At 40.0% G+C, this 60,948-nt stretch overlaps 3 protein-coding genes across 8 annotated transcripts; 2 read left to right on the top strand and 1 right to left on the bottom strand.

Annotated features, from left to right (window-relative positions):
- The first annotated feature begins 364 nt into the window (after window positions 1-364).
- On the top strand, window positions 365-14,734 carry MOSPD1 (motile sperm domain containing 1). Of its 3 annotated transcripts, none has more exons than XM_084294298.1 (6): window positions 365-515; window positions 5,527-5,784; window positions 5,970-6,045; window positions 9,260-9,486; window positions 11,408-11,569; window positions 13,966-14,734. In XM_084294298.1, the coding sequence occupies exons 2-6, from the start codon at window positions 5,631-5,633 to the stop codon at window positions 13,995-13,997; spliced, it is 651 nt and encodes a 216-aa protein (XP_084150424.1). In that variant the 5' UTR covers window positions 365-515; window positions 5,527-5,630; the 3' UTR covers window positions 13,998-14,734. The 3 variants fall into 3 exon arrangements, with proteins under 3 accessions (XP_084150424.1, XP_084150426.1, XP_084150425.1); XM_084294300.1 differs by having other exon boundaries at window positions 9,260-9,489; XM_084294299.1 differs by lacking the exons at window positions 365-515; window positions 13,966-14,734 and adding an exon at window positions 12,134-13,951 and having other exon boundaries at window positions 5,586-5,784.
- A 5,672-nt stretch (window positions 14,735-20,406) lies between these two features.
- On the bottom strand, window positions 20,407-37,643 carry LOC311213660 (P2R1A-PPP2R2A-interacting phosphatase regulator 1). Of its 2 annotated transcripts, none has more exons than XM_084293805.1 (10): window positions 37,156-37,643; window positions 33,970-34,048; window positions 28,925-28,981; window positions 27,021-27,064; window positions 26,887-26,941; window positions 26,377-26,469; window positions 25,763-25,851; window positions 25,002-25,066; window positions 23,959-24,055; window positions 20,407-22,802 (listed from the first exon to the last, which is right to left on the bottom strand). In XM_084293805.1, exons 1-10 carry the CDS (start codon window positions 37,269-37,271, stop codon window positions 22,643-22,645), a joined length of 855 nt encoding a protein of 284 aa, XP_084149931.1. In that variant the 5' UTR covers window positions 37,272-37,643; the 3' UTR covers window positions 20,407-22,642. The 2 variants fall into 2 exon arrangements, with proteins under 2 accessions (XP_084149931.1, XP_084149932.1); XM_084293806.1 differs by having other exon boundaries at window positions 25,002-25,063.
- A 2,398-nt stretch (window positions 37,644-40,041) lies between these two features.
- PABIR2 (PABIR family member 2) lies at window positions 40,042-49,967 on the top strand (the record flags this gene model as incomplete). Of its 3 annotated transcripts, none has more annotated exons than XM_084293936.1 (10): window positions 40,042-40,575; window positions 40,798-40,876; window positions 42,208-42,264; window positions 42,638-42,681; window positions 42,760-42,814; window positions 43,040-43,141; window positions 44,394-44,482; window positions 45,029-45,090; window positions 47,717-47,813; window positions 48,905-49,967. In XM_084293936.1, the coding sequence occupies exons 1-10, from the start codon at window positions 40,460-40,462 to the stop codon at window positions 49,053-49,055; spliced, it is 852 nt and encodes a 283-aa protein (XP_084150062.1). In that variant the 5' UTR covers window positions 40,042-40,459. The 3 variants fall into 3 exon arrangements, with proteins under 3 accessions (XP_084150062.1, XP_084150061.1, XP_084150063.1); XM_084293935.1 differs by having other exon boundaries at window positions 45,026-45,090; XM_084293937.1 differs by lacking the exon at window positions 48,905-49,967 and having other exon boundaries at window positions 45,026-45,090; window positions 47,717-47,817.
- Window positions 49,968-60,948: the final 10,981 nt, after the last annotated feature.

Here is a 60,948-nt window from a genome sequence, read left to right as displayed (position 1 = left end):
GAAAAATAATAATAATAATAAAATATTGCAGCGTTAATCTCCACGACCTCACGTGGTGATTGCAGGGCTGCATTTTTTTGCGTTGCACCACGCGGAGAAGCCCATGACAGGGTAAGGCAGCAGCGAGGGCACCGGGGGGCTGAGGGACGCTGTGGGGAGGGCGTGAGGCCGCAAAGCCGTGAGGATGATTATGAAAATGGATTATTTTTTAGACAACAGCCAACAGAGGGAAGAAGGGAGCCGGCTGCTCCCCATCCCTCAGGCGTGCTGCTGAGCGGAGCCCCCTGAGGGCCCTGCCCGCGGCCGTGAGGTGCCGCTGCCCCGGCCATGGCGGCGGGGCGGGGCGGAGCGCGGCGCCTTCTCGCGATGGCTGCGGCGGGAGGCAGGCGGCCGCCATCCCGGCCCCGTCCCGGCAGCCATAGCGACGACGCTACCGGCGGGGACGGGAGCAGCCCCGGGGGGGCGGCCGGACAAAGGGGGCGCCGCCAGGAGCCCGCACCCAGCGGCCCCGAGGGGTGAGTGCGGGCCGGGGGGCGACGCGGGGGAGCGGGCACCCCCCCCACAGCCACCCGCTTCCTCCCCCGGCCCCGTCAGGCGCCGCTCGCCTCAGCGGGGCCGTGAGGGGCGGCCGGGCCGGGCCGGGGGCTGAGGCGGGGCCGGGGCTGCGCTGAGGGTGCCCCGGGGGGCCGAGCAGGGCCGGTGGGGGGCCGGCTGCTTATCGCCGCCGCCAGGGCAGGGCAGGGCAGCGAGGGAGGCCGTTAGAGCGCCTTGAGCTCAGCCCGGCGGATAACAAAGGGCGTGAGGCGAGCTGGGGGCAGCCGGCCGCGTCTCTCTGCCTCAGTGGGTGCTGTCTCGCTGCCCGCGCTGCCCTTAAGGGGTGTTTTCCTCAGATAATCTCTCGTCCTGGCGTGTGGGCTGAGTGTTGGAGCCTGGCCGGAGACAGGGAGAGCGGCCGCGTAGCGCTGATGGGCGCAGGAGGTGTTTAAGGAGCGGTTCGGTCACGTTAAACGCAGCCTGAAAGGGAGAAGATGCAGAGTGGGGCAGATGTGCCCTTGAAAGCCTTCCGCAGGACTCTTCTGAGCCATGGGGTAGGATGGATCAGGAACAATGCCCGGCTGTTAGGCCAGATTTCCCTGGTCTCACGTGCCCCTAGTTGTATTGCAGTAACGCTTACGTTATTGTCACCTTTTCAGCACTTGAAAAAAATAAAGAGGAAAATATAATGCAGACCTAATGAGCCTTGCTGTTAGCATCAGCATGATTTATGCGTGTTGTAGTCATCCGCTCTAATAGGTAACGCTCTGGGACTACTTCATTTTACAGCATCCTGAAGACAGTTACCAATTACATTCCTCATCGCCCTGTCAGGAGGTGGACAGTAGCGTGCTTCATCCGAGGCTCTGCAGGGTCTCAGAGTGGTTCTGCCAGTTCGAATGTGACTGTCCGCCCACTTAAATACTTTGCAGAATGTGTGCCTTCGTAGATGAGCAAATTGAGGTGAGGTTAACCAACTGCTCAAGGTCATAGAGGCAGTGACGGAGCTAGCAGTAATGGAACCCAGCCGACCTGACTGCTGGGGCCGTGCTCTAATCATTGGATGACTCTCCCAAGTAATTGCAGGTAGTTTAAACATTGGGTTGCGTAAGTGCATTTTGAGGCCTTCAAAAACTTTTGGAGAGACAAAATGTTAATAGATCTGCTTCAGATCATGTGGTCTATTTGCGTGTAGTTTAAAGGTAAGATAATTGCTCTGCTTGGTATGGGGAGGAATTTTGAAGAAGACTTCATGGCTTATTTTGTAAATATGTGCTCAAAAGGCACATGTACTTCAGTCATGAATTTATTGAGGTTATGCAGTGTAGAAAAGCTTTTTGTGTGGATTTAGGGGGTAGATTATGAGAGAACAAACAAAGATTACACTGTAATTACACATTTTTAATAGGAGAATGTGGAGGCTGACTGTAAAGAGGTTATCTTCTGATTAAAGTGTTTACCAGATGATGTTCTGTCAAGTTATTTGACAGAAATAACTATAGATGTATACATCCATACATGCGTACATGGTGATGATGCTGTTGGAAGTTAAAGTGGAACAAAAAATTTCTCCACTTGATTTATTTTTTCAGTGAATACTTGTTAAATAAAAACAAATCAGAACTGGTGTTATTTCTGAGCCTGGAGAGAAGTTACGTTTCACTTCATGGTGTTGTGTTTTTTTTTTTCTGTCAGGTTAAATTTATGAAGAAAGGGATTTCACAGGAAATGCTGGCAGATCTGTGCTATTGTGACACAAGCGTTATATATTTAGTAACTTCAGGGAGGAGAAGGGAGAAAAGATCCTTACTGAGCTGAAGAAAATATCAGTGGAAATGGTTTGTCTGGGCTTCAGAGAGTGTTGGAAAGCAAGCTGGCATTATTCAGGTGTTACACTTCAGCCCCTGTCCTGTAATGAGCATTGCATTTGACAGATGACTGCAGCTGCGTGGAATTTCATTGGTGGTACTAGAAGTCCATCTGCACAGATGGTCACAGATTAAGACCACAGGTCTCAGTTTTGTAAAGAACTCTTTGTGCTTCCCTTTATGTTCTGAAGTAATTGTGGTTACCACTGACTGTCCAAAAAAATCTGCTGCTTGCAGTGCACCGCCACGTAGAAGAGTGATGGACAAGTTTCTTTTAAGTGAACTGGCTGGGGTGCCAGCTTTGTAGCTTTATTCTGAACATTTTGAGGAGAGCTTCTTTAGGCTTGAACTACGTAAAGAAGTTCTGATTACAGACATTCTCTGTAAAAATCTTTACAGCTTCTTATTGATGAGTGCTGTGTGAAAGATGTGCTGTTGCTCATACTAAATCATCAAATCTCCCCAGTGTCTGTACAAGTTATAGTGCAGTCTTTGGGAAGAATGTTTTACTGACATTACTTGGTGGGGTATCCCAGCAAGGCGACTTCTAAGCCAAAATAATTCTCTCAAAAAGGATGTTTGTTGCTTGCTTAGAAACCTAGAAATTTATATCCTGAATGACACCGCTGTGTCAGCAGATGTATCTACCATAGACCTGGGTTTGCCAGGTGTTACTTCTGCCAATTTGGAGTGGCAACTTCTTATTTATCTTGGCTGGGCAAGACAAGGAAGCAATAATGGGATATACTCTTTTAAGATTGGTGGCTTTCAGCCTACAAGTTTGTGGATTCCTGGGAGGTTTGTGCGCTGTCTTATCAATGGATGTGTAAGAAAAACAAGACTGCTGGTAGGCTTGCTGATCCACTGTTCCACTGACATTGTCATTTGTGGGGTTTTGGACACCCGAACTCCTGCTGTTGGCTGGACTGAAGAAACGAGAGTTGTGGTGTGATAACAGGAATCAGAATGAAACCTGTGCAATGTTTAAATAAAAAAGCATCAAAATTGCATTAATTATTACAAATAACCATTTGTGTTTTTGATTAAATCTAGTCACATTAAAATATCTAGCAGTAGTTTGATACTGGTTCTACGGTAGTTTAAAACACTAGTTAGGGGGAAAAAAGTTAATTTCGGAAGATGGCCAATATTGCTGTTATACAGCATTTATGCAGTATAGATACGTATGAGAACCACTGGTTCTTGCATGTGCTTTCTGTATATTGCATTGAGCTAACTTTAGTAAAATAAATAAATAAATAAATAAAATTCTTCTGCCTATGAGAAAGAAAAAATGTTTTTGTGTGCCTGTGATTTGGCAGCTTTTTTCACATTACATCTTCGTATAGTCTTCATATATTTGAATGGAACAATGAATCTCACTTTGCAATAGTACATAAAATTGTTCAATAAATAATACTTACAATTGCTGCACAAAGTGATTTTAGATTATGTTAATTCTTGTGAAACAAAACAGATTTACCAAAATTCCAAAAGCACTGTAGAACTCAAATGGCCACTTACAGATCTATTTCTTTTTCTAGACCCTTCTTAATAAGGTAGCAGGACATCAACTTGGAACACTATCATTGGGGATTTGTTTTCAGAATATTATTAGTAGCATTTCAGTGAGGTGGAAATAAACCTCTGCTCTGAAAAGAAGCTGGATCTGGGGGGAAGACTTTCCAGTAAGAACCATAAATTTAAGTTCTCCAAGGATGAGTTGTTTTTTAAAAAATAAAGAAATTGAGAAGCTTAGTTTGTGAATAAGAATCATAACCTGTAAGTCTGAAGATATGACAGGGACTACTAAAATAGTCTAGGTAATGTTCTAGTAAACAACTAAATTTGTGTCATGTTTCAAGTATGAAGCATGTATCTGGTGTTTGGCAGTGTGAACAGCATGATATCTAGAATGTGAAAAATAAGCATTTCTTTTTTGTTTGTTCTTAATGCTAAGGCAATTCGCTGCTAGAAATTTCAAAAACTAAATGTCTTATGTTGCAACGAGATCAGATTATTAGCCTGGAGAACGGTTTAAATGGATGTTTTATAAAGCATCATTGGAAGTGGAAATTATAGCTAATAAGTCAGTGGGAACTTTTTGTTCTTCTGATGTTTTCTACTGTAGAATAAAGTTAAGCCTCAGATGACACCTTTAGTTTGATACCTAACCTTTAGGAGGTACAGTAAAATATGACATCCTTGAGGAAAATATATATGTAGCTATTTCACTTGGTTTTGCCTGTAGCATGTAAAGTCAGTGACATGCGTGCTGAGGAATCTGGCCTTAATTTTATTTTATGAATTGCATTAGGGATTGTTGCTTGATCAGGTCATAGGTTCTGGTTTTAGTTCTGGAATGCCACTCAAACTAAAACAAAACTGCGGGGCTGGTAGAAGGAGAATTATGGTGGTTATACTTTGTTTAGAGACAGTGGTGGTAGAAAATGTTTCTTATTTTTTAACCAAATAGTAAATCCAAAGTCTATTTGGTGTTAATCATCCCAGTTATTTTTCAGTTCATTGCCAGTAGCTACCATGCAAGCATAACAAGACCTTAGTTTAAACAAAGCATGAAGATGTTCCCCATTCCTTTGTTCTGAATCTGTAGGATTTGACATACCTCAGTGCCTATGCGAGCAGATACCTAAGTTGTTATGCCTCATCCAGGAACGTTCTGAGCAGGTCACCACTGCAGAGAGATTCTTGCCCAAATGGTGCCTACTGCTGCCTTACACCTCTGTTTCCTCATTTCTGCTCTTTTCTCAAGTGTTAGTTATCCAAGGCAAGAACAGCATTTATTTTTTTGTTGTTTGGTTTGTGTTGCAAATGTTTGTCCGTTATAAGCAACCCCAGTCATAGACTGGGCCCCTGGAATCTGTTATACACTGAAGAAGTGCTTATCCATTTATTTTATAGCAGTTTCTTAAATAGATATATATCTGATTCATTTTTTTCCTATTTCCATGTTTTTAAAGAATTTAAGTATAGGTAGATATATATCCAAGTATCAAGTTTTATATTTTTACACATTTGTTGTCTGTCTCCATTTAGTATAGATTTGTGGAAATCATCTTATTTATTTGTGTTTTTTTTTTTTTTTTCTCATTTTTTTCTTCAGAATTGCCAAAATGCTTTGGAATTCTTAAACGATTCAAAAACTGAAGTCCCCGAAGATACAAAAATCATAAGAACACAAGAAGCAGCAAGGAGGATTCAGTGCCAATGCAGCAACAAAGAAGACAACCAGAGTTAGTGGAAGGAAATCTTCCTGTTTTTGTTTTTCCTACAGAACTTATATTTTATGCAGATGACCAGTCAACACACAAGCAGGTGTTGACTCTATATAACCCCTATGAGTTTGCCTTAAAATTCAAAGGTGGGTTTCTTAGGTTAAGTTCTACTTAAGGATTAGTTGGTGATCTTGAAAAGTCCAGTTTTAATTCATGTAACAAATTATATTTGTGGCAAAACCAAAATTCTGTCTTTACGTAAATCTGTTGATGAAATTAATGAGGTAATAATTCATGACTTGTTACCACTACTGTCCTTTTTTTTTTGCAGTTCTTTGTACAACTCCAAATAAATATGTGGTGGCTGATGCTGCTGGTACAGTGAAGCCTCAGTGCTGTGTTGATATGTAAGTAAAAGTGTGTTGTTTTTTTTCCTAATAGTAGGATATTTCATAAGCTTAATTCCTTTTATTAAGAGGTAGTAAATGACAGCATGCACAGTATAAATTAAATTCTATAAATATTATGTTTTCCTAGTCTCTTTTGGCCACTCCATCTTTGCCATCCTTTTACTGTAGGACAGAGGTAACAATTTTGAGATACTTCCTTCTTTGATTTTGTCTTTAAGCATAAATAAAATGCTAGTAAATGCATCCTGTAGTATACTGTTTAAACCGTCAGTGAGACTAATCCAAGCCTCTTCTGAGTACTTTTGTGTTATTTCTAACAAGAAAAGCAAGACCCCCAGGGTTGGGATTTCTTTGTGAGAAATATTTGTTCGCAGACTGACAAAGCGAAAATGTATGAAGTTCTACTGAACACACTTTTCTTGGGACATATTTAATAAAGGTACTTTTGCCCACCTTTCACCCTGACCACCTCTCTTGTTCTTCCTTTCTCTCTCTGTTCCCCTCTTCCCTCCCCTTGTTTCTCCATTCAGGTCCCAACCCAGTAACAGAGGGAAGATGAACCCTGGCTAAGTTACCACAATAATGTGTAGGGCCTGTAGGCTGCTATAATTCAAAGTGGAGGAAGCAGTAGTTAGATAAGCCAGAATAGCCCAACTTCTTTCATCATTTGTTTGCCCTGTTATTTCTGTGTTGATGTATAAGTACAGCTAAAGAAAGGATGACATGCCTAGAAGAGTACACAGCTTTCTGACTAGAAATTTGTCAACTGTAAAACACCAGGAACCTCTGGTCATTTAATGTCCATAAACAAAAACCCTACTATTGAATGATTTGTCTTTTGTCAAATCAATAATAATGTGCTTGGGGAATGGCTCTTCCCTGTAGGCTGGTTTCCTTGGGTGTGATTTGGAAAATTCCAAGGACTCACCAAACAAAAAGGGGGTTTAAAACATGGAACTAAAAAGTTTAATTGGGCAGGGGCAATAATCCTAAAATCAGAACAAAATTAATATACCAATGTATCTGTCTGTAAACTACCCTAGTCTTTAGTAGACACACAATCTTGATGACATTTGTTCGTCTCAAATGTCTTCTACTAAATAAAGAAAAATAAGGTGTATCCATGTAGCCAAGAGTTTTTGTGTGGCAGGAAACCCATCTCATTCCGCTGGTTGTTGTCTAAGGGCAGTGTTTACTTCTAAGATATGAGCAGTACTATGTAAGTATGGCCATTTGCCAGATAAACAGATATTCTACAGAGCTTCTAATTATGCAATGGTCTCTAAAAAGAAACAGGAGAATGTATCTGTTTATAAGGGTCTGCAGAAAACATCTCTTTGCTTGGCAGCAGATGCATGTTCTCATAGCACAGTGTTACATAAAGATTCTGTTTAGGTTAATTGGCACTATGATACTAAGAGGAGAGAAAAAAAATAAGAAGGAAGTCTCAAAGAAACAGAGTTGAATCTGCTGTTCCGATACGCTCAGAGTTGTATGAATTAGGATTATCAGGAAAAGAGCCTTTTGTTTCAGTGAAGGCCAACACTCAGCTTCCTGAAAGCCTGTCATAAGCACACTTTTTAGCTTCTGAAGTGATGTAATACCACAAACGTTCCTGTACCTCATCTAGCTTAGGATGATGTAGTTTCTGTTTCCTTGTTAAATAGACTGTTCAAACCAGGTATCAATTATTACCATTTTCTCTGTTTGTGATTGTAGATCACTTCAGGTGACACAACTCCTTTAACTTAAGTCTGAAACAAGAATCTATTTTTTGCAGCATTTTAATCATGTATGTTATCACAAATATTTTTTTTGAAACAATTTTAAGAGCACTATCCTGTATTACTAAGGAGAAAATCACTTTTTCCCCTCAGGAGATGGCAACCTTCTTGAAGTCACATCACTTACAAATAGGTATTTTTTCCAGGTTAGCTATTATTATCTTAGAAATTTAAAATAGCCTTTCACCAAAAAAAAAAAAAAAAAAAGTCCTTCACTTTGGAAAAATACTTAAAATCTGTATTAACCCTTAAGAGCTGGTATGACTTAAAAACTTGAATGTTCTAGTTTTTTAGTGCTAAATATGGATTTTCATAATGAATCATAAATGCAGAGAGGAGGTAGGTGAGCAGAACAGCGTGCAGAGTTCTGTATTGACTATGATCAGGGTTATTTTAAAGCTGCCTTTTTAGGTCCTGCATGATTTTTCCCATGAAATAACGTAAAACTAGAAGCAATTAACAACTATCACCCCACCTTACTATCGAGCCATCTTGGTCAACCTGCTCAAAACAGGTTCAAAGTGGTTGCTGGACAGTATAAAAGTTTATAAAGGAAAACACAGACTGTCCAGGTATGACTCAGTGTGTGCCTACACTGCAGTCTATGTTGTGATTGCAGCTTGGGTAGATAAACCTGGCCCAGGTCTTTCTAGCTAGTGAAGTATCTACAGCATTTCAGTGCTGCCAAATATTCTCAAGGTAGCTGCTAGATTGTTAGAACAAGGCTCTAACAGCACAGAGCTCTACTCTCTATCTCTGTATCCAAACATGCTTACTGAAAGACAGGTGAGAAATGTTTATGTAGATACATAGCTGTAATTTTGACTGCAGTTACATGCTGTAAGCCAGTGGGTTTCTGATTTTAAAAATCCCTTTACCGGAGCTGACTCTCATCCACAGAGAGAATGAGTTTATCTTCTGGGAAAGTATAATTTTAAAGCTTCGAGCCTGCTTTCCTCAAAAAGCTAGACTTCTGCCATCATCTTGTCTGTCCGAGTGTTTGGCAGTCCTACTTTCCTTTTCTTCCTTGTCCACCCCAGCTCCCCCTATACCTCTTAGAAATCATTTGCCAGCATCAAACAGGTCTGCTAAAAGAGGAAGCATCTTTCAAATAATGAATGTTTCATGAAGATTGGCAGATAGGTGCCAGATTGAGGCAAAGGTGTATTCTTAGATAAAGAATTAACTATTCTTTTTGGCTAGCCAATTGGAGTATCAGTTAAGCAACCAGAATACCGTCATAGTACAATGAACGTAGGGAGGGGAGAGAGAAGACAAGACCAAATTGTCAAGAACATTGTGTGATGGAGGATGGAATGGGGATCTGAACTGCGTGGGGGGGGAGAAAGGGGAAATATTGGGATTGTAATTCCACAAAGACTAGACAAACTGGTTTCTCTGTTTGAAAATACTGTTTTCCTCTGCAGTGTGATTCGTCACAGGGATGTTCGAGCTGCTCACTATGGTGTGATAGATAAATTTCGTCTGCAAGTGTCTGAGCAGAGCCAGAGGAAAGCACTAGGGAGGAAGGAGGTTATTGCTACTCTACTTCCATCTGCAAAGGAACCACCACAACAAAAGGAAGAGGAGGAAAAGCGAATAAAAGAACACCTGGCTGAAAGTGTCTTTTTTGAGCAGACTTTGTGTCAACCAGGTAGTTGAAATCTTTTACCCCTCCTGTCCTCTGTCAATTTTGAATAGCTCAAGTGACTAGAAAGAGTATATGGAAATCAAAAAAAAAAAATCAGTCTTACAGCAAATAAAGAATTAATCACTGAGGGACGATAGCACTCAAGAACCAAACTATGGCAGTACTGCTTGTGCTGTCTTGAGTAATCATGACTTTTTTTTCTGCCCCGAGTTTGGTTATTGTACCTTGGAGAGTACCCTCTATATTCTTCTGGTGCAGCAGTTCTGTTACTGCCAATGGGAATTTATCTGCAAAAAGATCAGTTACTTTTTTCCTTGGTCTCTTTCAGAACATTTGTCCCTTCTGATTTTGTTCCAAACCCTTAATCCTCCATTTCCTGATGATCAGGAAATACTGCCAAAACATCTTCTAAAGTGCTCCTTGTTTTGTGCCGTCTTTGTCTGAAAAGTACAAAAAATCAAAATTGCTAGCTGAGAATGCTGCATTTCATATATGGGGAAGTAAATCAACAGTCTTGGGCAAAGCCTGTACCAAACAGCTAAATCAAAGTAGTAGGGAGAGAGATAAAAATTATCAAGTTTTACTGGAAATGAATCTGATTTGATTCTTGACTTGACAGTCTACTGATTTATAGTGTAATACTCTTGTCGCTGCTTTCTTCTTCATGACAAGAACAAAAATAATTTCCAGAAAATGGATTAACTTGCTTGAGAGTGTTCCTCCTGTTATAAAACAGTTTCAGCATTTATACATGGTTTGTTGGCTGGTGAAATACCTTACACTAAAAAAATCCTCAAGATGGATAGTAGGAGGATACGTGGTTAAACTAAACCTACAAGTTCTCAAGGCTCACAGAACAAAATGTTACTATGATAGTTGTTCCAGTACAGAGGGTTTTAACCATCCTGAACAATCTGATACTGGTCTTAATCCAAATACTATTTCACTGCTTTAAAATATTGTTAGCTACATCACATTGCTTGCTTACAGAAAAATAATAAACGGAGCAAGTACAGTCTTTGCATGTAACCTGCAACCTAGAAATACTAGGTTAGTAGAACTAAAATGGGACATATACTGCTAGTCACTGTGAGGATAGAAAACTTTGATAAAATGCTTGCTAATTTCTAGTGGGTCTGAAGAAGTTTGTTAGAAATATTCAACTAACACATGAACAGCTCTTTAAAAAAACAAACAAACAACAAAGTGTCTTTGAGTAGGTTCCAGCTATTAATCTCCAGCACAGTAAAGAGCACGAAGGACAATTTAATCTATAGTTTGCATTTCCTTGTTCAAGTGATATTAGACTGTCATGGCAGTTCACTCAGTTTCTACAGCAAATTTGAAATGCTGCTCCTTTGTGGCACATAAGCTTGTTCTGGCAGGTGCAGCCCTTGAATCCTCCTCTAAAAGAAATAAGAGAAACTTATCTGGCCGAACAGTTTGTGTTCTTGCTGTAGCCAAGTTTTGTTCTGGAGGTGTAAGCAGAGTTATCTGCCTGTGCACCTCCTCTAGGTGTTCTTTCCCAATTGACTATTAATCGCTGAGGGAACATATCAATGTCAGGAGTCAGGATGCATGGTGAAACCTCAAGCATTGCTGAAACATCTAACTGTCATGAGTGTGTGTATATATAGCTACTGAGCCTGGCAGGCTCTGTTCCTCCAGAAGGGAGGGGTTTGGAAAGTCATGTGAAAACAAGTTCCAGCATCAGCTCTGGAACATGGAGCAGCCTTCTTCACTGCAACATGCAGAAGGCATAGGAAAGTGGGTTTAAGAGTTGTTTTCCATCCCCTCCAAACTCCAGAGGGAAAAGAAAAATTTGAGATAGTGCAGCTCTGATGTACTGCAAACACTTCTGCAGAATATTTAACACTTACAGTGGGTAGATAATCCTTACAAGTGGTACTATTTTGTGTTTCAGAAAACAGAACTGCCTCGTCGGGACCTAGTTTACTAACAGTCTTCCTGGGAATAGTGTGTATTGCAGCACTAATGCTACCTACATTGGGGGAAATGGAATCCCTGGTGCCTCTCTACCTCCATTTAAGTGTGAATCAAAAGTTAGTTGCTGCTTATGTTTTAGGTAAGTATTTTGGATTTTGTTAAGTATTTTATTGCAACTTCTCTGATTTCAGAAACTTCTGTGTTTGTCAGGGCTTCAGGAAACCTAATGGAGACAAAGCACCGCATCTGTTTTCTTTTGCATCCCCACTTATAGTTTAAGTTACAGCCATAGTGATATCAGGAGAAAGTGGTAATTGTAACTATTTTAGACCAGATTTTACTCAATATTATACAGGCCCCTACATGCTGATTTTACCTTCATTTGGTGACTGGCCAAATTACTAATACCTATAATCATCAGCCAACAAAAATGAATGGAATGTACTGTTGTTTCTTTCTCTTGTATTGACATAGTTACTCTACTGCAGAACCTAGAACTCTTCTCTCCAACCCAGATGAGCTGTTCTGAAAGGCTCCATTTACTACCCTCTTGATAAGCAGTTAAAATGTTTAGAAATAGTTCTAAAAACTTGCTAAGAGATCACTGCCATCCACAGCTCTTCCAGATTGTTGCTAACTTCCTCCTAAATTAGCAAGCATAGCTAAGTTGCACATTTAATTTGACTTTTTCTATAACTTTCAGATTCGAAGAGCAGTCACACTAAGCTCAGTTCTCCTGTCCCACTACATGGCAGAAATGAGGATTTAAAGGAAAGGAGCTAGGCAGCTTCAAACTGATAGCTAGAGGTGAGGTAGTGATGAGAAGCGATGCAAGTTCTTGGTAGTTAACGCGCACACAGTTTAATGACTGACTTCTGAGAGTCAGTCTGCTAAAAAGGTTTTAAAACTCACCCGTTACTAACCAGAAGCTTACATCTCTATCTGAGCTGATGGTAATGTATTTTCAGATTAGGATCTTGCAGTAATCCCTGCTTTATTTTTACCTCTAGCTTTGAAAAAAATTCCAATTTCTGCTGTTGCTAACTGTAGTATTAAACCATTTGCAACAACTTACCTGTTTATAGATGCAGTATGAAGTCCCTGTACATCTTGATCCTTCAGTAGCAATGTTCTTAATACCCAGGAAAAGAGTCTTGTGTATAGCACACTTGCTCATCTAGAACACAAGTTGACTGCCCTTAAGATGACGAAACTCCTTTCTTCCACAATGAAGTACAATTGGATTGTTTAGCATTTAATTGAAAAAGGAGGTATATACTGTGACAACTGGGCCACGTGACATTGAGAATTTGCTTTACAGAAATGAGTTAAACCCTTTCTTACCTGAAAGTGCATATACACGTGCATATGGGCTGTCCTGTAGCACCTTCCAGAAGCCTGGTACTTCAGCAGTGATTCAGATGATCCAAATTAGGGCCTGCAGCAGTACTGGTGGTAGTGATTGTCTGAGGTAGAGCAGACCTTAACAAACAGCTGAACTGTAATTCCTCTTTAATGGATAAAATGCTTATCTAATGGAAGGCAGCGTTACAACTCTGTTCTATCATACTTTTATCTTTAATGTCTTTATAAAGTTAAATCAGTACGTAGCAGCAGGATAACAAAAATAGCCTCAGCAATTTCTTTGTCTCTAGTGAGATCTCTAGACTTTAGCTAAGATCTCTGCTGTGAAGAACATCTTCCGAGCCTGAAAGAAAATAAGATTGCCTAAGAACTGATAAATTACTATTTTGCTGTTACATGAGGGTGGGATTCTGGGAGCCCTAATGTTTTTCCATATACCTCTTTACCTTGTACTATATAAACTTATGAGTAAGAACTTGCAGACTTGTACTTTTTTTTCCCTTGTATCAGCACATAATTAAAGTGAACTCTTCAGTGTGGCATGAGTAGTTTACTAACCATGTATTTTTTCCTTTCATCCTTGGAGCTTCTGCTTCTTATTTTTATATTCTTACCTCCGTCAGAGCAATTCCACTTTTTCTTCTCCTTTTAAAGGTCACAACGAAGTCTGCAGAAAGCTCCCTATGCAGACTGATCAAAGACTAGTTTTTGACAACGATGTTATTGTCCACAGAGCAGAATAAAAAATGGCTTGGAGCTTTCAGCTAATCTGTCTTACTGATGATTCAGCATTTAAATTATACTACCCATAGCTAGCCCACATCAAAACCGGGGGTTTGTGTGCTAATGTTATACTTATCCAAGTCAAAATCTCAGTATTAAGATTTCCAGCCTTGAGTTTGATAATTGTTTGGAATGGTTATAGCTTCTTTGAAGTGTAGTTACTCGATAGCACTTAAGTGTAAGTTTATACACTAATTTTTATCTACATCAAAATTTGGAGCAACACTTCTGGTATTTAAGTGATGGGTGTATATAAATTCATTCTGCTTGCACATACGCATTTTTACCATTTTTTCTTGGCCAGTGTCAGGATACCTATCTTATCTCTATTTTGAATGTTTTACTCAGTGAAATTAAAACGTCTAGTTCTTAATTCTTGTCTTTCAGGTCTCATCACCATGGTTATTTTGAGAACATGAGCAATGACTTAATAGGATGTCAAACACCTTACTGTATATTCACATCATGAATGTGGACTGCCTTTTATTCCCATTTGGCTCATCAAGATGCTAGCAAAACTGTTCAGTGATTTAAGATACCTTCAGAAGTGTAATATATTTTAACTATGTATAATAAATGAAAGACTCAAAGCACTTTTAGGTGCTTCTGTAACAGACAGCTATGAAATGTTCAGTGATACCTGTGAAAATAATTTGAAAAACTTTTATATTTACGCCTACTGTAAAAAAATCCTTATTAAAGCGACATTTGTTATTTTTAGTCTATGTTCACATTAGTGTGTGATCACTATAAAAGCAAACTGTCTTATGTAAAACATTTATTTGGTTTGTGGTTGTACATGCTGAGGCTGGTGCCTAACACTTCTGTATACATACCAGAAGAAGGGTGAGAGTCATGGCTAATCATTGAAGAAAATGAAAAAATTCATCAGTTGAAACTATGAAATAAACCATTAAATTTAGGTGAAGAAGTAATTCTCAAATTCCTTACTTCATCATTACAAATATATCACTGAGTGCTCATTTTCATACCTGGGGAAATAATTTCTTCAACAACTGTTTTGTATCACAATTGTAGACAATAAAAACAAGTTCTGTAATCAGATCCTTTCATTTCTTAGGGATGCATGCAATATGTGAACTAAGGGGCATTAACAGAAGTTGAATTAAATGGCATTAACAGAAGTTAAACTGCACGCTAATACAAGACTCAGCATTCTTTTCTACTTTAGAGACCAAACTAAGTATAGCAGCAAAGGCATTTGTCAACACTTTCCCACCACCATCCCTTACAGCTAAGGCAGTAGATTTCTTTTGTAGCAGAAACTCCTGCTCAAAGTTCAGTTTTATATTCTAGGTGAACAGTTAGGGTTCATGTAACAAGTATGTCCCTTCATTTAACATTTCATTTTAGAGCTGTTTAGTTTTAAAATCTTATTTCTACAAAGCTGATTCCTACTGAGGACCCACTATTGGTGTATTTGGCTCATACACACAAATCTTTATAAAAGTCTATAAAAAAAACATTTTTGAAATTAAGCCTTCCCACTGCCTGCATATTGTGTGCCACTTTTTATGCATGGAAGCACAAAGAAACCATGCATGTGACTGTTTAATTTAACCTTTTTTATATTATTATTAATCACTGTTTTTGTTACATATAATGCACTAAGTCTCTAAAGGGCAATAAAAATGTTACTTTAACTTGATTCCCAGAAGAACTGGGGTCGTGTCATCTATCAGCATCAGATGATAAAGAGACAGTCAAACATTAACGTTTCTAAAAAAAAAAAGTTATTAACTGGTTTGAGAACTTGGTGTTCCGGAGCCCATGCTACAGACAATGCTCCCTCCCAGTTACAAACACAGATCTTGTTTGGGTCGAAGTGTTTTCCTGCTGTTGCAGAGCTGCCTTGTAGTTTTGCTTTTATTCTTAAGCACCTACCCTGTTAATTCTGAGTTTCATGAGGTGCTTTAGCCTGCCTCTTCCTGATGAAAGGCAAGAGAATTGAACAGAGTTCAGGGAGATAAAACGGACTTAATAGCCTGGCTGTAACGTATTAATACATGTACATTTGTCTGTGGGCAATAGTAGCAGGACTCAATTCAGCCATAGTCCTAAATGCCTTTTTCCCATATCCCTGAAGTGGCAGTCACAGGCCAGCGCTTGCCAAGCACTTGCAGAAGTACAGAAGAGAGACCCCCCCCTAGAATCCCAGAGTCATTATCACCACGTCTCACACCAGCAGCATTCTCACTCCTGCACAGTGCACACACAGGACTTCAGAAGTGAGAATGGAGGACAACGGAGACCTCTATTGCCAATGTGCTTTTTCACAGAAGTTAAAGAGAAGCGATTGGTTTCAAAAAACACCTTGACCAAAGAAATCAGTAACAAAGAGTTATCAGCAACTAAAAAAAAACCTAAAACACTGGAACATTTCTTTTTCAAGGTCAAGCAAGGAGCAATACGCAGATAAAGATTAAATGCACAGTGTAATTTAGCAGCTGTAGATAAAACTGGTGCTTGGGCAGCATTAGCATGAAAGTGTGAATTTGCCTTTTCTATTTCAGAGCGATTACAGAGCACTGCCAAATCACAAATTTATTCCAGAGACCTGAGAACTCCTTCAGTTCAGAATGGTAAGGAGGAATGTATCAACTCATGTAACAGCGTAGTCACAGGGAGACAGTAATACGTTTTTACTATGTGGATATACAAAAATAAACAAGGTTTGTAACGTTTTCTGATGCCTATAGGTACATATGTATGCACGTGTACCTCTGGTACCTTGAGGCTTACTTAATAAGGTTGTTGAAAACACAGAATGCCTGTGGAAATAAAACCTGAGACAGTGAATACGCTTCCTCTTAAAACACAGGGAAAAACAGTTAAGTGTTCACGTCATTTCCCATTCCTGACTCTTAAAGACAAACAAAACAGTCATTTCCTTGAAAAAGTATTTTGAGCAGACAGGAGTGCCTTAAGATCATCCAGCAGAAACAATCATCTTGTTTACCCAGGACTTGCTATGGCACTGATACCCCAAACAAGCAATGTTGGCATGCAGGAAGTGAGAGTGCTGTTCAGATCGTTTTCAGTAGTGTCACTCCCAGTAGCTACAGGCTTGGTACATGATCTTCTCTAGGTGTTTACACTTGTCTGGATCAGCAAATGCTTAGATTTCCCTTTTTGCTCTGCAGAAGTCAATCACAGAACGCTTACAACTACAATGGGCCCCATGTAACTGTTTCAGAGTTGCAGGGACAGACAGGGCTGTCAGACAACCAGTTCATTCCAGCAGGGAGCGCAGCTGATGGGTGCCCCGAGACTGGGTCAAGCAACCTTACGTGGGAATCACCTGAGAAGAGACAGTGGCCATATTTCTCAAAACACACCTGAGGAACAAAACCAAACATGATACCAGATGGTAACAGGTCCTGCTCTTATTTTAAGAGCTTAACAGTGGTATTTGTGGCAGCTCAAAGAGAAGTCCCTGCATAGAAGTGTGCTTTCAACAGCAAAGCAAATAAATTCTTTCTGGAATCAACTTGTTAAGAATTTCCAGTCAGCTGTATATTATTTCATTTTATCTTCGTATGTAGCAAGTATCTGATAACCAACAAGCCTAAACTAGAGAGAGGCTGCCAAGTAGGTTTGGCAATAAGTCACCACATTTCAGTCCTTGTTTTTCAATGTATACTGAACATGCCCGGCTTTTGCCTGGCTTTCCTTTTAAATGCCAAATCCCATCACCTGTTTCCTTTGTCAGCTGTATGAATCTCACACTTAATCACCCAACACCTTCTCCTTCTGATGTGCACTGGCAATCCGTCCCACTGGTGGGGATGCTACAGATGGGAACCTGTCAGGGCGCGTAGGCCCCATCCTAGAATACTTTGTTTACAGGACAAAGTTCTCAAGTGCCAATTGACACATTTCATGTGTTCTGTGGTGATTTAGGGCAACCTCAAAATTCAGGGACCAAGCTGTGTAGGAGGTCTTAAAAACTTTAATCATCCTCTCTGCCAGGATGAGTCTTGGTCAGAGCAACTCGTGCTTTTTCTCTGAACTTCTGTGAGGTCTCTTCTGGCCTAAAATACTAGCGAAGTACTAAGGGAACGGACCGTAATACAAATTAAGACTGAAACCACTGAAGGAAAATAAAGAATGCCATTGCCAGCAGCATAGCACTTGCACAGTACTGCTCCACATAAGCTAGCAAGAATTCGGAAACCATTGTCACACAGTCTATTAAGAGCCCTTTAAAAATACCAAACATATAAATGAAAGCAGCCTAGAGAATCTGTGTATCCTCAAAAAACAAGTAACGGAGGTAGGAACACAGGCAGGGAGGCAGCACAGTGTAACAACTAAAGCCAAGTAAGGGGATACACTCGCTTTTTGGTCTATTTTTGTCTTCTATAGAACACAACCTGCAGGAGCTCGCTGCTGAAAGCTAACCAGCTGTTTACTTTATATGATAAACTGCAGCTAGGGTGTACCAGCTCTTGAAAATTTACAAAGCTCTATAACCACACTGACAATAAACTGGGGAATTACATGCAGGCAAAGTAATGCATTCTGGTCTTTGAAGTAGCAGAAAATAAATAAGCAAAGGAGTATTTTAAGCAAGAGCACAATCAAAGCGACAGCCGATGTCCCTATGAAGAAAAAGCTAACAAGGTGGCCCACCTGAGTTACAGGCTCCCTTTAATACCTGTGTTGTGGAATATAAATTCAAACACATGTAATTGCAGTCATCCTGATCCTAGCGCATTCACGAGATACTAAGAAGGTACTCAAATGACTGATAAATTGCATATCGAAGACACAGAATAAAGAACTAGGAGCTCGTAGTGGAACTTAAATCCATATTTCCACTTAAAAAAAAAAACTACTAAAAGTTAAACAAGGTTATTCTCCTTTAGTTTATTTGTATCTCTCACACTTCTATCATAGAACCCCAAAAAGGAAAGCAATCTCGCCCTTCCAGCATGAGCGTGGGGTCTGTCATGGTTGTAGGGTATCTGTCTGCTCAGAGCCTACTGTGACAGGAACAGCATCTCCCTGCCCAAGCCCTTACCTGCCTGTTGCCTGGGCCCGAGTCCATCACAGGAGCGCTGAGATCAAACAAGGATGCTCATTTTCAAAAAGTACATACCAAGTGCAAAGAAAGGGGAAGACTGTCCTGTTACAGGTTAAAAGACAACTTGGAAACAGACACCGCACAAAAAAACATGAGGTGACAATTTTTTTGCGTGTAGTTATTATAAAGGATTCTTGCAAGCCAAGTGCTCCTCTGTGGATTGATAAGGTTGATAATTATGGTAACTGAATGTTTACAGCTGCAATACACTTACAAATATTTTAACTCTATGCTTGTGAGAAGAGGGATCAACTAAAACTCCATCTGCCAGTTGGTGATGAGAAAGGTTGCTTAAAACAGGGTACAAAGCGCTCACACGTTCTAATTATGACTCCTGAGCCTATTTTAAGCAAACAAGTTACAACTGCAACATATGCAAGAACACAACAACATGAAGTGAACAACATTAAGTGACTACTGCTACGAAACGTACAAGCTGCTTCCCAGCTTGAAGCTAGCTGATGGAGCCCTGGTGGTTACTCCTATCTTTAGTTATTTCACTAGCAAATAACCTCACAAAAGCAGGACTGGACTCACAACATTGACATGAGAAACACAAAACATTTATAAATCAAGATATCCTGGCCTCACAAGAACGCGCAAGACTTTGCATATCCGTTTTGTTTGTACAGGTTAACATTCATTTACAGATAAGTCTTCTGAAGAAAGGCAAAAAGGACAGATTTGGGATTAAGTTCTCATTAATCTTCAGGAGGACTGAGGACAGCTGTAGAGCATTCAGATCAATTGGCTTGCTGACAACACAGAGAAGACCCTAGCAAATTAATCTGGCTGATGCACAGGCTCATTTTTCCTGGCATTTGTATCACTCTTCTAACATGAAGTACCTATCCCTCTGCTAAATGCAGTAAGTGCTCATTCCAAAAATACAGTTCCCCTGAGCACTGGCACGGTTATCAGTGTTCCCTCGGCAACTATGTCAAGTCTGGAGAAGGTGGAAAGAAGACAAACACCTATCAGTTAGCAAGGAAGACACATTGGCCCAAGACCCAATTTAACTGCCAACAAATCCTACAGGGGCAGCTTTCAAACACAGCTATCAAACGCCGATCACGAGCATGACTGCAGAATGGTGTCTTTTGAGAGGAATGGCAGAATCCTGGAGAGAAACAGCGAGATGGCCCGAACGAACCAGTTTATATATAATACTTAACATATACACTATATATAGGACCATCATATAGATGAGAAAGATGCATTTCTCAGAGGATGACAAAGACAAAAACACTTGTAATACACTCAGATTGTTTAAGAAACATCATATGCAGTACTACTGTAACCATGTCACAGTGCAAGCACAGCTTCAACATTCATTGTTCTCAAGTAAATGAATAATTAGTAAAATGCAGGTAATACTAACACATGGAGTAGCTCGTGCTGTCAAGGGTCAATTATGTACACTGTATAAGATCCTAATTCCCCAACCTCTGATACATACATTTTGCAGCATAGTTTAATTCCAAAAGTCACTCTTGTATTTCCGTGGAAAATCCTGTAGATGCCTCTTGACTCCAGGGCACAAAACCACAGCTAGTTGATGACACAGATGGACAAGAAATTGGGATGCCTTATTCTACAAGATTAAAGTGATTTCTCTCTTACAAAAGACAGAGAAAGAGCAACTGCAAATACATAAATATTTCTCCTTGCTCCAACCACATACATTGCCCTACAAAGGCAAACCACAAAGACCATCATTTGAAAATGTTCATTTTTATTCTTCAGTTTTCCTAGAGTTGTCACAGAAATTTAAGATAACATTGCACCACAAAAAAGAAAAGCGTGCTGCAGAATTTAGGGCCAACTTCACTGCAAACCAGACTGGGTAGAAGTGTGTTAAAATAGATATTCTGATTAAAAAAAATAATAATAATCACAGATTAAAGTAATAATGTAATATAGTTACCTCTCTAACAAAGCGCAGAAACAGAAAAACATTTATGTTTCCATTTATTGGCACTTATTTGAAAAATAGCATAAATATTCAACAGAAAAAAGACAAGTTGACCCACATGCAACTATTAAAACCCTCTATTGATGCATCTTTTTTAAAAGACTGGGACAGACACCAAGAGGCTCATTCTTAAGAAATAAGCAAGATTAAAAAAAAACAAAACACAACAGTCTTGCCCTCACCACAAAAGAGTGAATGCACAGCAACTCTTTGGCATGTATCTGAAACTGCAAAATGAAACTATGCCATATTAAATGACAAGCAAACAGACATTAACGACAAGTTTGTCCATCGGCCACAGGGGCAAAGGGCAGTCTGAACTAAAAAAAAAAAAAAAAGGAATCCGCAACTAGGAAGTTGACTATTGCAATAATTTAAGAGGAATGAAGTCAGAAGTAAACTACGACATACCTTGATTGAACTGAGTAAAACTATTAAATAGGTTCTATTTTCTTTCTACAATAAGAATAACTGGTTGTTGGTCCTCCTCAGATCACCAGGTCCTCACGCTGTCATCCATTTCTACTTTTTATGGCTGCTCTCAGTCAAAGCTTCATCCATGGGAATCTTCCACAGCAGAGTTCAGAGTGGGCTTCTCTCCTACTTGAGGAAGTTTCTCAACTTTTCTCATTTTATTACACATCACAAAGATTTAGTGTTTAAAAGCAAAACATTTTGCTTCATTATTGACTTCTCTGGAGAGAAGGCTTAAAACCACACAGTAAAGATGCATACACACATACAAATGGGGACCCAGCATGGGGAAGTTCAATTGCATAACAGGAGTCAACAACCAAAAATGAGGTTGCCACTGGAAATTTTGAAACAGCTCTCTATGATGGTTTGCAGATTTGTCCTCTTGTTTGGGGAATTTCAGAGTTGAAATAAGGACGCTTCAACCTACTGACTTTTCAAACACAGTATAAGAATCTGGAAACACATCAGACTACTGAATTCTAGACCTCCAATGAGCATCTGAATGTTACAATAGCAGAAGTAACTTGATGTCAGTATTTGGGGGAAAGTGACATCAGGAGATTAAATACTGATTAGGCACATTTGATCACCTCAGCCTGTATAAAAGCATTCATGGTCCCTCATTGTTTCTGTCCATCAAAAGTCATATATGAGGACAAACACTATCTGTTAAGATAATGTACTTCTGAAGTACTAGATACTAAAATCTCACAATTTAATGTTCTGTTCCAAACATTATTACTACTTTTCCCCATTAAAAGATTAACAGAGCATCTACCACTCTAATACATCATCTAAATGGGGAAGAAGAAAAGTATGAAACCCCAGAAGGTTCCACACTAACTTTGGATTTAGTCACAACAGCAGTCATGATCATGAGTAAAATCCAGCATGTAAATTTAAGACGATGATTCACCAACTTGTTCTTTTGGTATCTACTTAGAACACAGAATTGATTAACAGTCAATTAGAACACAAGATTTAATTCTTTTTCCCCCTCAATATTCTCTCTTTCACATGAAAACAGAAATCATAAATACCTAACACTCCAGGAATAAAAACAAATTAAGTAAGCTGCTTCATTGGTTTAAGACAGGACAAACATGAAAGTTTTCTTTTACCACATAGAGCACCACTTTCTATTAGTGAGGACACCACCTTTTGGCTGTTGGAAAGCCAATGTCCACAAGCAGAAGGTATATACAGTATTTGTAACTTACACCAAGAATATATCCATGAGAAATCCATAGCTTGTACACTCAGGTTAGCATCAAATATGTTTGCAATTCAAATGCTTACTGTACTATTAGTAAATGTCATACAAATCACTAGAAACGTGAATTCCTCCTCAAGGAACTATTCTGGAAGTTTTCTAGAAATAATGACATTTCTGGAAGTTCCTATGAGGAACAGAATCACATAAAAGACTCAGTTACACACAAGAGAAAGTCTTATTGATATCCAGCCTGTTTCTTGGCGTCCCATTAGCAGACTTGTGCTTCTCAATCAATAGGTAACTTAGCTGTAAGATCTACTGGTAAAAACGGAGATCTGGAGTCAGACAGTGAGACTGGAGAGTCTGTGTTGGTGCTAACTTCAGCTGGTGAGTCGCAAGAAGAGCCTGCACTGCTTCTATTGTCATCAAGTGCATGTGACGACAAACTGAAAACACAGCAACATCAAGATATGAGAAATTAAGTATTCTAATATTTCTTAAAATTTCAAATACTAGCTTCCCATTCATTATAAACCCATTTTAAAAGCAAATCTACATCTTTGAAGGAACAGTAAACACTGTATTTTAAATAAATCTGTAACGATACACCTTGCAGTCTCTTCCAAACACAGAGATAGCATTCTGATAATTTTCTCCTTCAGCTTACCCAGAAACTGTTTAGAGATTTAGAGGCATCAAGCTGAAAAATTCATTGCAAGCTTCACCCCATGTCCTAACAAGGACCCAATGTATCCAGATGCTTTTTGCCATGGGATTTAATGCATAGCACATTTACCATTCACTACATGTCTTATAGGATGCAAAATTTTAATTGTAGATGTTCTATCACCAGTGATAGCATCAAACCATTTTTAAAAATTGCCACCTCCTAAAACAAGTAGCAGCAAACTAAACTTGCACTGCTATGCCTACTATGAATAGAATGTGAAAAAAATACATGTTTTTAAAATATCCTTAAAACAAATCCATTTTACTATCTCCACTGCAACAGGCTCAAAGCTTGTGCACAGCTTTGTACTTTAGCTAGGAGGCAGAGAGGCCAGAGGTACACTGTAAAAAATGCTTTCCTGATAGTCAAGAAGGTAGTAATACATACGGTACACCTACAAAACTACAATACCAAATCAAGTTACCTTGCTATTTCAAGTCATTATGATTTTTTTTCCATGTACTGCTTTTTTATCTCCTCCCAGCAGGGAGGGTCAGACTAATTTTCTGATGTGATTAACAGCAAGGGAATCAAAAAAAAAAAAAACAAACAAAACACCCACAATCATTAACGTTCACATTTGATTGCAAGTTGAAACTGGATTCCAAAAATTGCCAGCCATAAGGTGTCTTTTCCTAAACATGCTCAATGCCCATATACATGAAATATGTTAATAAAGGTTATCAGTCAGTCCAAGAAATTCTAAAATTGTAGTGAATTTTACTGCCGATTTACTATGATACTTTCAGTGCTTCAAAAATATAGGATGTTTGTATTAATAATAAAAGAAAAAAAAAAAACAAAAAAAAAAAACACAAACTTCTTGCAGTGCTTCTGATGAAATTCACACAAATAAATAGTATGGCATTTACCATCCCACACTGTCCGTGTGATGTGAAACTTCAGGAGTAAGCATGTTCATGGATCCTTGGAATAATCTTTTTGGATGATCTTCCATCTCTGTTACCCCTTCAGTATGAGACAAAGGAGGGATAAAAATAAATAACATTTCTCAATTGAACTAAAATCTACATGCAATGTACTTCCAAGAGCAAACAAAATAGAAGTCCAAACTCATAATATAGCACTTACCAGACTGTAATATTTAAAAGATAGGAGTTTGATACTGAAATTTTAAAGACCATTGCTTGCAAATTTTTTAGCCTAAAATTTAGGAGAATTTAATGAGTTTAGACTGAGATTTACATATCAGATAATTATTCTTCAGTAGAGGAAAATCTAATTTTCATTTTAGTTTATTCAGCTAATCAGTTCACTGACTAGCTGCATCAAAGCAGAGAAGCTGAGAATAAGGAAAGGTGGTTTTCCTGTTGCAATTAATAAAGGTGGTTCAGAATTATCATTAAACTTACATATTGAATTTGACATCCAAATACACCAAAAGAAAGGACAGCAGATGTATGCTTAAATAGACTATGTAAGAACAAAGAGAAAAGCATTTTAAAAATCTGTCTCAGAGTCAGAAGTGATCTGTTACAAAGATGAAGCAGAAGATATATTTAAGAACAGATGCAATAAAATAACGTTATGCTAAACTCGAGAAAAAAAAAAACATAGGATGAGAGAATAAAAAGCTGTAAGGTGTCTACCAGGTCTCTGGATCAGTTTGTTTTTGAAGAGTGACTTTAAATATACAGTATTTGCGTACTTCAATTAGTCAGGACTTTAAAAGATTCTTGTGAAATTAAGTATATATTTATCAATTTGACTGTTTTATCACTACAAACAGTTCAATTTATTTGGTCAACTGTAGCACTATTTCTAGTCTCTCTATTTTGGTCAACTATTTCTAGTCTCTCAAAGCATCAGCCAGCTTGATAGAATTAGGAAGAAAGTTATATGAATTACTTTAAAAGTAACAATTTATTATGTTAGCCAAAAATAAATACTGTACCTTTTCTTTTTATTGACCCAAGAACACTTGGTCGAATGCAGTTAATTGGACTCTGGCTTCTCCTGCTAAAAGAAGGCAGATGCTATACTGATATCACCATTAACAGAGGAAGCCTGAAAACATGTAAAGAATCAAAAGATATTCAGATAACAAAGAAAACAGAAAACACTGTTTCAGAAAACACTAAGAAAATAGCCATTAAAACAGCCTATCAAAAATATTGCTTGTTGTTTTATTTTCATTTATTAATTTATTTAAAAGAAGTACCAGGAAGCACAGACCTTAACAGAAAAGGTTAGGTCACACTATTTCACAACTGGGGCAGACTAAAAGCTCACGTTCTAGGTAGTGACTATTGCTCAGCTGACAGGCAATACTTTGCTGAAGTGTTATGGCCCAATGAAATTTAATTGCTTTATTCCCACATAACTCAAAACAACATCCAATAAAACTAAAACCAGAATCTGTAAAACCGATGTGTGCTTTCTCTTATCAGAATTACTTAAAAAGTGATTAAGAGCAATATAAAGATTATATGGCAAAGACATGCTGAAGTGCAGCCCACTTTCCTGATGTTCTGACACAATAATTTTAACCAACATTTTAAGGCACTGTAAAATCTAATGTCAGGATGAATGTATGAAGTTCATTTGTAATCAGATATCAATTTTAATTATTTATATAATAAGTCCTTGTATTTCAAAAGCTTACTGCGAACTAGTTATGCCAATTTCCTATTACTGATGTGATCTGATACTTACCTTGAAAATCTCCTTGTTGGACTTGGGCTAGGACTTGGAGGTAATCCACTGCTACTAACCAAACTTTGCAAAGACGGTGAGAAACATTGCTGAGAGCAAAACAGTTTGAGTTATTTACATATAAATACTGTACCACACATGGTAAAAACTGATCCTTATCACAGGTAAATGAGTAATCCAATATTAATTTAAAGCAACCAATCTGGCTGGGTATACCAAGATATCACTTTTGGTTACTGAGGAAAAAAAAAATTGGACAGATTCAATTGTTACATAAAACACATGCAAGTTGGCAAGCATTTATTTCACCATAGTCTGGTTAAACAGTTCATAAAATAAGAATGTATGCCCCCTCTTCTTATTTTTCATTTGCTTTCAATGTAAATTAAGTTTTATCGACCACAGATTAGCAGCAGAACACTCCATAAAAATTCAGATGGTGGTTTCTGTTTTGGAGTTTCAGGGTAAGTGGTTTTTTTGTTTGTTTGTTTACTCTAGTTTCTGGTTTGCAGCTGAGGTAGAAAGGAGCAGGTGGTTAAATCTTTTGCTGCTAAGTTGATTGAATTTAGTTAGCACTACTTAATAGAAAAGCTTTATTACTGCATTTCGCTCACCTTCCCTATTCCTCTGGTAGGTGAAGGAGCTGGAGAGACTGGGATAAAGTCTACTTGCTTTGGTGATGATGATTTTTCAAAATCATTGTCACTCTGTAAATAGGACGTACAATTAACCTTATGAGCAACTATCTTAACATGAAAAGGACTGCTTCATGTGGAATTGAGTAAGACTCTGAAGTTACCCCCTTCTTATTCATATATATATACACACACATTTACATAGCTCTGTAAAAAAAAGCCTTAAACATTACTTGTGGAGTACCAAAACATGGAAGAATATTTGGACATGCAAACATTCATGTTATTTTTTGTGACACACCAGTCCAAGGAACTGACATGTATCCATGAAAAACTGATAATTCTATGCCTTACTGCGTGAAAAATTGCTGATCAAAAGCAGCAATACATCAACACCTTAACAGGAAGTCAAAATATAAAAGAAAATGTTGACATGCGAGTGTCTTGATGCTGATAATAGAAATACAAATAAAAGCATGAATTCATTACCAGGCTCAAGCTCTCCTCCCATGACTGGCTCATCTGCATTGCTACTTGCACTTCTCTACAAAGAAGAAAACAAACGTATTGTCCTACACCCACAAAAAATTGCATTAAGGATTTTAGTTTGCCTTAATGTTTACCTTTCACGTACTGTTTCTCTGTTCATCAAATTCATTCCTTCTTCCTATAAGAGTAGGAAATGAAAAATTAAGATAAAAAAGATCTGCTACAGCAAGTCAGAGAAGAAGAAGAGAATGGGAGAGAAAAGAAAAGCAACATTTCAAGACAGACCATCCCATAATAAGTGTTAATGGGAGGTGGCTGTTTCTCAAGAAGCTTTTTCTTTTCACATTCACTGTTATCCAAGAGGTAGTTACAGAACTGAATAATGTTCATACAAATGAAAATTTCTGCCCATGACAGAGTATCTTTACGCACTCTTGCATAACATTATTTTATAAAGTAGTTTCTAGCATAAGTAATATGCTTGAAAGTATGGATCCACAGAATAAGGAATACACCTTACTCTGTGTAACTAACTAGACACTGTCAGCATCTGTGATAAGGTATTTTTTCTAAAACAATCATAAAATACTATTAAAATGGATCAGAAGTGTAATTAAATAAACTTTCACACCAAGTAAAAAGTTGATCCATTCTCCTCTTGACTACGAACAATTCCTTAAAATGTTCAACTGAATACTATTGGTCTGTTGAGTGAATGAAGAGATTCCATAATTCAGTTCAAGCATAAAAGTGTAACTAAATATCTTCACAACCATCATTATACGTAGGGAGAGTCTAACTTAGTTCAATTGTGTGGTTTGCTAAGATTTGAAAGACCTCAGAATTAGAGCACACTGTTCCCATTTGTGCTGGTAAGAATAGAGTGCTGAGAATTTCAATTTCTGAATTCAGCTATCAAATACAAATTAGGAAGTGTCTGTGTTCAGCTTAATAAATGTATGGAATAATTTTGAATACAAAAGTGTTTTCAAACAATTTGAATTATCAAACTTTATTTCATGTACTAATAGCAACAAAACAAGAGTCATTCATGTTCTCAGCTCTAAAACTGACTTGAGTGTTTCAGAATCTGTTCAAGCCAGTACATTGTTTGCTTAGTAAACACAAGCAGTTATTTTCTTCAGGGTTACTATGCATGCACCTTAAATATCCAAGGCAGGAAGCAGAAGCACCTTACATCACTTCAGAAATCATATCCCAAAAAATGCTGTCTGAAGCATTCAATTAGTTTTACAAAAAAGAGAGAAAACAAGTCTATCCATTGCAAGCTTGTAGGAAAAAAAAAAAAATCAAACATCTTAAGGCCAGTTTTATCATTCTACTGTCAAAAAGTCAAATTTAAAATGGAAGAGCCACAAGAGGTTCAGCTTGTTGATTTTAAAATTTGAGTCTTTAGACTGTGGTCTGTTGTCTGGTGATGCTGCTATTTAGGCTTCAGATATTCACCACACCCCTCTCCTTTCCTAAGTATTTGCTCTTACGTCTTTCCCCTCATGCCATAACAGCACAAGTAATGATCTGGATAAGAATATTATACAGATGAAAAACAGCCCAGCCAAATGCATTTGAACTGTTCTTTTTTTTCAAAATTGCTTCCTTATCCAGTTCTTTTTATGGCTACACAGTCTTGTGCCAGCACAAGTTGAGGAATACTTTGTCACTGCCCCTGAATACTTATGCTGGCTCTACTGCCAAAAACTCTGTGAAACTTTACCCTAAGGGTTTACATTTAAAGGTCTCTTTTCTAAAATGTCCATTTTAAGATTTTTTCTTCTTTCTCAAATCTTCTCTTTACTATAAGAATTGTTGTGTTTGTTTGTTTTTAATAAAATTTGGAACTCTGCAAACAAGATACAACCTTTAGTTTTGAATACACCTTGAAGCAGTGATATACAGTATGCAGCAGTCTACTGTTTCATAGCAAAATTTATAGTTATTTGAAGGCCATCGCACATTGACTGCAAAAAAGCTAACCACCTATAAACAATATTTGAAAAGAATTGCAATCTGTTCTTACCTGTTTGATTTGATGAAGACGGCTGCTAGGAATACGTATAGGAGATGATGGCACAAACTGCAGAACAAAACAACATACAACTGAAACACTTAAAAAAAAACGAACAAGGGGAAAAGGGAGGGAAAGGTGCAAAAATGTTAATAACTACTTTATAGCACTATCCTAAACTCTCTCTACTGTCTTCTCTACAGAATGATGCTGCTTTTAACTAGAACACTGCTACCTTTCATACATGTATATACGGTTGCATAAATATTTTCATCCAGCAGGCTCCCCAGTAGATCCTTACAAATATAAAGCCAAAACTACACATGGTGAAAAAAACTTCTGGATTGTTGCCTGCCTACAAATAACTACTTTGACAGATGAAAATAAAATCATCTATTGGAAGGCTATCAAAGAGTTAAATAGTTCCTTTCAGGTTTCTCAAGATCTTCACATATATGGGTGACAAAAATTGAAATTGGAGAGGATGTCACTAAAAATGCTCTTAATTCTATCAAGCTTTGCATCAAGATCTCCCTGGAACACTATGATCTAAAACTGCATACTCGAAAACAAAGTAATTAAAGCACTTGTTTTCTCAAAATATCACTTCCTTTCATATATTTCCTGTCCCTCGAACATTTGACCATCAGTTGGCTTTTGTCATAACTGAACCAGGGATCAAAACCCCAAAGTTTTAGTCAGAGAGGTTTAACTTCAAACCCCTTCAAAATACAAGGCATCTTTTTTAAAATGGATGTCTTCAGTAAGTAAGGTTTGTACTACCACTAAGCGTTTGTCATATTTCATGCAGTATGAGGCCTCATCAGCTTCACAAAACTGGTCAGAGAACTAATACTCATTCTGTTAACCAGGTACTGCAACATCTTCTGATCAGTGTCATGAAGAATGCAAAGATTTTGCTGTCCTAAACAAAAAGCTATGGTAAGTTATGACAGATTACTAAGGCTTCATATATCCAGAAGCCTCCCTCTAAACAAACATCCAAGCCCTTTTTCTTGCAGAAGATTTTAGTCTCACTCAAACACAGAGGACGTTTAATGCTCATAGCAGAATGTAGTCACCACAACACACACTACTGATGTCCTGTGCTTACAATTAGCTACTTCAGTCTAGTTTAAGTCAACTTTACTCTTATACCAGGCTCCCAAAAATCCTATATACCTACTAAAATTTCCTCCAAATGTGATGAACCGATGTGGACCTTGAGTAGACCTTGATTGTGGCACAGAAAAGGATCTGGACAATAGTGCATTCCTGCCTGTTCACTCGGTCACTCCCTAGTATAAATGCATTTGTTCCACTCATTACATTCTGGTTTTATTACTTTGATCCAAGTATTTTAAGGTTTAACATTAATAGAACATACATGTATATCAAATCAGTGGGTCCCAGTGTATAGTAAAAATATATATATATAGAGAGAAAAAACTCAGCTAAGCACTCCTCAACAGGATCTGATGCAGATTTGACTAATCCTACATCCCATCTCTAACAAGTCATGATCTTCACTCTGTGCTCAAAATCCACTTTTTCCCTGTTTGTAGTACTACTTCTTATGAAAAGAGACTATCAGAAGCCCAAGTCACTTTAAAATGATACTTGCTAAAGCAGCCTGAATCCATCTGTTAAAATTATTTATTAAGCTTTGTGCTGACTTATCATAAACAAATAACCAACTATTAAGACTAAATTACCAACATGGAAAAGAAACACCTTCTGCTTTTTTCCTTTTCCAATGTTTTATAATCTTTTTCACTGAAGGTAAAGTTTCACTAGCACCAGTTTGGCAGGCAGCACTCCCAAAATAAGCAGTCAGCTGCCCCTGGTGCCACTACCCTTCCATTTCTGGCCCTGCACTGCCACCTCTCTTCTGCCAACACAAGCAACTATGGGGCCATGCAGTGAACCGTAACAGGGAACTTACCTAACAAAAAAGAAGAAAAAGAGACAAACCAAAACAAAACCTTTGCTGAAATAGCAGCTGAACATCTAACCACAGACTAAAAATGTTTTGCCTTAAAAGAAAAAAAAAAATTTTACTCACTAGGTGCCACTGAGGGTCTGGAAGGAAATAAACAATAGATTCTGAGTACAGATGATCCTTTCTTGGCAATTACATGTATTTACCAGAAAACTGCAGATTAAGAACCACACAAAATTGCATAGCAGCCCCTGTAGTTGTCATTAGAAAAGAGCTGGAGTCTGAGACTTCGAAATGTTATTAAAAAAAAAAAAAAAAAAAAAAAAAAGATTTTAGAATGTAGTTGAGCAACTAGGACAACCACCACAACAGCCCTGAAGATGGTGCTAGAATATGACCTTCAGTTACTGAAGCATTTTTAACAACTCCCATTGTTCCCATGAGAGGTAACAACAGATCAGAAAAATTATGATCATTTTTTCACAAGTTTAACATAAAATGTTAGGTGAACTCATAACTGTTTAAACAAACTGTTTACGTTAACAGTTTGATTCAGTTACTGAACCTTTTAAACCTCCTTATTACTGCTTAACGCTATAGTAAAACTTAGATTAGTTTTTTTGAAAACAAAAAAAACGTTTTGAAGTATACTGTTAAATTTATCAAAGCAGATGTCATCCAGCATCTTGGGATATTCTCTAAGGTCAGAAATTTACACTTGCTCTAAAAAGAATACCAGGTGAAGTTGCTTAGGGTCCTTAATGCTGAAGATTAATTTTCTGAAAATTGCTTAGCTATAGTTGATCCTGGTTTAAGACAAGAGAAGTATAGGATAATCTCTAAATTCCTTTTCATTTCCACGCTGCTTGCCATCCTCAACAGAAACATAAAACAGCCCAACTCAAAGAACTGTTTCAAAGCAGACAAGGCATTGATATAGCAGCCAATGAAGCATCTGATTTTGAGCATAAGTTTCAACTGTATTTTGTCAGCACCTGTGCAGCAGGGAGCGAAGACGAATTACAACCCTAAGAAATCCACAAGACCACAGGGATACATCTTCATAGGTGCTAGTATTTACTTTCAGTCTCTGATGTGCCCCCCAAAAGGGGTTGGAAGGACAGGATCCTATATAGCTCCAGGTGCAAGAAAAAAAACAGAGAAAAAGCTCTTCATATACAGGAAAATGTATGGTAGGGAAAAGACAGGGAAGAGACCTATCCTACCTTTCACCTCTCGGCCTTGAGATGCTGCTCGCCAGTTTTGGAACCCACACTCTCTTCCCTGAAAAGCTTTTCTACTTCAGGCATGACAACCCAAAAATACAAACTGAAAATTGTTCCTGAAAATTCCTTTGTTAGCTCTAAGACAATTTTTGTTCTTAAGTACCGCACTCAGCTTTTCTCTCTTAACAGAAGAGCATATCTCATTTTCTAGAATATTTTTATTCTTAATGCTAGAAAAACTGTCCATTGACAAGTATTAGTTCTCTTTGACATTCAACTTTTTGTTCATTTTTAAGGAATCCATTCTCATTTCATTCCTTGGTCATTGAGTCAGAACTACTTCTCATCTACTACTGAAACCAGAATAGTTACAAAATCCAGAAGACTGCAATATCTGTTTCTGGTGCAGCTATACCAGAACTAGTACTGCTTCACGACAACTTACAGGCAATGCTTCCCAAATTAGCATATTTTTATCCCGCAACAACTGAAGATATTCAAGAAGTAAACCTAGTAAACTGAGCTTTCACCTTTGTTTCTCCTTTAGTCTGTCCACAAGCATAAACAAACTTACCCTAAGCTGCAACCCTAGAAAATACATGAAAAAACAGACTGTTGTTTAAGAATTCTTGACCACAATACAGTCTATAACACTTTATTTCTTAGCAGGAAAAAGTGAGATCTAATAATCTTTCTGAAGCTTTAAATAAGTATCCTGGTTTTGTTACAGACACAAGCCCTTGCTGAAGTACTTGTCTGGCCTGACTTTAAAGCAGAAATTTACTGAAGAGGCAGCAATCAAGAAAATATGAGAGTAGCATTCTTCATCCATTAACATGGGGCTAACAGATTATTTCTAAAGCACTGTCAAAAGGTATCTAAAGAAACAGGATAACTGCCATCAGGTTTACAGGGGACTACAGCTTTAAAAAAAAAAATAAATTATGGATATCCACAAATCAAAATGCACAGAAACCAATATGGTAGAATTATTTTGTGAAATAATTTTAATTAAAAAATTAATGCTACTCCACTCCTGCCTGAACATAGCTCATTTTTTCCAAAACTTGCTGAATGCAGCTAGATGTTATCCCAAGTCTACCTGTTTCCTAAGGCTGTCTTAGAGGAAAAGTTGCATGAAACTTTGACAAAAAATTCCTTTTAGTTAGAGGAAATAACTACCCAATGTACCCTGGTCCTTTCGATAAGGGTTACCAAACCAATCTATGAAATCCTGTGCAGGTGTTCTCAATTGGCCAAAATCACACCCTCCTATCACAATTCATAAGGTGCTAAAACCACAAGATATGCTACATTTTCTTTGGGTTGAAGCTCTGTATTTTCAGATTAATAGTTTAAAGATTCAGATTTTGGGCAGCTGTAGTAACAGAAGCGTGGTAAAATTTGAAATCACAAACAAATGTTTCTAATAGGAGGAATTATTCATTCTGGGGGTCTCAAACTCCATTTTCCATCAGCCATTGTATTTTGTTATATCAGCTGTTGATTACAACACTCTGTTCTGACTTTTATATAAAACAAGTAATTTAAAATTGGAACATCACTGCGTTTATTTCTTAAACTTCAGAAATAATAATACATCTATACAATCGCTTTTCTTTGCTAACTACCTTTCTTACTCCATCTTAGAAAATCAGCTTGTATTTTATAAACAAAGTTATGATAACAATGAAATGCAAGTACTCTCCATGGTCAAATGGCCTACAAATAACATTTCCCTATAGCTACAGCATGTTAGTGTCAGTGTACAGCCTTGTTTCTGAAAATATGTGGTATTAGTTTCACACATTACAGCCTCATTTTACTCTTTCCTCCTGTTTGCACACTTCTGCTTTGGGCCTAACGTGGTTGTCTAACAGTTCTCTTACCAGGCTGTGACGATTCATAACCGTGGTACTGTTCCTGCGGGTTCGCAACACGTTAGCCTGGAACACCTGTGAATTATCACTGTGAAAAGAAACACTTGTCAAATGCAAAAGCCATTTCCTTCCCATCAAACAGTACCTCTTATTATAAGCTGAGTTTCAAATGTTACGACAGCAATTGTTTCAAGACAAAGTGCCTGAGAGACACCTATGTAAGAACACTTCTGGCATGTTGGCTGAATGGAAACCAAATTGCTCTTCCACCCAAATCTCAACTACTTTAATTAATGATTTTAATTAACCACACTGAGACTGCAGAACTACTGAAAAATTAAGACTGATCATTTCTGTGGGAATTTGTCGTGTTTGGAACAGCTACAGGCTTCAGACATCATTCAACAGAACAAATTTGTAACAGCATATAAACAGTAACTGGAAACTAGCTTGAGTGCCAGCAGAGCAAAAAATCCAGCATCTCGATAACACTTATCACTACGAACATTTAATAAGTTCTCAACTCTTTTTCAGCAGAGGTTAAATTAAGCATACCGTGAAAGCAGTTTAAAAAGTCCAAAGACTTTTGACCCCAGTCACGTCTGTAATCAGGAAACAGCACATCAATTTAATAGCACTGGGTTCATTATTTGCCATAATCTGTGTTCCTTTCTCAAGGCAACTTTGTTTCTATTGATTCCTAAAGTAAGTTTCTCTGGTCATCACTAATGTTATCAACAGTGTACTTAACGAATGAGACTGAAGAAAAGAAATAATGATCACTAGAATATAAAATTTAGAGCCACGACCCTGTAATCCTCATGCCTAAAAATCACCGAGGAATTGCATAAGCCAACAGATCCATACGTAAGGTTGTAATAAGATCCAAATAACAGGAATTCACTGGGTTGTACCTTTTTGTCTCAGCTACGACAAAAATACGGTCTCTTAAAACTAATCTGACCAAGAGTATTAGTGTGTTCTAAAGGCTGATAATCATAATGCACTTTAAAGACACGTCAAACAGAATCCTCCACTATGAAATACACCGGTAGGACACAAGTTTTAGATCATTTTTGTTCCGAGCTAGATGAATGCTAACAAAGCTTTACTCGGAAGTAAGAGTCAATAGCAACGGTTATAAGCACTGTGCTTTCACCAAGAAGAGCGTGTTGCCTCTAAAACATCAAATACAACAATGAAAAAAGTAACTGATGTCCAGTCAAAGACATTTCACTCAATTTACACCCACAAGAAATCACACATTTGCCCTTTGACAGGAAGTAGAACAGGAGGAATTCAAAGAGGTCGTGATTTGACATTTAGAGATGAGATTTACTGGCCTAGGCCAACAACTACAACTTCTTTTTAGTGTAAGTGTACTGGCTGATACACCAATGCACAGCAGAGCATAAATGGTGCATGCTGAAATCCAGGTTTGGAATGGAAAAAAAAAACAGGTTTGAAGGATTCTGCAATACGTTATCAGAGGCTGAATCCAATATTCGGTGCTGACTAGAAGAGAAGAAAGGGAGAGGAAGGAAATGTAAATATCCTTACCTTTATTTTCCCTTGCAAAAACACTAGAGAACTGGTCAGATCTCAGACTTACCTTTCACAGAAAATTCTTATAGTTCCCAATAAAAAAATAATAATATTGATTTAGCATGAGAACAGGAATCAAAAGTTCTGTGAAAGGTACGTTCTTTGATCTAAAACATTCACCTGGAGATGTTCTCTGGCTTTACAGTACTTTTTTCTCTAAGCTTCTTACTAAATCTGTTAACGAGGAAATCAAGTCGGTAGGCAGTGACGGAGCAGAAAGAGCAATCTGTCCAAGAGCAGGAGCTTTTGTTTCAGTTTACCCAACAAAGCTGTTCTGGGAAAAAAATGAAGTTTCTTGCCAAGAGCTGTAATCTTGCAAAAACAGTTTTCTGCTGGAAAATTCCTAACTAACAGGCAAACCACTGCAACCACCTGAAATTAGTTCAGCGGGATTTCAGTTTAATCTCTATAAACACCTAGTGTAGTATACACACCGTTTTAAGGCAAAAGCTCAGGCTATATGCCCAGAATTTGACCTAAACAGTGTGTTTGCAGCATGATTATCAGATGCTGGGCTGTTTCTTTCACTTGGCTGCTTTGTATTTTTAAAAAGCAGAGCATCTCAGAGTTCATAAGAAACAACTTATAAGGCTAAGCTTATAAGAACACCTATGTCTCGGTTACATAATTAGTTTACCTGCTCAGAAATCTGCCCGAGGAACAACTACCACTCACAATACCTCTGTACCGCATCAAACTGTAAAATGATAGCGGCTTCACTGCAATTACATAAAAGAAATGCAATGTTTACTAAAAATTAAATCACGACTGAGTAATAAAAGCACTAATATTTTCTCTGAATTGTTGTGCAGAGTCAGTTGTTTTGGTACAACATTTATGAGAGATTTATTCATCAATTGATATCTATTTCTTTACAGAAACATGAAGTTTAAGAGGAGGGAGAAAAAACAAAGTACTTATATATTATGCTATCTTTTACAAAAGTTTAGTGTCAATATGCTCTCCCATCTGTGGACATACTGCTAGTAGATGCACATAGCTTACCCTGAAGTTAGATGTTACTGACATCATCTAAGAGACGTGGGGGCATCCCCCAACTTCACAAACTGCCCCAAAGAGGCAGGAAATGGTACTTTGAGTTATAAAGTTACCCAAACACAAAATTATATAATCGTAGACTGGGTCAGGTTGGAAGAGACCAGAGATCACCCAGTTCCACCAGGCCAGGTTGCTCAAAGCCCTATCCAACCTGGCCTTGAACACTTCCAGGGATGGGGCATCCACAGCTTCTCTAAGGCAACCCGGTCCAGCGTCAAAAAAAGCACCCCACAGACCTGCACACCTGAGAGCTTTGCTCTTAGCCCTTGCCTGTGTATCAGCCGAGGAGAGCTTGACAGAGAACACCCTGCAAAAACTCACCCCCCCTGCAAACGCCAGCTGCTGTTAGGCTAATGGCAGTGCCCAAACAAAACTACCCACCCAGCTCCGTGTGCTTCTCCCAGCATCGCACAATAACAAAACCGGGAGCAGCCACAGGACAACCTGACACTGGCAGAGCACCTCGTGTAACGCTCAGGGCCCCCCTCAGGCCCCGGCCGAGGGCTGCGGGCCGGGCCGGGCCGCGCTCACCTGAGCCCGTGGATGAGGGGGGCGCTGTTGGATCTCCTCAGGCCGCCCCCGTCGCTCGGGGCCGCGGCGCTCCCCGGCGGCAGCTCCAGGTCCAGCTCCATTTTCTCCTGAGCCATCGCGGCCCCGGCCCCGGCCCCGGCCCCGCCTGCGCCTGCGGCTCGTCCCGCTCCGCCGCGACGCCCATTCACTGCCGCCGGCCGCCGCGGCTCCTCCTCATCCCGCGCCGCCGCCGCCGCCGCTCCCCAGGGCGCGGGGCGCTGCGGCCGCCCCTACAGGCCCCGCGGGCGGCGCCGCGGGCAGGGGCCGGGGGCGCGCCGGGCCCGCCGAGGGGGGCGGCCCCAGCAGCGCCCCATGCCCCTACAGCAGCCCCTACAGGCCCCTTCCCGGCCCCGCGCCTCCCGGGGCCGCCGCCTGCGCACGGGGCGGGACGGGACGGGACGGGACGGGACGGGCGCGGAGGCCGCGGGACGGGAGCGGGACGGGAGCGGAGCGAGCGCCTCAGGCCCGACGCCCCCCGCCGCCGCCGCCAGCCCCGCGCATGCGCCGCCGGGAGCCCCGCACGGAGCCCCGAGCACGGGGCCCGCGCCTGCGCCGAGCCCCCCGGGGGGGCCGCGGGGAGCGGGGCTGGGTTTGGGGTCGAGGATTTAGGGCTTAGGGTTTGGGATTTGGGATCGTGGTTTTGACTTTTTGCTGGTCTTTGCAAGCTCAGCTGTCTCTGCTGCGGTTTGTATTGCAGGTGGGATTCTCAGGCAGCCTTTCCCAACTAAAAGTAACCAGAGAGGAAAGGCAGATTATACATAAGCAATATTTTTTCCATAAATCCCATGCCTAAGATAGCATTTTGTAACATCAGTCGGCTGGGTGTATTCCACCCATTGGGATATTTCCCTGGTATTTTAAAATATTCCCATTTTATCACCCATGCCATAAGTCTTCGTGCCCGCTCGTCCCTCTGCATCATTGCTCTTTCCCCCGGTCTCTGCTTCCCCACTCTGAATTTCCGTCATTCACCTGCATCCTCCCCAGGCTCTGTTTAACATGCTCTTTCCCTTCTTAATCCCTGTTCCCATGGTAATTTGCCCTGTTTCTCTTACTCAGATCTTTGTGATTTCCTCATTTCAGTCTTTGATGTCATTCTGTTCCATAGCACAGCTCTTCCACATCCACATCCCCTTTCCTCTGCCTCGTTACCCTCCTCTTCCCAGGCCTCAGCTGGCCTCCTGGACAGTCACCACTTTCTTTCATGTATGTTCCCCTTGTGGTTCTCTGGGTTATAGTAAAGCCCCGGTCAGGTAGCAGGTTGTTGTGTAAGTGCCAGGCACCAACAAAATCTGAGTCCGTGAAGCAGGTGTTTTTGAGCTCTCAGACACATTTTGGATGCTGTTGACTTTTTCCAGGTACATAGCATTTGAAGCTTTTTGCTGTCTAGTAAAATCCACATAGTTGCGTGATGCAGTCACATTTTGCAGGTGTTTTTTATATTAACAGAGCCAACCTATGTGTGAATATATTTCCATTCCAGGCTAGATGTTTGGACTCAAATTGGCTTTTTGGCACTCTTCAGCTGACAAAGCGCTTGTGCTGAAGCACTAGACAAGGCGAATGGGGCAAAATCTTTCATTAAAGCTTAAAAATATGGTGTTGCTTTTAGTGAATGGTGGCAGTAAGACGTGATTAATAGCATTTTTTTTTTTTTTCCTCTTAAAGTACTAGATCCTATTTTTCCAGTTAAGCAGACTGACCATAATTACCAGAAATCAAGCACAATAAGGCTTTAGTTTTTTTTTTTTTTTTTGGTTGTTTTTTTTTTGTTAGTTGTTTTTTTTTCCCCCCAGAATAGATAGGGATTCTGTATCATCTCAAAGAAACGCATCATTACTGGCTACAATATACCATGGTGTAAGCAATGCAATAACATTGTAAAAGGTTTTCCTTCTGCAATAGTACAAGGCAGGGAAGTTTGTCTCCAGGTTTTTCAATATAAACACATATTGATAAAGCTTGAAAATATTTTAAATGTACTATGCATGGGCCCTGTTAAGTCATCTTAGATACACAGTAGGCACAAAGTTCTTCAATAGTGTCAGTATAATGCAAGAAATACTGAACTTCAACAAAAAAGTTGATTAGAGTCCTACATCGAGCATAGAACAATGGAAAACATTTGATTCAGTCTTGATTAATAAAAAAGGCAAGCAGGTACACAATGAATAGCATGCTATGGGCAGTTCTACTCCGTTATCTAAGGTCATCTACATTCAGTCTTTTTCAAGTAGTGGAATAATTTATGCAGCTATATTTCCACTTTAAAAAAAAAGTTGAAATAGCAAGAAGTTAAAGTTTTCCATGCCAACTTTTTCTGTGCTTAACGCTCTTGAAAAAACAACAGCCATTTCCCAGAGGAAAATAAAAACTTTTTGAGATGTGATGCTGCTAAGGACCCTGAAGAACCCCTGAATGTAAGAGACAAACGTATATTGCAGCTGTTACTATAGATGGATATGTAAAAAACAAAAAACAATGAGAAAACACAAACTGAAATATTTTAATCTCTTGGCATTGAGTGGTCTGAACTCAATGGCAGTGCCGGACTCGAACCCGCGGCCCCCCACACGCCGCGTTCCCGCGTGCCGCAGCCGCCACCTCGGCTCCCATTGGCCCATTTCAAACACACGCCCCGCCGCGGCGGCCAATCGGCGTGCGCCCCCGCCTCGGAGGCTCTCGGGAGCCCGAGCGGAGCCGAAGCCGGCGCTCGGGCCCGACGCGGCTCCCGCGGGCATGCGCGGTAGAGGCTGGGCGGCGGCAAGGGCGCGTGCGCCGCGGCGGGCGGTTAGCTGCGGGCCGCGCCTCCGCCTTACCTCCCGCGCATGCGCGCTGGGTGGCGGCGCCGGGGCTGGCGGCGGCGGGGGGCGTCGGGCCTGAGGCGCTCGCTCCGCTCCCGTCCCGCTCCCGTCCCGCGGCCTCCGCGCCCGTCCCGTCCCGTCCCGTCCCGTCCCGCCCCGTGCGCAGGCGGCGGCCCCGGGAGGCGCGGGGCCGGGAAGGGGCCTGTAGGGGCTGCTGTAGGGGCATGGGGCGCTGCTGGGGCCGCCCCCCTCGGCGGGCCCGGCGCGCCCCCGGCCCCTGCCCGCGGCGCCGCCCGCGGGGCCTGTAGGGGCGGCCGCAGCGCCCCGCGCCCTGGGGAGCGGCGGCGGCGGCGGCGCGGGATGAGGAGGAGCCGCGGCGGCCGGCGGCAGTGAATGGGCGTCGCGGCGGAGCGGGACGAGCCGCAGGCGCAGGCGGGGCCGGGGCCGGGGCCGGGGCCGCGATGGCTCAGGAGAAAATGGAGCTGGACCTGGAGCTGCCGCCGGGGAGCGCCGCGGCCCCGAGCGACGGGGGCGGCCTGAGGAGATCCAACAGCGCCCCCCTCATCCACGGGCTCAGGTGAGCGCGGCCCGGCCCGGCCCGCAGCGCTCCGCTCGGCAGGGCCGGGCCCGGAGCCCTCGGCTGGGGCCTGCGGTAAAGCTGTGGAAGTCAAATGGGTGCTTTCCATGCGCTGGAGATGGAAGTATGTGCAGTGGCACCGTGTGGTTCTAAGGAAAGTGTGGTTCTAAGCATACCTCAGAAGGCTGCTCACAAAGCCTTTTCGGTTTTTTCTCCCTGCAGTGACAACTCGCAGGTTTTTCAGCCTTATGTGTTGCGAACTCGCAGGAACAGTACAACAGTTATGAGCCGTCACAGTATGGTAAGGAATCTCAAGCATGTTTTGTTTACACCTAACAAGAAGTAATTGGGCTGGAGAAATGAAGTTAAACTTGATTTGTGCTTGCGCTAAGCGTCAGAGCGAGATTCCAGACTGCAGAATATGCATTTTTCACCTGCAGCTGCTGCCTACAATAAAACAATGCTTATGCATTAGCTGCATATCCCCAAGAACGGAACAATATCAGGAGCCATGATTGATTTCTGGTATTAAGTACTATCTTAATGTTAATTTGGACCTGAACACAGGTAGGAAGAGAAAACTGCTATCACAATTGAAAGTCTTGAAGGGTTCTTGTAATTTGTTGTAAAAACGGAAGAGAGGGATTTGCAATGCTCCATTGACCTGTTTTTTTCACGGGGCCTTTTTTTTTTTTTTTTTTTTTTTTTTTTGCAAAGGCTGAACACTAGACATCAGAGAATCATATGAAGAAGAGTTTTATATCCTGGGTGATATTCTGCCTCTTGTTATATAAATCTGTTAGCATACAGTAGTGAACTTACTTGATTTTTCAAAGATGTTACGTTTCATTTTTCTCTCTGTCTTTATTGTCAGCTTATGCTGAGCCATGTGCTCTTTTCTGCTATTTTTTTTTTCTTTCTCATCCAAGGGTAGTGAAGATTAAATTGTTTTTCTCAAAACCTGTGGAACGTGAAGTCCTAAAATATGTGTTACTTCTGTGTTTTTTATCTTGTTCAGAAAAAATGCAGTGGAGTTTTAGTTCAAAGTCTTTTGTTATGAGGTATGTTTAAAGACAGACTGCAAAACTTTGGAACTCAAATAGTAGGTGTCATGTAGGCAGACACGTGGGCATCCTGAGTGAGAACTGTTGGCTGTATGTGGCACTAGCCAAAGGTTCAGAGGGATTAGATGTATAAGATACTTTGCAATTGCAAAAGTAAAGGTTTACGGAATGCTCTTCAAGATGGAGCTGAAATGCTCTATAAAAGTAAGCTGGTTGAGTAAGTTAGTACAGGGGTCTGTCGTCTTATTCTAGACAGTAGGGAATTAGATAATATTCTCAGTTTCATTTATAATCCCTCTCTTGCTTAAATGGCACATACAACTGTTTGTGCACTTGAGATACTAAGAGCATGCAACTCTGAGATCAGCACTGCTTGCAGAGTGACAGAATGAATTTGTAAGTAGTAAAACTAGTCTTTTGAAGGTCAGTGTTTTCATTTTGCAACATTATTTGAGTCATCCACATGAAGTTGTACAGCTCATTTTTAATTCAACAAAAATGTAGGTGTATGGGTGGATGCAGGCTGTTGGTTTGCAATTTAATCATGGTGGCTGTCACTTTTTTTCAGTTGCTGTCATCATCTCCCATTCGTATTCCTAGTAGTCGACTTCATCAGATCAGAAGGGTAAGTGAGGTTTTTAACTATATGTTTAGTAACAGAATGAAAAGCATTTATATAATACTGAAATACATAATGTGAATTTCTTTCCTATTGAATTTTTCAAGTATTAGAGTAAACAGAGCTAAAAAAGATTTAATTTCAACACGGAAGTGTGGTTGCAAGGCTTATTGTTGTCATGTTTCAACTACCTTGCATTTTTGGAGTGCTGTTTCCTTAAGAGAAATGCTGAGGTAGGCTTATAGCAGTTTTTCTTTCTGGAGAGCTTCTATTGTCCATATTTCAATTCTAAAAGCAAATTACTGAATCATGAGTAGTATTATAAGTACCTGTGATGAACAGATGTTACATAAAAACTTAAAATGTTTATCTCCTGCAGGAAGAAGGAGTGGATTTAATGAACAGAGAAACAGCACACGAAAGGTGAGTGTTATGGAAACAAGATGATAAAATAGTCAGTTATCCTCTTTGTAGCTACTGATGGGATTTTTTGTATTCTAGGGAAGTGCAAACAGCAATGCAGATAAGCCAATCATGGGAGGAAAGCTTGAGCCTGGTAATCTCTTTATAGATGTTTCATATTTAATTCCACTTCTACGCTCAACTGATGAATTTAAGGGAAAGAGAGGAGTAACTGTGGAAATAATCTCAGATAAACTGAAGTTCATCTGTTTTAGCTCTTTTGCGTACTTGGCCTAACAACTTTCCATGGAAGGTTGTAGCTTGGATTCTAAGGTAACGTCTTGTGCAACTGTGAAGGTTGAAACTTTTGTATTTACAGAGTGACAATGACTTGGACAAGTCTGAGAAATCTTCCTCCCCAAAGAGAATAGACTTCATTCCAGTTTCGCCGGCACCTTCACCTACAAGAGGAATAGGAAAGGTAGGATAAGTGAAACACCAAACAGAAAACAAATCTTTACAGTTCACCTTCACTGAAAATTCTAAAATGTGAAACTTCACAGATTTAAGAACCAGCAATGACAAAACCCAACCCAAATCCACATATTACTGTTTTCTAATAATCAGATGCTTATCTTAGAGCCTGTAGAGTTTAAGCCGTGTGCTAATTCTTTCACACTGCATGTTTTCACTTGCTTCTATTTGCGTAATGTTTGGGTGGTTAGGATTCTGGTTCCAGGGAAGTTAGAAGAGGTCACTGTAGTAATCGTATACAGACATGATCTTCAACCGCATAATTGGGGCGTGCTGGGGAAGAAGCACCAAAATCTGAATGTATTGTATGTGGAGAGGAAGAGATTAGGCAAACAGCAGAAGCTGCAGATCTGTGTGGTGAGGAGGAGTAATATATGTCCGTCAGTTATGGAAAGGAAGGCATAAACTCACTGAAGGACTCAGCTCAAATTTGGGCATGCTTAATTTGCACTGAAGACTGATAGCAAATGCTGGAAAAGGAAAAAGGTGAATCTTGGGTAAACTACTTTTTTTTTCAGTAAGGATGGGAAAACTGAAATGTTAGCACAGAAAAAATGGTAACTGTGTTTAAAGGTGGGCTGCCTGACCTTGTTCTCAGCCTTTTTTTGTGGTTCTGCTTTTGTACTGCTAATGTTTTATTGCAGTGCTGTTCCTAGTATAACACTAGTGCTGAAAGCTCATGCTGTACCTTTGGAATAGGAACTGTATAGTAGTAGTGAGCTTGAGAGAAATATTTGTGTGCTTAGCTCTGGGTATTCACAGGCTAAGATCAAATGAGCTACAGTATCACAGAGCTAAATAGTCTGTTCCGCTCTGGCAGATTGTATTAAATTTTCAGGTATCTTGAGTAAACTCAGCTAGTTTGCATAGCAAATGTGTTGGAAAAAAGTAAGTCCTGAGTACTGTACTGCTATTTCTAACTGTAATGGGAAGAACAGAAACAACAGTTTTATTTAGAAAACAGTCTATTTAAATTTTGGATTTCATATGGTTTTGAATTTCAGATTAATCTGAGCAGTATTGCATTAGCCAGTGTATTTTTTGCAAGTTGAGTTTTAATTCCTCCAAGATTCTGTTTAATCATTTCTGCCTTATTCTGTTACTAAGTTTTCTTTAATTGGGGGTATTTTGATTGGGGGAGTGACGCTTCAGTATTTGAAAGGGAATTCTGAATCATGTTTTTGTAATTTATTCTGCAGCAGTGTTTTTCACCATCATTGCAAATGTTTGTGAGCAGTAATGGATTACCTCCAAGTCCTATTCCCAGTCCAACAAGGCGATTCTCCAAGTAAGTAACTTCTGAAAGCAACAGGTATACATTGGCTTAAATTCCAAGGCTAGCATAAAGATGGTTAAAGCTGATGCCAAAGCATTAAAAGAGGCTTCATTTTTAGAATAGCTGAAGCATTGCCATGTAAAAATGCTTTGCAGGTTTATTTTTTACCAATGGTAGCTTTACATGAGTGTTCTTACAAGAATCTGTGTCGACTTTAAACTAGACTTTGTATCTTGTGAGGAAATTCCTTGGCCCTTCCAGTGAACTTGATTAATTTGTCGCTGTATCAATTTCATACAAATATTATACTGAAGATAAAAATGGCTTGAAGTGAGCATGTACTAAGAGAAGGAAAAGACCCTAGAAAACTTAACAAATTTTTTGTGGCAGATAATTTGCTCTAATAGGCAGCACTTCTTTGCGTATTCAGATTCCCTAAGCATTCCAGTTGTACAGGAATAGCTTTAACAAACATTTGATAAATGGTTGTGTTGATTTGATGCTAAGTATGGTGGTGTTCAAACTTGGAACTTTTACTATCAATATTTTCTCTAGCAGGAGGAGTCAAAGTCCAATCAACTGTATCAGGCCTAGTGTTCTTGGCCCCATTAAAAGAAAAGGTATGTGTATTTACATTGTCAGATGCTTTAGTATGGATGTAGGTTTGCAGCAGGAAGATACATTTTTTTCTTTCTGTTGTTTTCCTGTATATATAATGTGCTTGTATCCATGGTGAACTGGAATTTACCAATTGTAATTTACAAATACAATGTAAAGTAGCTAGTCTAAAATACAAGAATGAAAAACATTAGAACAGCTACTGCTTGAAAGAGGCAAACTTTATTCCACATCAAATTAAATGTTTGTGAATATTTGTGAGCCCTGGCATTCCTAAGAGTTACCACTGTGCGGTGCACACCCTTCAGATCATCCAAGGAATGTTGCTTATCATGCAGTATCTTCTAAACTTAGTACTGAATGTTTGTTTTTACTCTGAAAGTTCAGAAGGTGAGAGAGAGATGAGTGCAGGGCAGATCAGTGTTATTTTACAGAATCACAGGATGGTTGAGGTGGGAAGGGACCGCTGGAGATGGTATAGTCTAACCCCTGTGCTGAAGCAGGATCCCCTAGAGCACATTACCCAGGGTTGTGTCCAGGTGGCTGTTGTATGGTCTCCAGGGCAGGAGACTCCACACCTTCCCTGGACATCCTGTTCCAGTGCTCAGTCACCCTCACAGTAAAAATGTGAAGCCTTCTCCAGGCTGAACAGACCTGGCTCCCTCAGGCTTTCCGTATAGATGCTTCAGTTCCGTATAACTTTAGTAGCCCTTAGCTGGACTTGCATCAGGAGCTCCACGTCCCTCTTGTACTGAGGAACCTAGAACTGGACAGAGCACTCCAGAGGCCTCACCTTTTGCTGAGTAGAGGGGGAGAAACACCTCTCTTGACCTGCTGGCAGTGCTCTTCCCAATGCCCTCCAGGATACTCTTGGCCACAAGGGCCCATTGCTGACTCGTGGTCAGCCTGCTGGCTGCCAGGACTCCCAGATCTCTCTCTGCAAAGCTGCTTTCCACCCCCAGCTTGTACTGGTGCTTTGGGGCTGGGGGAGAGAGTATTCTTCCCAGGTGCAGGATGCTGCATTTACTTGCCTTTATTGAATTTCAAGAGGTTTCCTCCTGAATGAAGAAAACTGCATTCTTTATTGAAAGTAGTCTGCATTAAGGATATTCAAACTACATCCTAGAACAATTATGAATTTCTGTGAATTTTAGAATCATTAAAAAATGTACAAAAATGTATGAAGCTCAGTGATGAACAGGGAATAGATATTCATGCTGTGATGTTTTACTTAAAATAGCTTGTGTACAATTGTAAAATGTATTAAAAACAGAACAAAAAGGGCAGGCTTCCCTCACCCTGTCTGTGTGCTCTGGTGGAGCATCTTCTACAAAGTGGAGATACAAAGTTTTTACTGGACATATCAAGAAATAGTTCAAAATGTTACCTAATTTTAAAATATCTAATCCATATAAATGAACCTAATTTATTTTCCTAAATGCGTCATGCATTTGAGAACATTTCACTGCAATAGGGAATTAATACTAATTGCACTGTGCAGTGCAGGTTTGTGAAGTTTCAAGTGTTGCAAGTGTTACTTTAATTGTTGTTTTGCATTTTTTTCACTTACATGTAAGGCCAAGTATTGAATACTTTTTTTTTTTTTTCCCCCATTTTGCTTGATGGAAGTTGTCATTCTTTCCCTTAAAAAAAAAAAAAAAAAGAGGGGGTGGGGGATTGTGTGTTAAAGGAAATAAATATGGGGTGTTATCAGTCTTGCATAAAATGAATGGTAGTAGGATTCTGTTGCCTATCATAAATATATACTGTTTAACTGAAATGCTTAGCTTCTGTCAGATTTTCAAACTAACACTGCAGCTGCTGGTAGGTAAAAAGACAAAGTTATTTCCGTTTCCTATGTTTTTGCTGCCAAGCTGAAAATTGAAGTATATTGTAGCTGAGAGGGTTTTCTTTTAAGCTTGTTATCTGCAAGTTCTTGGTATTTCAAAATGTCTATTATACAGAAGCTATTAATGAGCTAGCTCATTCTCAGGGCGGATTATACTAAACAGACCTTATGAATTCTCCCCATCATGTTTAATCTTTTTAATGTCAGTAGATGATTACAGGTACAAAGTCTGATCCATGATGAGTAATTGGAAATGCATACACATGCTCATTTTTTTCTATTCAGCTTTTATGTAAAAGTGTACATACGTTTAAGTATTTGTTGTACTCAGGAGAGTGAAACCGTGTACCAAGCTGGCATTTCTATTTCTGTAATCACTAAGAACTTTAATCTTGAGATTTTGGGATATGTCTGTTGCCTTATCTCAACTGCTCACTTAAAATTAAGCCACAGTAATTAGTTTGCTTTAGATTATTTTGTTTGATTGTAGTCTGAACTTAGCTTAGCAAGTGCCTGTTTTTGTGTCTTTGAGATCTTTCACTGTAGCCTGTCGGATACTGCCAGAGCATTAGTTAAAGAATGGACTAGATGATTAAACAACAGCTAGCATAAAATTAATGTCTTATCTGAGTGCTTGGTTGACTGGATTAGAAGATTTACCATGTCATAAATGCTGGCTTGCTCTATTATGGGACAAACTTCTCTCTTACTATAGACAAATATTAAATGGACATTCCAGAGACTCGAGTAAGTTTGATTATTTGCACTATTTTCTTCAGGTGAAATGGAAACTGAAAGTCAGCCAAAGAGACTTTTTCAAGGAACAACCAACATGCTTTCTCCAGATGTTACACATCTGACAGATCTCAGTTCATGGTAAAATATTGCGTGCCCTAAATTGCCAAACCAGGGAATGTGCATCCATACAAATCTTTCCATTCTTCAGAAAAAAATATTTTGCTTATAGCTTGCATATACATATTACTGGGAATTCTGTGATAGTGTAGTATGATAATGTTCCTGTCCATTTGATCAGTTCTTCCTGAGCAGACACTAGCCTAGACTTTGTGTATCAAAACTGTCATTCTGAATATAGTCATTACAAATCATGATTAGTTCATTAGCAAAGTTCCTTCATCTGAAGATGCTTCATCATTTCAGTATTTTGTAGGCAGTGACTGTGTAGTATCTGTGGCACTTACCTGAATACCTAAATAATGTGTATGTGAATGGTTGCTGCAGTCACATAGTTCATATTGACAAGTTCAAGATTTTTAGTGTTAAGTTTGTCTCTTTTCTGATTTATGTCTCCTTTACGATTATGATCATAAAAAGCTGAATATATAGTCAGAAGTCAGATACTAAGTATTCTAAAATATCAACTCCGTATTACTGTAATTTCAATATACCTATGGAATTGGGACCTAGAAATATTTCGTTCATTTTACTTCCAGCTAAATTACAAAAGCATCTTTTTTACAAGCTGTCTGGAATCATGTATCAAGACTTCAGAATCCAAACAGAGTAATTCCTTACTTAAGAAGGAAAAACGCATTTCATAATCTTGCTTTGAGTAGTGTAACATTTTAAAAACATAATAGCTAATTGATGACGTCTATGCTGCATTGCTGATCAGATTCTTATTCTTTCTTTCCTGTAACCTTTTTAAGATTTTGCTTGTTAGTTGTCATCTCCTTTCTATAACTGATTAAAATCAGAGTAGTAATTTATTCTGCATGTTAAAAAAAAAAAAATAAAATTCTGCTCCTCATTCCCTTAAGGAGCATGAATATACATATAACATGCTACAGAAAACAAGGAGTCTTCAGGGCTGCCGGTCTTGGAGTAAAGACTGAGTGGTAGTATATGTCTCCTACATCTTTCCTACAAAGGAGAAAAAGTATGTTAGCTTTGTAGACAAATTCATGATGCCTGTGTTACTAAATAACCATTTTCTTTTTCCTCAGCCTGTCTTCAGACATACTTGATGGGAGTAGCAGCAGTGTTGGCTCTTCATCTGATTCACTGACTAAAGGCAGCATAACCACAGAGTCTCCAGTAACGTGTTCAAATTCATGCTCTTCATTCATTTTGATGGATGATCTCTCACCTAAGTGACTTAATGAGTTCCGAGTCAGTGTTTGGCTGTGCTGTTCCCTTACTGTACACTCGTACAGAGAAATGAACTCTGATCCTTGAACCGTTAACATGAGGATTGTTACATGGAAAATTAGTGTAACTGTAATCCTTGGCAACTTTCCAGTGATTTTGATTTATCCATTTAATGGACATTGTAGACCATATTAATGTCTGGTTTTGCGGATTTATTTTTTAAACAAGATGTCTGCTCAGATTATACTAACTTCCTGCTTTCAAGAACTTGCATACACTTTTTGATTCCAAGATAGGTATCTACCTATTAGTGTTGCAATTTTTAGGAAAATACTTCTATTATTATCGTGGTCACTATGTCTAGGGAAATAATTTGGTTCGCAAGGATTTGAAAATACTAATTTATTGTCTGGCACTTCAACCATTAAGTAAAACTATTCCTGCTTTTTTTTTTTTTTTTTTTTTTTTTTTCCTTTATTCACTAGCCTCAAATCCTTTTTGCAGAAGGGAGAAAACAAATTTTTCTTAGTGCTGCTAGTCACTTTTGTTACAGGAGACCACAATGGGTCTGGAAATCTCACTCTATTACATTAAAAAAAACAAAAAACAACTAACGACTGCCACTTTTGCCATTGGTGAAGAAATAATATTCTACGAATGAACGTGATTGAAATAGCTGCATAGTTTTCTCCCCAGACCCTTCATCCTACGGACTATATGAAAATACGGTCAATAATCAGCAACATTTGGCCAAGGAAAATTAATCCATGCCTCGATCTAAGACATACAGTGCAGATAACTAAGTTATTTAAACTACTGTGTAGGAGAACATGTATGGCACCATCAATGTCTCCTGTGGCATTGAGGTCACAGGTATTTTTGTGCCTTAGGGGACATTGTTACAGAATTATGGAATGTAAACCGGGGTGGGGGGGAGGGAGGTCCTTTGTGTACAGCTTGTTTATAGAGTGCTTACCAGATTCTGTCGTCAATGCTGCTTTCCTTAGCGTTCCTTTCCAAGGTGTGTGCTCCGTTGCAAGGTGCTGTGGGCAGTCCAACCACGCTGTGAGATGGCAGCCTACATAGTGACTTCTGAAGCCGCTATATACAGCGTTTATGCCTTCGTAATAAACAGGGCAAATGGCAGAGCGAACATTCGATTTGTAAGGAGAGACCTTAAAATTTAGATTGAATACAAGCTCTGCAAATTTGTTTGGCTAAGGAGTTATATTTCGACTATGACTAGTCTTGATACAGTACTTTGGTCAGTCTGAGGAAAGACAATAGAGATTTTACTTTTAAAAGACTTTAACGGGGCAAAATAAATCCGTTTGTAATCTACTGTGTTATGCTATTTATTATTTATAACTATGTAAAAAGTCTGTGGTGATGAATTATAGTATTTTTTTATGATTGAATAAGTTTTTTATGTTCGGTAATTGCTGGCTGGTTTGTATTTAATACGCAACATTGTCTGCCAGAATCATAAGCTTCCATTTTTGAATGTTTGTAACATAATTGCTTTTGTTATCTGAAAGTACAACTTCTGATCTTTTTGAAAGAAAATAGCACTGAATTTAAAGTAAGATTATGTGCTTTAAGAGTGAGCACAATCTCTGGCAATATTGTCTGGCTAAAAAGGGGAGGGGGAGAACCATAGTTTTTTCTGTTCTGAAGAAGCCATTGAGTTTCCAGAAGACATGTACATACCAGATTATTTTCTAAAGTGTTTTCATTAAATTGTAAGAAGTACCATAATGGGCCAACAGTGGCACTATCATTTGTATTATCATCTTCACCTGTGGAGCATTAGTTCCCCACCTCAAATAAATGTGCATATTGTAAAATATTGTCCATTGGTGCCATTTTTAAACGAGCTCTACAGTATTGAATGTTAATTTTATTTGTATATGCACAGTGCTATTTCTTGAACTTTTGATGTCTTAAATTGCTTAATTATTTTTTTATTCATGCTTGTATCTTCTCTGCCTTTTTGATGCTGAAAGAAGGCTGCTTTTACATTTGCAAAAATATTGATAAACAGTCTGTGATAAAATTCAATCTGTTATCTGTGCCCCGGTTTCATTATATTGTCCTTTTACTGGTTCTGTGATCTACAAATCTGAACAAGGGGTGGTGGAAGGGGCAAACCTATTGCATGCTTTCTTAAAACTGAGAAGAACATAGCTATCGCTTATTTTTGGCTGACTTACCTGTACAATTGATGTATCCCAGATTTGTTTGTTAGTGGAGAGTCTTACATAAGTGCTGCCCTTTGTAAACATTAGAATGTAAGCTTCATAAAGCAAACGCACAAATAATGGCTCTTGTTACAGCATTGTTTTAGTGTTCTGGCTATTCTCCACTCTTCAGAAAGCATTGCTCTTTTATAAGATATATGCATATATATAATACACACATGCTTTTTCTGTTGTTTCAGGATTAAATGTCTTTTTTTTTTGTAATCGTAATAGGTCCCATCTAGGACCGTATTTAACACAACTGTAATACCACTTGCTCATTTTAAAACTAAACAGATGAAGTCTTCTAATACTCTAATAGTTGATATTTGCACCTAACTGCATGTGAGTTTTTGCTGCTTACAGAATTGATCTTTATTGCAGTGTAAAGGCTAGTACAGCACAATCTGACTAAAACTGAAAAGTTGCATTTCTGGATTTATTAACTGTCTTGTCTGTAACTAATTAGATATCACTTTGGGGAAGAACACCAGCTGGTGCTGGTAGTCAGCTTTAACAGATAACCACTGACACAGCACTGTTTTTTTTTTTTTTTTTTTTTTTTTTTTTTTTTTTTACTTCATCAGACTTACTTGTGCTGAATTGCCATAATGAGTTAAACAGGAATATGAGAATTCCTGTCTTTCTTTACCTTCTTTTTTTTTCTTTTTTGAAATAAATCATTAATGTGTATGTACTGCTGAGAATCACCAGTGATGATTCCTTCTAATGTTGTAACTATTGGAAAGAAGTTAGGATACTAGCAGATATCTGTGTCATTCAAGCAGCATTTTAGATGGCATATTTTTGATATGTTAACTAGCACAGCATTATGATGTTGGTGTTTGTACAGTTCATTACAACTAGACTAGCACTGCCTTTATACCTGAAGTATACTGACTCCTCTTTTACCAGGCTTAAAATGGTGAAAGGGTTTTACAAGTTGTTTAGAGAGGTTAAAAAAAAAAAGAAAAAAAGTCAACTGTGGAACTGTGTTTTGATAATATCAAGTGTTCTGAATCAGGAGATGGATTGCAGTATGCATGTTTCATTCTAATTCATTGAATTTCATATTGGGCCCAAAAGCCTGTGTTTAAGGGGCTGTTTTTCTGACTGTATGTGATTAAATACTTTCTCCTACAATTAAATTAATTAAACTGTCAGTGGGTGAGGATGTAAATCTGAGTCCTGCAGACTTTATTGGAAAAAGTCATCTTTAAATGCACAAGGAAAGCTATACTATATAAAATTGGTAAAGTGGATTTTTTTTTAATTTCATAAAAATACTCATTTTAATGACTGGAAATGCTGAAGGCATTTTAAATATAAGACTACAACTCTAGGTGGAACCGTGTTGGGGACTGTATGCAGAGGTTAACTTGAACAGGCTTAGGCAGATTCAGGACTCTGTGTGTACTGGAATAGATAACTCTTGTGGATATTTGCAAAAAATAATTTCCCATTCTTATCTGCAGATCTGAATAATATACTGTGTGACAACAAAGATGAAAACTTCTTTTTCATGGAGGAATTTCATCTGCATAAAATATTCCTGGTAGTTTCATAACAACAACAACAAAAAAGCTTTGCGTTAATATTTGTTCAAATATTTCATGAAGTCATTGGACAGTTTCATTTGCTTTTTTGGACTAAAGGCCAAGAAATATTTTCGGAGCTATACAGACTGCCTCTTGTATTCCAAAGTTATTATATAAATGGCAACAGTCCTTATTAAGAGTGAAGGGATTTGCCTACTATTCAATATTTCAGTCTTGAGATTTAATAAATATTTCTTAGCAAATTTGGTGATGATTGTGAAATGGATTATTTAAAGTACCAGATGATCCAGTGAGTTGCCGAAGGCTGTACCGACTCCTTTGACCATAAATTAGAATCTTAGCCACAAACTTAGACCTGGTTTATCCAACTAATTTTCAAATAAAAAACAAGTGTTGCAAGCAGCTGAGACTTCTATGAGGGTACAGGCTATTCAAACTTAAAGGAAAAGACTCCTTGTCAAGTCTAGGACTTCTTTGTTCAATCCATCCCCAAAAGAAAGCTATGCCTGCCCATCAAAATTCAGTTAGCGCTTCTACTTTTATGGCCATCTTTGGAGAGGACGTGGGATTGGTGATCGAGCTTCTTTAAGGACTGGTTATCTAATTCATGACTAAGACCTTTGTCATCAAGGTTAAACCAAAAGTAGATGTTATTTTAGGGCAGGCCTGTTTTCTGAGGAAGTAAATAGGCTGCAGAGCTGGTTGAAGCATGAGAGCCGGTACTTATTTCCTGCTACAAATGAAGAGTCTTCATGTAAGCAGGTTATAATGACCGGAGCTGCTGGCTGGGCACTACCATTCCCATAAATACAAAGGCACACAACTTCCACTTTTAACTCGTACACGTACCTCAAGGCTATCCTTTTATTAGCGTGCTGGGCACTTAGCGGAAGTCTCTTGTTTCAGTCCAAACCATTTTGCATTAAAGCTGCTTTTTATTACTTGCTTTTAGATCTGAAAGCCTTTTGATATGGGGCCTATTGGGCCTCGGTTTTGAGTCTTGACTGTGACAAGTGTGCCAGGGCCAGTGTTTCCTTTTTAAACATGGAGCAATTTGTTTTGTTCTTACATTGTCAAGTCTGGAAATGCAGAGTAGGTAGGCAGGCTCTTGCTATTAACGAGGAATGCGTGTTAGCTTTAGCGATCATGAAAGACTGGTGTTTTAAAAGAAATAAAAGCTAAAAACACAGAACAAAGAAATACCTATTTTTAGCAAACCAATTTGGCTGGTTTGATAGCAGTCTCTCTCTCTCTCTTTAAACGTAGGAAGTAGTGTTTTGAACATATCCTTAGTAACACAGCAACAACATCCAGCATGCTTTCACCCCCAAGTGCTTCTCTGTCCTGTGAAGAGGAACTGAGTGCTGAAAGACCACAAGTTTTGTTCATTTACAACAGACGGAGGGCATGGCCTGCCTCAGGTCTCTGAATAGCGCTGTGGTAACAATCCCCTATGATTCAGCAGGCCCGTTGCTGACACCAGGCTGTCTAGCGTTCCTGTCTGAACCATCCAAAAAAAGCATCATTTTCAGCTATAATAATGAGTCTGACATCCTTAGTCTCCCTTATTTTATTTCTGAGGAGCATCAGATTTTACCTCTTACACAAACACAATTATCATTTGCTGTTAATTGCCATACGTTGACTTTCTTACCAAATAGCAGTGGTAAAATTCCTGGTGGACTTTGTGGGTGCTTGTTTGTCCCTCATTTTGGGGTATAACAGAGTTTGGGATTTTTGATTATTTTTCAGATAATGAAATGTGTGTCTTCTGGAAGAATTATCCATTGTGTTTTAATTTTGCAAGGCATTTGGTTATAGTTTATGCAGAAGTCTGTATAAAAGTAACTCATATTTAACAACATGAGTCAAATGAATCTTGGAGACAATGACACGCATTTGTTTTGTCAGAAGTTGACTGGATTAACCCTTGCATCACCTAATCAAATCTCCTGCATTCTGCGGCAGTCTCCACCACTTGGGAACTTTCCCCAAAATAAAATGAGTTGGCAGAAGTGCCAGGCTATTATTTGTATTGGGGTAGTTTATAATGCAGATTACGAAAATCCTATTGTGCTAGAACAAAAAGACTTTCCTTGCCCCAAATAATTTGCAATTTAAATTTGTCATGAGAACTGTAATAGTTTATCAATGCAGTGCATGACCAATAATTCTTCCAGTGTGGAAAAGCTGGAATCTGCACAGGTAAGAAACGGGTGGTATCGCTGTGGGCAGGAGTATGATTAAGAATGCAACCGAAGTTAACTAGTCCAGAATCCAAATTGAAATTTTGTAAAAGGCCTCTCGCAAAGCGAACTCTGCTCTCTGAACACCTAAAATTTAAGGAAAAATTCGGCTAATGCCATGAACTTAACAGCTCAGTCTCAACCCTACCTAAGGGCTGAAATTTCTCTACTATGATCAGAACTTCCCAGAATTTGGAAGACAAATCACTGTGACAGGGAGAAGTAAAATAAAACGTCTCTGTGCCTATGATGCATGAGTACTGGTTTGAAAAATGATAGAGAACAAAGTACAGTGAGTTGGGACAAATGTGCTTTAAATAAGTCGAGGATGTGCTACGTATAGTACGTGTAACATCTTGTTCGTGTGCAAGAACAGACTGTGAAAGAAACAGCTTTGTTTGTGTGGGAGAAGCAACATCAAAGAGCTTGAAAGAACTAGTACTGTAATGGGAAACAGTTGCCTTTTGAGGACTCTTACTGCTGCTGGTCACTTTTTTTCCTGTTAAAACCTGGCAACACGAGCAAGGAGCAGCCTGGGTAGGTTGGGCCAGGTGGGCACCAAGAGGGGTACAGAGGGAGCTCTGGGTTTGTGTGCTGCCACAGCTCCCCACCACCCCGCTTCACACTGAGTTTGCACCAGCCTTGAAGGTTGCAGTTGTGTTTGTTGGCTGGCTGAAGCAAAGCTGGATGTTCAACTTGTCTAGGAGCGGTTACCAAATGGGACTGCCAGCTTCCAACAGGAGAGGGTACGTCCTAGGTGTTAGTGGGCAAAATTGGGGGGGGGGGAGGGAAGATGAGAGGGAGGCCGAGGGAGTTCCTACATCTCAATGGGACAGAGATGCCCAAAGAGCAGACTGGAAAGCAGGGGGGACCTGGCAGGACCAGGCAGTGCAGAGAGAGCAGCCCAGTGGAGCAGAAAGAAGAATGCCACCCAGCAGGAAGAAGAGGGCAGGGCAGGAGCTGGTACACCTGCGTGGTATGGGGGAAGCCATGGCTCTGCTGTGGGCTGACCTGGCTACGCTCCTGGCCAGCAGAAGGCTCGTGCTGAAGGGCTGTGTTACACCTGTATGCAGACAGCAAGCCAGCCACACATCTTGCAACTTGTGCACATCAGGGCTTATTTTTTGGAGAGTATCTGAAGTTTTTCATCCTTGCTTTGCATTCACAACAAGAAACCTAGCGTGAATGATACTGAAGCATAAGTGCCAGCACACGCACTGTGCATCTGACTGCGTTGGGCACTTTGGACCAGAAGACGTGAGAAGCTAATGGTTATTGTATGACCACAGGATGGCGTATCGTGGCTTGCAAAGCACGGGATGGTATTTAACGAGCAGCAGTTATTTTAGCTGAAGTGCGCCTAAGTTGAGTTCACCCTGCAACCCCTGTTGCTAGAAGCTTCTATTGTTTTCTTTCTTTTCACTCAAATGTAACCTCCTCCTTTCAGTGTAAATAAATGATAGCTTTCCAGAGTCAGGTTTGGACTTCATTGTACTAATAACATTAAAACTGATAAAAATGAAAAGATGGAGCTCTGATTATAAGAAAGACACATTCTCATACTAGAGGAGAGACTTTGATCAAATTTACTGACAACCTGAAATGAATGAAAGACCCTACTCACAGCAAGAGAGCTTTTCTAGGAATATATTGCATATTGGCTGTTTTCCCAGCCCTGGGAAGTCTTTCAGAAGCATGCTGTGGCACATTTCAGTTAGTTTTAGTGAATTGCAGTGTACAAGCTGGGTTCTTTCTCCTGAAGTGCTGATGCTGCAGCATTCCCGTCAGACCGCAGGCAGCAAGCATCTTTCTGCTATTTCTCTATGTGGGCACATACAGACCTGGGTCTTGGAGAATTTACAGCAGCTTCAGCTTTGTAACCTACAGTGCAAGGGGAATGCCTGCCTGCACGGAGCAAGCATCCGACCGCACAGCTGTGCTCTGGTGCTGTGTCCAGGTGAGTGCTTGGCTGAGGCTGGCTGGAGCACGTCTTGGTGTCTGCTGCTGCTTTTGTCATAGCTTGGGTTCTTTACTGAAAAACAAGATGTGACAATAAGCATGCATCAGCCTTGGGCTGCGTGCTGGAGAGCTGCCGACAGGATTGCAGCACCAGGCTGGAAAGGTCCTGCTGCTGCCCTCCCGGCTCGGCAGTCTAACCCAGCCGGGTGAGGAGGTGGGGGGAGATGATGGTCCTGATCTTCACAAAGTGCTTTGAAATCTCTCCCTAGCAAGTGCCGTGCGAGGGCTGAGTACCATCAGCACCGTTGTTGCTGGGGGTTCTGGTTTTCCCCCGGCTCAGCGCCTGGCCCTGTTGTGCCTGTGCTGCACGTAGCTTTGACTTGAGTTGGGAGCGGTTTCTCTGCTCTTTCATAGTTTGCCTTCTCCTTCGCACGTCTCCAACAGGAAGTGCAGATTCAGCAGGCATTGTATGCTTCAGCAGCTTGCCAGCTGCCTTGCTGAAGCTAATTCACAATTCAAGTCACTCCTGATAAGTTTGCAAACAATGTGCAGTGATTTCTGAGCTAGATAGCAGCTGAGCTGGACTCCTCAGTTTCCAGCGTGGCAGCTGAATGAAGCTCTGCATTTATTCTGTAAAGCTGATGGGTCAAACCCGGTCTCAGACTTAATGCTTTGTGCTTCTCTGATGTTTCATACATTTCTTATTTGTCGGGGAATAATTTTAAATGAGTGTCATCATTATTAACAAAACTCTCAACCGAGTGTGTGGAGGCACAAAGGGAGCAGATGGTCAGAACTGGTTTAACAAGAGCTAGGAATGGAACCCAGGAATTCTGACTTGCAGTTTACTGCCCACTTCCCTGACCACTGGAAAACTCTGTTACCCCCTTTGTAATGCACTGAATCTGGCCTGGGAATAGCTCCAGTGAAAACAGAAGGGCAACATTTTTTTCCTTAGGTTAACTTCACATGGCAGCCACTGAAAGCGTGCGCTGAAGAACGTGCCCAGAGGAAGTTTCTCCACGCTGGTGGCTCACCAGGCTGGGCAGGAAGCAGCAGGTCACGGTTAGATGTAACTTACTTTAAAGATGGTGAGTGAGTGGTGCAGAAAACGTCAAGAGAAAGCATGGTTCAACAGCCAGCAGGGGAGCATGCAGTCCTGTATCTCAGTCCTTATTCCATGTACTGTCTGTTGGTTCACATCCATATACCCAAAGAGACGGTCTGCCAGAGAAAGGTTTGTAGGTGAGACCGTGCCCGCTTCCAACCCATGCACAACTCTCCCTGGAAAATGGGTTTAGTACAGAACATACACTATTTAATCTTACACAGTATGTTTTTGTGAAATGAAATCCTCCTGATTTTATATCTGAGCTTGGCAAATACTAGTTTTTTTTTTCATAAGTATGTAAGGTCAGTAGTCTCAAGTGTAGCCACCTAGAACTGCGTCATGGATTTGACCATTTTGTGACAAAAATCACTACAACACTTTGGCAAAAGTAGGAAAATATATTGCTTCTACTAGATAACAGCAGGATTTTGTTTGTGGGTAAGCTCCTGGAAGCTCACCTTGGTGCATTTTCCAAAGGGCATGAGCTCACGGCATAGGCAGATTTACGTTTTGAAGTATATTTGTCATTGTGCCATATGGTGGTGTTTTGTTGTGTTTTTTTTTTTTTTTTTTTTTTTTTTTTTTTTTTTTTTTTCACTCCTCCTTTAGGATTGGAATTGGAAATTCAAGCTAGAGAAATGTGAAAGCAATTGGGCCTAATCCATTCCTGTTGTTACTCCTTTTGTTTTCACTGGAGTTACTCCAAGGCTGAATTCAGCATATGATGAACAACTTGTTCTCCAAAGCTGGAACTTAGGGGAGAAGGTTTTAGGGATGATCACGCAACTCTAGGGCTCCTTCTCAAACAACTGAAGACTCCACAAGAGGGACAATATATGGTGAGTTTGGGTTATTGAATTTAGTGCAACATTCTAGTAATAAGCCCTCTAGTCATAATAATACATTATTATCCATTAGAACAATTACTTGAATGAAACCCAACTGCTGGCTCGCTTAGATTGGATGGAAAAATCCTAGTTGTTGATCTCAATTGCCAGTTAGCTTAACAGATACTAACCACGAGCAAGCGACAAATGGCTCTGAGCCTGGAAATCCTCCTCCCGCTTCCCCTTCCTCTCACCTTGCCTGGAGCCAGCTCCTCCAGCATTGCCACTCATGTAATGCTGCCTGCTCTTTGTGCATCAACCATCTCAGCTGCAGCCCAAGTCTCCAAAGAACTTACAAGCTCTAGGTCTGTTTTGGTTAGTTGGAAAAAAAGAGAGTGCTACAGACCATGGTGAAACTGCATGTTACCAACCGGAGTCAGTGTTCTTTGTCTGTTTTTTTTTTTTTTTTCCTTTTCTTTTTTCTTTTTTTCTTTTTTTCAGGAGTGGGGGGCATTTCTTTTGAAAAGATGAAACTCCTCACAGATCTGCAAGGGCAAACCAGTCCTTGCTGCCGGTTAATTCCTCCTGCATTCCTGTGAGCCGCTGAAAGGATCATAGCAGAGACAAGATCCCCATGGTAAAATTAAGCTTTTCTTTCCTGGAGAAATAACCATTAACATCTCTCTGGCTCACTCTATTTCATCTACTTCCTAAACAACTTAGATCACACAGGGCTCCAGGAGGGGTGCACTGCTTGCAAAGAAAAGGCCTGGATGATTTTCTCCATTTAAGAGAGTCTTGTGAAAGTTGTGCTTCCTGCTTTTGCCCAGAGAGGAGGATTTATACCAGATGCTTCTGCAGTCTCCGCTGTGTGTGACTTGGAGGGTGGAAGATGCACCGCGATTGCCATGGTTGGGAGGCCAGAGCAGCCTGCTGCTGAGCAACCTGAGCCCTGCCCAACAGAGGGGAAATCTCTCTGCCCAGCTGGGCCCTGCTGGTGCTTCTTGTGTCGGCTCTGCCCTGCTGGGGGGTCCTGGGCCTCTCTGCAGCTCTGCTCGGGCACAGTGCCACAGCACTGGCACCTCCCTGGTCTTGCTGAGGTTGGGCACTTCTCTGATACCCTTTGGCTGTCATCCTCCTTCCCTCTGCTTTGCGTCTGACACTGTGTGGGTGCTGGCTGCCCTCCCTGCTGCCTCTCCCTCCACACCTCTCCTCTTGCAGGGGTCCAGGCTGCAGTGTGCACCACCTCAGCAGGCTGCCCTGGCTGTCACTGCCCAAGGGTGGTGCAGATACACCAGGAAAAGAAGCAGCACTGCAGAAGGGGCATTCACAGTGCTTGTGACGGGTGGCTGGAGATGGAGGAAGCACTTCTCCATGTTTTCTTCATACAGTTATACACTTAGTGAGCGGGGAGGAAGGACCCTTGGCTTTTAGAAATAAAGTAAAGCAATTTCCAATCCTACTTGCTTTGACTTATTTTCCCCACGACAGAAAATGCACTGTTAATAAGCTGGTCGGTGCAAAAAAAATGATGAGATGCTGCTCTGCTTAGATCTGAGGAGGTTTTAGGGAGAAGGCAGAAAAAATGATGCATTCCATGCAGTTACTGACCTCAAGGCTCAGTGGAGAAAATGCCAGAAAGCCAAGGAAAACAGTAGGAATAGTTAAATCTTACAAACCACAGCACGGAGGGATTATCACACCAAACCTTGGTTAAAGTTCACATAGCAAAGAGGATCTCTGGCTTCCTAGGAACTACAGCTCCTACTGTTTGTCAGATGTGCTGCTCCAAGACATAATCACTTCCCAAACTTCTCTTGGTCATCAAGAGCACTATACTTTGGGCCAAGGCTTTCAGAAGACTTCAGCGCTAAATCAAGCGTGTTACTGCTTAGCTTAAGCACGGGGAAGGAGAGGCTGTATTTTCCCGTCTCCAGCTGTGTTTCTGCAAGGCACC

The sequence above is a fragment of the Netta rufina genome (assembly GCF_964035555.1).
Source record: "Netta rufina genome assembly, chromosome: 12".
In the NCBI taxonomy this organism is placed as follows: Eukaryota; Metazoa; Chordata; class Aves; order Anseriformes; family Anatidae; genus Netta; species Netta rufina.
The sequence above is the reverse complement of the archived record's forward strand: the minus strand, read 5'-3'. Positions and strand labels throughout refer to the sequence as shown.

Excerpts from the sequence above, each read along its gene's own strand:
- LOC311213660 (XM_084293805.1), bottom strand. The coding sequence starts at position 37,271 with ATGGCTCAGGAGAAAATGGAGCTGGACCTGGAGCTGCCGCCGGGGAGC. Across the intron at positions 34,049-37,155 it reads CCCCTCATCCACGGGCTCAG|TGATAATTCACAGGTGTTCC; the intron begins GTGAGCGCGGCC and ends TTCTTTTCACAG. Across the intron at positions 22,803-23,958 it reads CACACGGACAGTGTGGGATG|TTTGTCGTCACATGCACTTG; the intron begins GTAAATGCCATA and ends CTGTGTTTTCAG.
- MOSPD1 (XM_084294299.1), top strand. The coding sequence starts at position 5,631 with ATGCAGCAACAAAGAAGACAACCAGAGTTAGTGGAAGGAAATCTTCCT. Across the intron at positions 5,785-5,969 it reads GTTTGCCTTAAAATTCAAAG|TTCTTTGTACAACTCCAAAT; the intron begins GTGGGTTTCTTA and ends TTTTTTTTGCAG. Across the intron at positions 11,570-12,133 it reads AGTTGCTGCTTATGTTTTAG|ATTCGAAGAGCAGTCACACT; the intron begins GTAAGTATTTTG and ends TATAACTTTCAG.